General features: G+C 45.4%; 5 protein-coding genes and 5 non-coding genes across 12 annotated transcripts in view; 7 read left to right on the top strand and 3 right to left on the bottom strand.

Moving 5' to 3' along the window:
- The window catches only part of LOC125427723 (zinc finger protein ZFP2-like), an 8,642-nt gene extending 5,949 nt beyond the window's left edge, over positions 1-2,693 (top strand). The window contains exon 4 of the mRNA XM_048487275.1: positions 1,303-2,693. Within this exon, the coding sequence (XP_048343232.1) occupies positions 1,303-2,330 (1,028 nt within the window). The 3' untranslated portion in view covers positions 2,331-2,693. The remainder of the gene's footprint in view (positions 1-1,302) is intronic.
- Positions 2,694-5,234: 2,541 nt separating this feature from the next.
- Positions 5,235-5,307, top strand: TRNAA-AGC. Its single transcript has one exon. It is a non-coding gene; the product is annotated as a tRNA-Ala (tRNA).
- Positions 5,308-5,434: 127 nt separating this feature from the next.
- Positions 5,435-5,507, top strand: TRNAA-AGC. The gene has a single exon. It is a non-coding gene; the product is annotated as a tRNA-Ala (tRNA).
- Positions 5,508-8,003: 2,496 nt separating this feature from the next.
- LOC125430187 (zinc finger protein 436-like) lies at positions 8,004-10,326 on the top strand. Its single transcript, XM_048492013.1, has 2 exons — positions 8,004-8,191; positions 9,291-10,326. Exon 2 carries the CDS (start codon positions 9,302-9,304, stop codon positions 10,184-10,186), a length of 885 nt encoding a protein of 294 aa, XP_048347970.1. The 5' UTR covers positions 8,004-8,191; positions 9,291-9,301; the 3' UTR covers positions 10,187-10,326.
- Positions 10,327-14,628: 4,302 nt separating this feature from the next.
- Positions 14,629-14,700, top strand: TRNAE-CUC. Its single transcript has one exon. It is a non-coding gene; the product is annotated as a tRNA-Glu (tRNA).
- A 1,794-nt stretch (positions 14,701-16,494) lies between these two features.
- TRNAE-CUC lies at positions 16,495-16,566 on the bottom strand. The gene has a single exon. It is a non-coding gene; the product is annotated as a tRNA-Glu (tRNA).
- A 532-nt stretch (positions 16,567-17,098) lies between these two features.
- TRNAL-CAA lies at positions 17,099-17,207 on the bottom strand. The gene is made up of 2 exons: positions 17,170-17,207; positions 17,099-17,144 (listed from the first exon to the last, which is right to left on the bottom strand). It is a non-coding gene; the product is annotated as a tRNA-Leu (tRNA).
- Positions 17,208-19,724: 2,517 nt separating this feature from the next.
- Positions 19,725-40,849, top strand: LOC125430162 (zinc finger protein 692-like). Of its 3 annotated transcripts, none has more exons than XM_048491958.1 (11): positions 19,725-19,929; positions 21,716-21,921; positions 22,716-22,747; positions 22,852-23,362; positions 25,856-25,907; positions 27,693-27,845; positions 29,655-29,717; positions 30,460-30,538; positions 32,144-32,258; positions 34,642-34,741; positions 36,292-40,849. In XM_048491958.1, the coding sequence occupies exons 2-11, from the start codon at positions 21,741-21,743 to the stop codon at positions 36,608-36,610; spliced, it is 1,605 nt and encodes a 534-aa protein (XP_048347915.1). In that variant the 5' UTR covers positions 19,725-19,929; positions 21,716-21,740; the 3' UTR covers positions 36,611-40,849. The 3 variants fall into 3 exon arrangements, with proteins under 3 accessions (XP_048347915.1, XP_048347914.1, XP_048347912.1); XM_048491957.1 differs by having other exon boundaries at positions 22,847-23,362; XM_048491955.1 differs by having other exon boundaries at positions 21,716-21,931; positions 22,847-23,362.
- Positions 40,850-43,539: 2,690 nt separating this feature from the next.
- LOC125430157 (zinc finger protein 436-like) lies at positions 43,540-52,850 on the top strand. The gene is made up of 3 exons (XM_048491950.1): positions 43,540-44,939; positions 48,224-48,350; positions 50,617-52,850. The coding sequence occupies exons 1-3, from the start codon at positions 44,583-44,585 to the stop codon at positions 52,353-52,355; spliced, it is 2,223 nt and encodes a 740-aa protein (XP_048347907.1). The 5' UTR covers positions 43,540-44,582; the 3' UTR covers positions 52,356-52,850.
- LOC125427722 lies at positions 52,387-58,116 on the bottom strand. The gene is made up of 4 exons (XM_048487274.1): positions 58,038-58,116; positions 57,816-57,959; positions 55,941-56,398; positions 52,387-52,494 (listed from the first exon to the last, which is right to left on the bottom strand). Exons 1-4 carry the CDS (start codon positions 58,108-58,110, stop codon positions 52,387-52,389), a joined length of 783 nt encoding a protein of 260 aa, XP_048343231.1. The 5' UTR covers positions 58,111-58,116.
- Positions 58,117-59,833: the final 1,717 nt, after the last annotated feature.

Below are 59,833 nucleotides of genomic sequence, written 5' to 3'. Positions count from 1 at the left end.
CAGATGTTGAAGACCAGAACTAGTTCATGGGAGGCAAGAAACCTGATTAGTTGCAGGGCTTGAATACCTGCTCATTCTTCCTCTTGTGCTGGCCAGGATTGGAGATAATGTCTTTGGAAAATTCTGCATTTGGTCTGTTGTGAAATCCAAATGCAGGTGTCGTAACAAATCAGGGGTAGTTTCCCCCCCTCTGACCAAGTCAGTGCATGAAGCCAGCATGAGAACCAATGTGGTATGATCAGATTGTTTCAGCTCTGTTGTTCATGGACTACCATTCCCATCAGCCCAATCCTAACCCTAACCCAATTGGCCATGGTGGCAGGGGGTGATGGGAATTGTAGTCCATGAACATCTGGAGAGAGCTGCAGGTTGCAGACCCCTGCCAGGCCTAGACCAACGAGCCAACTAGTGTTGTGGCTAGAATATTGGAAAAGGAACCAAGAGACTCAGGTTCAAATGCCTACAATAGCCAGAAGCCTCACCAGTTGATCTTCAAACCATTCATACACTCTCAGCTTAACCTATCTCACAAGATAAAATAGGGAACAGAGAAACATATATGCCACCCTGAGTTCTTTGGAGAAAAGCTGTTGTTGTTTTTTAAATCACTTCATTTGTACACATGACTCTGCCTTATACTGATGTCGATCTTGAGTCCATGCTATTTGAGAAATGGACCAACACTTCACTGTTTCATGTGAACTGCATTTCTAGTCTCACAAAGCTTCAACACAGTCCACTGACTACATTATGTGACTGAATCAAGTCTGCAAGTATTAAGGCATAGTGGTTAGAAAGGCAAGGCAAGATCTGGGGGACACAGGTTTAAATCCCCTGCTCTGCTATAGCAGCTTGCTGGGTTACTTTGGGTTAGTCACACACATTCCTCGGAAGGTGATTGTTTTGAGGATAAAATGGGGGGGGGGGGGGGGATTGTAAGTCTTTTTGAGTTTCCCACTGAGGAAAAAAGCGCGGTATAAACATTTAAATAAATAAATGAAGGCTGAAGGAATGGAACATAATGGAATTTTGGGGTGCAATATGCTTCTATGTTTTCATTTATTTATAAGATTTATTTATACCCACCTTCCTGCCTTTATCAGAGAAACCAGGATGTCTCACATTCACCTATGCTAACCTAGCTACAAGATAAGCTTCAGTGACAATTCAGGACTTTGACGGCATGTGCTCATTCACACTGATAGTTACCGGTATTTGTTTCTTCCCCACCTGATTGTCTGGATGAGGGGAAATTGGAAGACACAGAATGCTTCTGGTCCTGAGTTCTGTTTGTCTCTACAGGTGATGAAATGGCTACTGAGGAACAGCCACCCATAAAAGGAGATCCAGAGCAAGTGGAAACTGAAATGTTGCCAGCTGAGAGATCTGCAGAGAGAGTTTTTCCCAGCTGCAAACAGGAAAGAGACCCCGAGAGCAGGGATTTGCCAGAGAGGCAAGGAACATCTGTCTCAGCCAAAATACCAGGCAGGGGCACTTACCGCAAGGACAAGCGGTTAAAAAGCTTGGACCAGATTGTTATCCAGCAGTTGATACGCATCGGAGAGAGCAAGGTTGTCTGCAGGAAGCAGGAGGAGGGCTTCCATCAGAGCTCCCACCTGGTAAAGCCTCAATTTGTTCACTTGGGAGAGAAACCCTATCTGTGTATCGTCTGTGAAAAAACCTTCCGCAACCATTCTGGTCTGATGGTGCATCAGAGGATCCACACAGGTGAGAAGCCCTACAAGTGCCCCGACTGTGAGAAGAGCTTCAACCAGCGATCCCACCTGACCTCCCATTGGGGGACCCATACGGGAGAGAAGCCCTTTAAATGCTTCGACTGTGGGAAAAGCTTTAGCTACAACTCTGGTCTTGTCATACACCAGAGAATCCACACTGGAGAGAAGCCCTACAACTGCTCTGACTGTGAGAAGAACTTCAGTCAGAAGTCCCACCTGCTCTCGCATCAGCGGACCCACGTGGGAGAAAAATCCTTCAAATGCCCTGATTGTGGGAAAAGCTTCAGTTACAACTCAGGCCTTGTGATCCACCAGCGAATCCACACTGGGGAAAAACCCTACACGTGCTCGGACTGTGGGAAGAGCTTCAATCAAAGATCGCATCTCATTTCTCACCAAGGCATTCATACAGGACAGAAGCCGTATACATGTAAGGACTGCGGGAAGAGCTTTAGCTTCAACTCTGGGCTAGTTATCCACCAGCGGCTTCACACTGGAGAGAAACCTTATAAGTGCCCCAGCTGCGGGAAAAGTTTCAATCAGAAATCACATCTCATTTCACACCAGAGAGTCCATACTGGGAAACAACCTTGACTCGGCAAGAAACTGATTCCTATTCTATTATGTCTTCTTCCTGAGTTGTAAAGTCTTGGACTTGTGCCAATTAGCTTAGAAGGAGCAGTCCTTTGCTGGCACTTCTGAACCAGTGGTACCTCGAGGCAGTGGGCTCATATTAGGACTGAAGTTTGTATGTATATTCTGAACATTCATGCCAAAAGAAGGACAACGTGCAGCTACATTGTACCCCCCCTCTCCCCAATCCCCTACAACTGGCTGAAAATCCAAGGGTGAAATAAGAATGGGAATTAAAAAATCCAGTGTTAAAGTACTTTAATATACATTTTCTGTTTTGTAACCAAAAGGAACAAAAATAAAGATCTAACCATCTGCAGCTAAGAACATTCTAACATCTTCAATTAAAATATTATTCTGTTGGGGTGCACTTCTTAATTAATGCAGAATCTGTTTAATCCACAAATACAATTATTTGAGTATGCTGTAAGTTATTAATGCATAATGGGGTTTTTATTTTTTTTAATGTAGTCCTTTATGATGAATTTGTGAACAATTGCCATGTATACTGCACTAGGTATATTAAAGTACTATATCTTGGGGTTAGATCTCCAATCAGACAGGCCTTGCCAGTGGTCCAGTGAAAGGCCTTGAATAGCTTAGCGAAGCAATATAAAATGTGTGATTGGGGTTTGGAATATGCTGCCACAGGAGGTGGTAATGGCTACTAACCTGGATAGCTTTAAAAGGGGCTTGGACAGATTTATGGAGGAGAAGTCGATCTATGGCTACCAATCTTGATCTTCCTTGATCTGAGATTGCAAATGCCTTAGCAGACCAGGTGCTCAGGAGCAACAGCAGCAGAAGGCCATTGCATTCACCTCCTGCATGTGAGCTCCCAAAGGCATCTGGTGGGCCACTGTGAGTAGCAGAGTGCTGGACTAGATGGACTCTGGTCTGATCCAGCAGGCTCTTTCTGATGTTCTTAAAAGAAAATAACTTTTATTTTGTCCTTTTAATACATTCAGCTGCCTTTGCAAAGTCATGGATTAATAGCACTGAATAGTTGCTTTTCTGTGCCTCTTGAGGGCAGTAAGAATGACTCCTGCAGTATTACCTGTTACAGGGATTGATATTCTCATACTTGCCACATCCTTGGGCTTTCATCTTTTTTCTTTCCCCTGCTGCAAAATGGGATGGCTGCAACATCCTATGCCAATTTTGTATGTTCAAGTGAACTGTTGTGGATCCAGCAGTGCAAGCGGAGCTTTCACACTGCTTCAGATACAATCTGTTCCTGACAGGAACCTTATCTTACTGAGGACTTGCCCCTGACTTTTAAGTCATTATGTGATAAGATGCATGTGCAAACCTGGCCGAAATTGGAAGTTGTATGACTGATAAAGCACACAGCTGTTTGTTGCATGTTAAGCCAGAGAGGGCTATGAGCATCTTCTCTGGTTCTTCATGGTGATGACCACTAAATGTTGAAGGGGTGTTCAAATAAACACATTCCGTGGAGAGAAAGAAGTTATGATGGGGGGGGGGGGGATTGGGCTTGTGACCATGTACATGTCAATTTTAAGAGCCAATTCCATGGAAGCATGAGAAGAAAACGGCAAACCACTTAGGTGACAACATCAGGTTCTTTGGGCAAATGCATGACTAGAACAATTTAATCTTATCATTGTAACAAATAAAGAAAAAGGTTTAGGCAAAGTCCTCTCTGTTTATTCAAAAATTCACTTTAGGAGGGTGCTGACAGAAATGCTGACGTGGATGGTGATTGCCTCAAGTTCTCAACCTCAGCAAGGTAATATTGATTTAAATGGCACACAAAAACTTCACTTGATAATACAAAATAAATTTATTTATTCATTTTTATTTTAAGAACTTATACCCTGCCCATTCCATCTCTTGTGTCTGGTGGGGTCTCGTTTTTGTGAGATACAGGGACTTTGGCATGGAATGAAATCCTCCGAGGAAATTTAAATTAACATGCTTAATTTTTACATTGTCTTTACATTGTGGAGTACTTTATGACATCTGTCTTCATTATACTGACTATACCTCTGCACGACAGACCCATCACTCATATGCCTCTTCCAAAAACGGAGAAAGTGGCTTATCCAGGGCTACTTATGGAATCTCACTGGACTAAGTAAACCACATCATATAGAAGAGTTTTGAAGAAGAGTTTGGATTTATATCCCCCCTTTCTCTCCTGTAGGAGACTCAAAGGGGCTGACAATCTCCTTGCCCTTCCCCCCTCACAACAAATGTCCTGTGAGGTAGGTGGGGCTGAGAGAGCTCGGAAAAGTTGTGACTAGCCCAAGGTCACCCAGCTGGCGTGTGTGGGAGTGCACAGGTTAATGTGAATTCCCCAGATAAGCCTTCACAGCACAGGCGGCAGAGCGGGGAATCAAACCCGGTTCCTCCAGATTAGAATGCACCTGCTCCAACCACTACACCACTGTTGCTCCCTAATCCTAGGGATTCCAGATGTTTTCCAGGAAGTTCCGAATTCACACCCCATCAGTTTTCGTCAGCATGGCCAATTGGCCATGCTGGTAGGGGCTGATGGGAATTGTAGTTCCTGAACATCTGGAGAGCCGCAGGTTCCCTACCCCTGAGACCCTTAATATAAAGCAGATTTACATCACTAAGGACCATTGCTAGGTATTTTTAACTATCTACAGAAAAATGCTCTAAACTTGCTGTTATTGTGTTGTTGTTTTTAAGGTAGGGGTTTGTACAGTTTAAAGCGTAAGAAACATAGGTGTTCTTAGACTTCGATGGCACACTGTAGAACAGTGAAGCCCCTATTAGTTCTAGAGCTTTCTCACCTGTAAGGGAGCTTGTTTGGTTAACCCCCTGCAGTCTCAGTCCCTCTGCAGATGTTTCAAAGCCTTTCCAGCAGTACATGGGGAATTAGCTCAAATGGTAGAGCGCTCGCTTAGCATGCGAGAGGTAGTGGGATCGATGCCCACATTCTCCAGGACTGGGCTGCTGAGTGTGCTGTGTCCTTTTGCTGCTCGGAAGCCTGGCTTAGTTCCATGTCGTGGCAACCACCCCACAGACCCATTCCCTCTGCAGATGTTTCAAACCCTTTTCCAGCAGTACATGGGGAATTAGCTCAAATGGTAGAGCGCTCGCTTAGCATGCGAGAGGTAGTGGGATCGATGCCCACATTCTCCAGGACTGGGTTTTTTGTATTTTTAAAGTGTTTTTTCAGTTTTTGACCCGCAGGGGTGCAGTTTTTAGGCTAGCAGCACCAAAATTTCAGGGATTTGTTGGAAGACTCTCCTAATAACACCACCCAAATTTGGTGAGGTTTGGTTCAGGAGGTCCAAAGTTATGGGCTCCCAAAGGGGGTCCCCCCATCCTCCAATGTTTCCAATGGGAGCTAATAGAAGATGGGAGCTACACCTTTGAGGGTCCATAACTTTGGACCTCCTGAACCAAACTTCACCAAACCTGGGTGGTATCTTGAGGAGAGTCTCCTAAACCCTGAAAGTTTGGTGCGGCTAGCTTAACAATTGCACCCCTAACAGCAGGTACCCCCCAAATTTCCCCAGATTCTTCTTTTAAATCCACCCCCTTTGGCATGGATTTAAAGGTAGAATCTGAGGTCCCCAATTTAAACATTGAAAGTGATGCTGTTTCGGGGTGGGGGGAGAATCTATCCCAAAACAGCATCACTTTCAATGTTGTTTTCACTGGGGACCCCAGATTCTCCCTTTAAGGTGGATTTGAAATAAGAATCTGGGCTCCCTAGTTTAAACACCATTGAAAGTGATGCTGTTTGGAGGTGGATTCCAGCATCACAGCGGTTGCTGGGGGGAACACTCAGATTTTGCACCAGGCTCCATTTCCCCTAGCTACGCCTCTGCCCGGAGGGAAGGGCAGAAGGGACTGCTGGCTGCCAACTGGAAGCCCAACCGGTGGGGGGAGGGGAGTCTGCTGTCCCTGGCCTCGGAGAGCTGCTTTTATAAGCACTGAGGCCAGGGGCGGGGCTTGGGGAGGCGTGGCCAAGCCCCCAGGGGCAGGTGGGGGCATGGCCCCGCCTTCCAATCCCCCCATAAAAATCTATACCTACATCACTGCCTGGCTTGGTTCCATGTTGTGGCAGTTACCCCTACAGTCTCATTCCTTCTGAAGATAATTCAAACCCTTTTCCAGTGGCAAATGGGGAATTAGCTCAAATGGTCAAGCACTTGCTTAGCATGCAAGGGATTGTGACATCGGTGCCCACATTTTCCAGGACTGGACCACCATGTCTGCTGCCTCTCTTTGCTAGCAAGAGGCCTGGTTTGGCCTATATCGAGGCAATGACCTCTGCATTCTATGTCTTGGTCCAGATGAATCAAACTGCACTTTGCCAGTAATGGGGAATTAGGCCTAATGGTAGAGCTCTTTCTTATCATGCCAGATGTGGTGGATTACGTTCCTACATTCTCCATTTGTGAATAGCTTTTTCCATTCTCATTTTTGGCTGCCGGTAGCTGGATAAATAACTTTCTGGCCAATGACACTGGATTATCTCTTCTTTCTTTGTATCCTCTCCCAGCAACTGTGTGGTATGACTTCTGGAATGTCCAATTTAAATGCAGATAGATCATCTGTATCAGAGTGCCGAAGATCTGTGACAGCGATGGAATGGAATGTTGTTCTGAATTACTCTTGGAATGCCTTGAGCTTCGGAATGACCCCTGGAAAGCAGTAAAACAAATACTCCTTTAATTAATGTAAGAAAATACAATCAGGATGCTAATAGTACAAATTGGTCTTCACTATTGGAACTTCACTCTGAAGCAATAGTTTGAGAAATATGCAAATTAATGAAGTTTACATCCTTCAAAAACACTTCATTTAAATAACCGAGGGTTAATCTTACCTAGAGTTTAATTCAGTGAATAAGATGCTATTAATTGGATGATGCATGCACATTCTAGTCTCACTGTGATTTTATTTATTTATTAAATTTATATCCTGTCCTCCCTGACCATAGTCGGGCTCTGGGCAGCATACAAACATATTAAAAAATAATCTTTCTAATACATGAAATTAGTAGATAAGCCTATTGTGGCGTGGGAGTTTAAGAGCTCGTGTATCTAATCTGGAGGAACCGGGTTTGATTCCCAGCTCTGCCGCCTGAGCTGTGGAGGCTTATCTGGGAATTCAGTCCCACCTACCTCACAGGGTGTTTTTTGTGAGGGGGGAAGGGCAAGGAGGTTGTAAGTCCCTTTGAGTCTCCGGCAGGAGAGAAAGGGGGGATATATATCCAAACTCCTCCTCCTCCTCCTCCTCCTCCTCCTTCTTCTTCTATATGCCAGTAATATCCAGTCATCAGGCCACTTTTGACCATAGTCGGGCTCGGGGCAGCATATACACATATTAAAAAAATAATCTTTCTAATACATGAAATTAGTAGACATGCCTATTGTTAAATATGCCAGCAATATCCAAACATCAGGTCACTTTTGAGGGTGCAGACTTAGCAACTGACTGAAAAGTTGGCAACCCTGGCATCTGAGTATGCCCAGAGGCTTTTCTCCTCCGTTGAGTAACTGCAGTTGAACAGTTAGGCTGTGCCGAAGTAGTAAAAGTCGGAGCTGGGTTAGCTGAGGCCACCAGAGGGCTCTGGCAGACGAAAGTTGGAACTGACGAAACTTTACATCCCACTGCTACCAGTATGTTGTACTTCCTGGGTCAGATGTTGTTGTATAATACTGTCATGTGCAAGTCTCTCGATTCCTGTCCGCCCGGGAGAGGAAATGCTCTCAGTCTTCACTGTCATCTCCCTGCATCTGGAGGAACTGAATGTCCATCAAGCTGAACCTCTTTAGCTGCAGAAGAGCTGGAAACTTCAGGAAGCCCAAGTGAGTGTGGCACCTCCAGAAGCAAACTGCCTCCAAGCATGGGGCAGAGGCTGGAGGGGTGATGCTTTGTTTTTTAAATAGGCAGGGCGTTTGTGCCTTCCTTGTCAGCATGGCAGGCAGAAGTCCAATAAGGGACACACCTAGGGTCCCAACTTTAAGTTGGGATCCAGAGTTCACCTGGGGTTAGAATCAAGGTCTAAAGAGATTGGTTCCCCTGGAGCAAATGGCAGCTTCAGGTAACACTGTCTGGCTTCACATCTCGGCTGAGCACACTCTCCTCTCCAGACCCATCCCTCCCAAGGCAATTCCTCTTATTGGGGTGCTGTGTGAATTCCGGGCTGTATGGCCGTGTTCTAGCAGCATTCTCTCCTGACGTTTCGCCTGCATCTGTGGCTGGCATCTTCAGAGGAACTACAGTTCCCAGGAGACCTTGGGGCTCCCAAGGTCTCCTGGGAAGTATAATTTCCATTAGGCCGTTTTTACTGAGAACAGCCCTTTCGCAGCCTGAAAAAGTTCTGAAAAAGGAAAGGAACTAAGGTAAAATTAGAATGTGCACCCGGCGCAGTTTGGCCCAGCTACGCCTCTGGCTGCAACAGCAAGGACAGTAGCAACTAGAAGCAGGGCCTTCATGGGTATAGCTACTCAACTTTGGAACCTCCTACCTGGGGAGATTCTGGCTTGGATTCACTACAACAATGCTTGCTCCTTCCTTCCCAAATGCTGTTTATGGGGAACAGGATCCCCGCCCTACACCGGAACAGGATTTGGGGATATTTGGGGCAACAGTGTGGGGGTGGGGGTCGGAAATCCTTCTGTCTGCAGAAATACTCCAGTAAACACTCCAGAAACACTCTGATACCTAAGTCTTGAGTAGGGTTCCTGGAAAGGATGTAAAACTCCTTTTCTGGCAGGCGTTTGAGTTAGGGTTCCCATTCATACACTACAATAAGATTTCAAGAGGTGTTGTGCGCTCTTTATATTTTGCTTTACTTTTTTTACGCTTTTACTTTCACCTTAGAATTTTTGAACAGTTTAAAGAGTGGTTTACAATTTTTAAAAACAAATAACTATCATTCTTGTTTTCTTTCCCACTCCCTAGCAATTGCATGGATGATGAATAAGAACAGGGAGGAGACTGCTCTGCAAACAGCCCCATCTCAGAGTTCTAAATGGGAAGAGAAAATCAAGATTTGCTCTCCACGTAGATCAACAAGGCAAAGGAAGGCACAGAGGACACCTGCTCAGTGTTATGAGAGTTCTATGACTTGGAAAAACAAAGGCCGCAATGAAAACACAGACACTCTTTGTGAGAAAATCCACGAACAGCATCTGGGACACCCAATACACATATTGAAGTGCCTGGATTGTGGGAAGGGACTTTTGAATCCATCCGCTTTTAAAAGACATAGGAAATTCCACACAGGAGAGAAACCCTTTAAATGTTTTGAATGCGGGAAAAGCTTCATGGAAAGCAGCCACCTCATTCAGCATCAGAGGATCCACACTGGAGAGAAGCCCTATGCATGCTTGGACTGTGGGAAAAAGTTCACCCAGATCTCGCACTTAATTCACCACCGCAGAAGCCACACGGGAGAGAAGCCCTACAGCTGCCCCGAGTGTGAGAAAAGCTTCAGCTTTAAGTCGGCTCTGGTGCGGCATCATAGGATCCATACGGGAGAGAAGCCATACGAATGTCCTAAATGCGGGAAGTGCTTCAATGTCAGTTCCCACCTGGCACGCCACCAGAGGTTGCATCTCAAGGAAGCAACACTGGCTGCAGTGGAAAGCTTTGGGGGCAACACAGCCCTTGTTAGATGTCACAGGGCACCAAGATCACACCCCTGTACAGATTGTGGGAAAGGATTTATCTGCAGCAGAGATCTTGTGAGACATCAGAGAAGAACCCACAAAGGAGGTTGCAATCTGGAAAAGCTTCAGGCACAAATCCAACCATCTGAGGCATCATTTACTGTACTGCTAAAAACCCAGAGCTGAGAAATGTTCTTTTCCTGTTCTACAGTGGACTTCCAAGAATGCTGCATGTACAGATAAAGGGATTCTTTAACACCTGTTGAATTCTGCAGCTGGAAATGCCTGTGCTCTGCAGCTAGAATAAATGATCTAATTGATTATTATTTTCAGAAGTGCACTTAATTTGAGTACCCTTGTTCTTTCTGCTGAGGGGTTTATATAAAATGCTTCTCATTATTTAACTGTCCTTGCAGGGATGTAGGTATAGATTTTTTAGGGGGGGGTTCGGGGGTGGGGCCACACCCCCACCCGCCCCTAACGCATGGCCACGCCTCCCCAAGCCCCGCCCCTGGCCTAGCGCTTATAAAAGCAGCTCTCCGTGGTCGGGGATGGCAGACTCCCCTGCCCTGCCCTGCCCTGCCCTGCCCTGCCCTGCCCTGCCCTGCCCTGCCCTGCCCTGCCCCTCTGGGCAGAGGCATAGAGGGAAAATGGAGCTTGGTGCAAAATCTGAGTTTTGTGCCCCCTCCTGGGCAGCCGCTGTGATGCTGGAATCCACCCCCAAACAGCATGACTTTCAATGGCATTTAAACTAGAGAGCCCAAACTCTCCTTTTAAATCCACCTTAAAGGGAGAATCTGGGGCTCCTAGTTAAACAACATTGAAAGAGATGCTGTTTTGGGGTGGACTATCCCCCACCCTGAAATAGCATCACTTTCAATGTGGATAGTGGTTAAGAACAGGTGCATTCTAATCTGGAGGAACCGGGTTTCCCTGCTCTGCCACTTGAACTGTGAAGACTTATCTGGGGAATTCAGATTAGCCTGTGCACTCCCACACATGCCAGCTGGGTGACCTTGGGCTAGTCACAGCTTTTCGGAGCTCTCTCAGCCCCACCCATCTCACAGGGCGTTTGTTGTGAGGGAGCAAGGGCAAGGAGATTGTAAGGCCCTTTGAGTCTCCTACAGGAGAGAAAGGGAGGATATAAATCCAAACTCTTCTTCTTCTTCTAAACTGAGGACCTCAGATTCTCCCTTTAAATCCATGCAGAAGAGGGAGGATTTAAAACGAGAATCTGGAAAAATTTGGGGGGTGCCTGCTGTCAGGGGTGCAATTGTTAAGCTAGAAGCACCAAACTTTCAGGGTATCTTTAGGAGTCTCTCCTAATGATACCACCCAGATTTGGTGAAGTTTGGTTCAGGGGATCCAAAGTTATGGACCCTCAAAGGTGTAGCCCCCATCTTCTCTTAGCTCCCATTGAAAACAATGGAGGATGGGGCACTCCCTTTGGGAGTCCATAGCTTTGGACCCCCTGGACCAAACTTCACAAAACCTGGGTGGTATCATCAGGAGAGTCCCCCAAACAATCCCTGAAAGTTTGGTGCTGCTAGCCCAAACAATGCGCCCCCTGCAGGCCAAAAACCTAAAATCACTAAAATGTTTTTAAAACCCACAAACGGGTGGGCGGAGCTTCGGACATCAATGGGGTTGGGGTTCAAACCCGAGAACCCCCCCCTTACCTACGTGCATGTGTCCTTGTGAACTTCTAATTAAGAGTTAGCTTAGAGGCCCAGGAAAAGGAGGCTAGGATTAAGACTGAAAGGCCTCAAATGTGAAGGAAGCCAAAGGTGTCAAACTGTGATAAATGGCTGGTTTGAGAACAGTGGTCTGCTTGGGATGTTCCTTTTCCATTGGCTTTATATTTGGTAAAGAAATATTGGGCACCACAAAACTTCTAAATTAATACAATTAAGGATTAGCATCTACTGAACAGGATAAAAACCAGGGAGATTTTCTGCACTTGTATCCTCCCTGACTCCAGCGACTTGCCTGCTCTTTCTGGTCGAATCCCCACTACCGTCTTAGCCAGGTTTCAGAACTCAAAGTAACCAGGTTTGAGGGATGACCTCCCCGGTCGAATCCCCACTACCGTCTTAGCCAGGTTTCAGAACACAAACGACCGTTAGTTTGTGTTCTGAAACCTGGCTAAGACGGTAGTGGGGATTTGACCTCTGACTCTTTTGTCCAGTGCAAATCATTGCACCTGGCAGCAGTGTGAGGTCAGAAAGTTCAGCTGAAGCCACATTGCTAATCTTAATTGGGGATTCTTGGACCTTCTTCCTGTGAGGCCCTTACACTGAAAAGGGAATTGCTGTGATCCTGCAAACTTTTAAGACAATGGGAAACACAGATGCCAACCCAGTAACTTGATTTGCTTGCCATTCATACAGGAGAAAACAAAGAATTGCATAAGTCTGGGTGGGATGTAAAAAACTGTCTCATCTCATTTGCAATCAGTCTTCATAGTTTTAACTCTGCAACATGATCAGTAGCAGCCCTAATGCATCAAGAAAGCCAAAGATGGCCATTCAGGGAGGCAGAGGTGGTTCTCACTTGCCTTACTTCATGACTTGAGAGATCACTAGAGGTCTCAGTGACTCTTGAGTTAAGTCCCTGGCGCTCTCCTAGAGTCAGCTTGGAAGCATCTGCATGCCTCAGCCCGGTGTGTTGTGAAGAGGGATTTTTCCCTGTCCCTTATTTTTATTTAAACTTGAATCTGGTGATAAGAATAATAATATGGACAGATTTTGAGCAAACTGGGGAAAATGTTGGGGCTGACAAGCTACTACTGGTTGTAAAATTTCATAACTCATGTGATGTCAACATACTCATATTATTTATTATGATCTCTGTCTTCTGTTTCTACCCCCATAAAACCCTACAGAGACCTATAAGTTCTGTGTAAGTCTTAAAATAGATTTACCCGGTTAAACTTGTGATGTTTGGTTTCTGCCTCCGGCTAGGGCACAAAAACCTTTACAGGATATTCCCCTGATGCTATCAGCCTTATCTTTTTGATGCTGAGATCCAACACTGACTTCAGTGCTTGCCCTGATGGTGCTAGAGATTCCCATTCTCATGATCCGGGTTTGACTCCTGGCTGGTTGCACAGTTGCTTTATTTTTCTGCCTTTGCCAATCCAAGAGGTGGTGCAGAATTCACCACCATTTCACATTTCACACCACCAACTCTGGGGCAAAAAAGAGGACAGGGCAAGGTCCCACACGTGTAGAGGGCATTGAATGAATAGTCCATAGTCTCCATCCCTCAGCTATCTCAAAAGTGGGGCACGGCCAGGAACATCCCTTGATGCACTCAAACCAGCATCCCTCCAGTTCACAGTGGGAGATGCTGGCCATTTGCACCACAGAGGCCTGGCGTGTCTTGCTATGCAAACTGGTTCTGAGGGATCTCTGGGAAGCAGAGCTGGGTAGCAACAGATAGCGACCAGACAGAGAGAGGAGTTATGGCAGAACATGCTGACCATTCAGTAGAGCTGGTACAGCAGAAACAGGCTAGGCCCATAACCCCGAGGATGATGGATCAAAACCATTCTCTGGTACGTGCTTCCAAGCCTGTCCTTTTTTTCCTTGGAAGATTTCCTTGCTGCTCTAGGGCCAGGCAAGACAGTGGACCCTCCCCCAACACACACACACACACACACACACACACACACACACACACACACACACACACACACCCTTCAAGCACTGGGTCTGTAAAGAAATCCCAGGAGCCCATATAAGAATGAGTGTGTCATGAATTGTCTGCAAATGAGCAGGAACTCCTATCTTGCTCCTCTTTGCCTTTGCACAGACAAGCATTACTTTTCCATCAATGCCAGTCCTACCCCCATACCCAATGCAAAGCTCTTTCCCCATAAATAGGCAGTCCAAGAGCATTTCTAGTGTATTATTTGGCTGAGCGCTGATAAGCTGATGACCTCTTAGGTGTGTCTTGCGAGGGCAATTCCCCCCAAGAGATTTGCAACGTTGATTATGCAGGAAGCCTCTGATGGAGCCCTTGCCCCTTCTCCACAGGAGAAAAAAAATATAGCGGCTGTTGTCACTGGAGATTGCTGCTAAAGCCCTGTCCTGCTGTGCAGAATGTCAACATGCCTCATTCATCAAAAACGTCCAAGGCCTTCTGAACGTCGAAGTGCCCGAAAAGGAACGTGTGCTTTCTAAGAAGACCATAGATGGAGGGATCAGTCCCTCGAGACGACTTGGTGGTGGCAGGACGGCCTGGCCGCCCCTAAAGTCCTTTATGGCATGTTTGCATGGGCCTTTGCGCTGGGAGAGCGTTTGATCAAATAAAAACTTCAAGCACGGGTGTGATGGGATGAGTTGCGTTTTAAAACTGAATGAGTCAGAGAGCGGCCCAGCGGCTGTGCTTCTGCTGGTACAATTTGGCTTAGGAGCGAAAGCAACTTGTGCTTCCGCAGTGCTTCTGTCTTCATTGCTGGAGGAGATACTTGATTCAGTTGCTTTGCGTAATTGATTTGTGCGGGGTTTTATTTAACTCCCAGTTGCACTTTTAAAAACGAATGTATTGACATGTATACCTGTTATAGGAGAGAGGCTGGAATACCTTGTATAGGTCAATTTAGAATGTTGTTTCTTACAGCTTCCCTGGTGGTCTAGTGGTTAGGATTCGGCGCTCTCACCGCCGCGGCCCGGGTTCGATTCCCGGTCAGGGAACACCTTTTTTACATGCTGGCAAAATAGTTTGCCAATTCAACATGTACTCCACAAATCCCATTTTGCTTTCTGAAACTGGTAAAAACAAGTAACTTCGCAACACACACACACACAAATCACAGAAAGGGAATCCTGTTAAATGTTTGTTGATTTGAGGGATCTTGAATATCAGTTTACTTGAAATATTAGAGTGTAGATCTTTTATGATTAGAAAACAAGTTATTTACATTGCAACAGAAACTACCTGTTTTTCTAATATTTTTCTAATTAGTTTTTCTAATATTTTTAATGATATGCTTTTAAAATTATACGTTTTTAAGTAAAAGTAGCATGCTAGAAATGGAGTATTCAGTACATTAGATTAAGGAAGACCGAGATAGAACATTAGAATAAAGGAGCCTGGGAGACAAACTAAAACATAAGTGGGAGGCTTTTTTCCCTCCAGGCCCTGGGATTTATTGCCCCCCTCTTCAGTAGGTTGTAGGTTGGTGCCCCAGTCTCCGTTGGGATCGTGGGGCATGACTGTCACTTGGACCATATATTTCCCATAGGATGGACATCTGTCAAACTTCTGTGTTTTCTCTTAATGAGACTTTGTGTTTAAATGATTTATTTTATTGAACATAGTATTAGGAAATAGTATATAGATTTTTACTGATAGATCTATAGTGTAGGTAACAAAATAGTTTTTAAAATATCCCCTCTCCACACCCCTTTGATGTCATGTAATAATAGTTCTTGGTCCAGGTCCCTAGGGGAATGGTATCCCCCCACCCCAAACTCACACGAAGGAGAAAGGATGGACTTCATTAGCTTAAAATAATTTCTATTTTCTAATGTTTTTTAGGTGTAAAAGCCAGTAGGTGTTTAATAAACAAATTAGGCCGAAAGTGAAATAATGGACAAGTAAGGTAAAGTAGTCTTCTCTTATTCAGGAGATATAAAGGACTGGGCCAGGGTAGGCCAGATTATAATAGCTGCCTCTTCAATGACAAGAAGGAGGGGGAGCCTCAAAAATGGTCCATGGAGGATGGAAAATGTTCCCAGAGCAGAGAATATTAAGAGCTGGCAGTGAATTGAAAGGGGGAATCTAAATCGCTCTGTTTACTCACAGGCTGGTGGCCAATGAATCCTACACATTTGCAGCATATTGAAATTGGTGTATGTATGTGTGTGTGTGTGTGTGTGTGTGTGTGACCGTGACCAATAGATTGTAGGTATGACTGATTAAGTATTATACTAATTAATCACTGATCAAAACATTTCAATCATACTTTCCAGTTTTGTCAAATGTAAGATGTAGGTGAAAGTTAATTTCTCCTCTCATGGATCTCGGTTTAAGAAAAAAAAAGGATTTTAGTTGGATACTTACAGCACACAACAGATGAGGAAACAGTTCTCTATGTAGTAGAAAGTGGCAAATATGGAAAATGAACTTTTGGATTGAAGAAAAAATTGCAGCACTACAATAGGTTTATTAAAAATTTCTGTTGCATTGTAAATAACTTGTTTTCTAATCATAAAAGATCTACACTCTAATATTTCAAGTAAACTGATATTCAGGACCAACCAAAGCATCAAATGCAGCTTAGCTCGGTTTAAACAGAAATGTCTCGTTCCCATCCTACAAACAATTGTAATTCTGTATGCACTACTTTTAACCATTTTTTTTCTTTTCTGAGTGAAACATACCATCAGCATGTAAGGTTTCAGAAAGCAAACGGATATCTGTAAAGCACATTTAAACGACAGCCTATTTTGGAAAATGAGTGAAAACAAAATATAAAAAAGGTGTTCCCTGACCGGGAATCGAACCCGGGCCGCGGCGGTGAGAGCGCCGAATCCTAACCACTAGACCACCAGGGAAGGTGTATAAACGGTTTTTAAATTGATCTACACAAAGTATTCGAGCTGCTTTCCTATACAATACACTGCATACGCACGCAATAAATTCACCTACAGTTCAACTTGCAGTTAAAAAAATTATCCACAAATCTTTTACGCAAACCAGTTGAATCAAGTATCTCCTCCAGCAATGAAGACGTCAGCACCGCAGAAGCAGAACCTGCTTTTTGTTCCTAAGCCAAATTGTACGACAAGCACAGCCACTTGGCAGCTCTGACATTCAATTTTAAAACACAAACCATCCCATCACATTCTTATTTACGTTTTTATTTAAAAAAAAAACTCTGAAAATTACTACTAGGGAACTTTGACAGGAAAAAAGGGAAGGAAGACGTATAAAACATAGACCCGGGGGAGGTGGGAGAAAGTAACGTATATATGAAAATTTTTGAGGTTTTTCTGTGAAATTTCTATCTTGCTCACTTTGAACATTTATAGACAGTGGATGTGCACACAAAAAATAAATTGAAAGAGGGGGGGAAAAAAAGAGATGTGTCAGAAGTGGGATTTGAACCCACGCCTCCATACGGAGACCAGAACACCCAAAGCAGGGAAGGCAGCAACCTTGAGTCTGGCGCCTTAGACCACTCGGCCATCCTGACACTCACATGGAACGAGGCTCACCAAAGCGGCTTAATCCCTGCTGCTCCTACCTACGTAGCTCATTCCTCACACTCAAATAATGTTCATACGTTCTATAAATCCACCAAACACACATGAAGTTGCATGCCGTTTTCCAGCAGAGATAAAACAGGCACACAAAACAAGTCCTTCAGATCACTCCACAGGAAGAGCAAGGGCAAGAAACTGGAGCTGAACCAGAAACGTCTTTCCTCTCATTCGTGTCACACGCTCCATCATTCCGTGGGTCTTGGCAGGCTCACGGAGAACCGCAATAACGCCCGGAATCAATTCACACGACATAGTGAGCGCGCGCAGGTGGCGTGTTTCACGGCTGGCCTTAGGAGCCGCGGGGGTCCAACGGGGAACATTTTTGGTGGGGCCCCAGGTTCACAGCCAAAGTCCGTTGAAACATAAAGATATAGCTAAGATAAACATATAGCTATGTTTATGAAATTTGCAGGCGCAAAAATACACTAAATATATATATAAATATAAATATCTACACTATATATATATATATATATATATATATATATATATGCAAAATTGTCTACACTATATATATGCGATATATATATATATATATATACACACTATATATATGCGCAAAATTGTCTACATATATATATATACACACACACACTATATATATATGCAAAATTGTCTATATGCAAAATTGTCTACACTATATATATATGCAATATATATATATTATATATATAATATATATATGCAATATATATATATTATATATATATATAAGCTGACAATTTTGCATGCGAAAATGGCAATCCCTCTGTCATTAACATACACACACACACAAGCCTTTATTGGCATATACTGTCATTAACATATTAATTCAAGTACAGCAAAACAAATAAAATGTACACAGTATAAAAAAAACAAACACTACTGACTTTTTAAGAATTCAGAAGAAAATTATAATGGTTGCTGTTCTCTGTAAAGCCTGAAATGTGGTATTATGTGTTTGTTGCAATGCTGTGGTGTGTACTTGACAACACTAGAGTAGAATACTTTAGTGCGGAGCCCGCTTAGGCGCAAGGCCCAATTGGTCCCACTGGCTTGTATGTCAGTCTTCCCCAATACTTTAGATTCTGGCCCTGAGTATTGCTAATCTTGCCTTAACCAGCTGAAACAGTAAAACAACAATTCCATTGTAATTCTGTATATTTATTTATTGCCATGATTTACTTGTAAGCCTGTTTGTTTTTTTTAGCTGCAATTATTACATGGATAGTGGAGACAATGAAATCAAGTTTCAGCTCCCTTCTAATACTTTCCCCCCTTGCCATCGACTCAGTTTATATGCTATCTGCCTGCCTTTTGACCAATGAACAAAATTTTGCAAGGAGAAAAATGGGATCCTCTGTAAATTACCTGCTGCAAATGGGAGAATGAGGTCACAGACCACTGGGGGAAGGATTTCAGATTGGAGACAAATTCAATAGACAGTACAAATAAACAGGGGTTTTCTGCCATGTTAAAGGCAAGTCAATGTAAGTTATTCAGTCTGCTCTCAAGCCAATTTGTGCTTCTGATGCAGTGGACTCCAATCCCCCCCCTTTCCAAAAAAAACCCTTATGTAAGAAAAAAAGTTGACTTTAAATCAATTCTTTGAATTCATATGATGTACACTGACATAACACAAAACTACCTTATGTTGCAGGTCTATACGGACATCACCATAAAAAGAATGCACCCATAGTTTTGTGGCACTTCCGACAGAAAATAGATCCAAGACTTACATTCTCATGGATCCTCCCAGGTTTTACATGGGAGTCCACTGAAATCAACCGTCAAAGCACAGATCACATCAATGGACTGTTCCACAGAAACATGGATTCAATGCTTCATGGAACTACTAGGGAACAAAAGCATTGATCAACAGACAGATTCCTCTGCTTTCCACTGTCAAATCATCACCAAATGATACCTACGTCCACAAAATGTACTACAGAAATGTTTAAAAAAAACCTATGTAAAATAAATATCTAGACTAGGATCCATGAGAATCCCACTTTTACCTCCCTATATAAGAACACTGACTGTTTAAAAAGGGGCGCAATCTTAAGGCAAATGTGAGCTTTTCACACACAGAGAAAGATGTTGCTACTGACTAATCCAGTTACTGATCTAGAATGATCACCCAGGGAACGACGCTGTTCAATTTTTTTCTTTGTGGGATGGACACAGACTTGGGGAAAACAAAGAGAATTAGATTAGGGAACTACAACTACCATCATGCATTACGGAGAGAACGAAGGATTCCATCGCTGTCTGTTCTTGAAGAGACAACGAGCGGAGCCGTTAGGAGCTTTCTGCTCCCAAAGTTTTACAGTTCCGAGCGCCCGGCCACAGTTCAGGGCGAATCAACCACAACTCCCATGATACCCTGGGATCCAGCTGGCTAACGGTCGAGCTAGGGTGAACTGCGCTTGCGCAAAAGGTGAACCCGATTTCTCCTTCCTCGGCTGCCATAGTCCGCTGCTCTTCCTCTCGTGTGTAAACTGAGGGTGGGAGAAAGCATCCCTCTTAAAGGGGCCACGGTGCCTGCGGTGTGGGCCCCACTTGTTGGCCCAAAAAGGGGGCCTTCAAGTGTAAGATTAGCGCTCCCCGGACTCAAATGGACTCACTGACGGCAAGAAGTCTCGTGCTTCAGAGTGAAGCTTAATTGAAACGGTCAGTGGGGAGGAGGGGCGCGCGACTAACGGAGGGATAGACACTCCAACGGCCCGTACTACTGTACGCTGGTTTGTAATTGGCCAGCGCCCGGCAAGGCAGCTAGTCATTGGCTCAAATCACAGAGAGCGGGAGTGAGGTGGGTATATAAGAGGGGAGGGTAGAGATTGTAAAGGGGCGTGGCTTCGCGCAATGGGGCGTGGTGAGAAGAGGTGACTTGAGGGTGTCGCAAATTGTGGGATCTGTGGAATATTCAGCTTCTCCCATGAAGCCCTTTGCGGTAGTAGTGAGCTGGTCCAAATTCATTTAGTGCTATTTGCTTCTCTGGGCATGGAAGTGACATGGTTGAATTCCACCTTGTATGAAAAGAGAGGACAACCCCAATAACCAGAACAAGAAAAAGCAAAAAAACAATTGGTGCTGTGGGAACTTTAAGACCTTATGCATTTTGTCTGTATATTCAGTATACACCATTTCCTGGTTACTGGGACATCAGTGTATCTATACTTCTTATCTCTTGAGCAACCATTGTCTTAATACTCATATTTAAGCATATGTGGTTTAGATGATACATTGGTCTATTATTTTTCACATTTCTTTGTTTTGTGTTTTTTATAAATGCCCTCTGATGAAGCATAGGTGAAATACATAAAGCAGCAGGGTTCCCCAAACTACGTAAAGGCGGCTCCATTTTTGAGCATCTACAGAGAATGTAGAGCAATAAATAGAATTTCTGCACTGTTGACTGTGCGTCTGTCAGTTGTTTCTGCATTGCATTCTACAAGGGGGTCTACTCCGAGTAACCGCTGCTTCAACAATGGTTGGTTCAGGCTAGCCTGATTTGTCAGACATTGGAAGCTCAGGAGGTCCAGATTCGTACTTGGATGGGAGATTGCAAATGAGGATCAGAGTTATTATGCAGAGCCAGGCAGTGGCAAACCACCTTTGAACATCTCTTCACTTGAAAACTTTATGGTGTCACCAAAAGTCAGCTGCAACTTGACAGCTCTTTACAACCAGAATGTTAGTGAATACCCCCATAACATCACATCAGTTCATGCAGTGACCACAAGGGGCTCACTGATTAGTCTATTACTATATATTTAAAACTGTAGATTAACTGGTAGGGCTAATGGGCCGGTGCAGACTCTTGAAGGACATTGCATCAGTTCTGTTCTCCCTGGTTCAAACCTGAGTAAGAGAAATTTAGAAGAGGCATTTCCATCTACATTGTCTCAGCTAGTCAAAAGTGGAAGGTTCCATCCAGTAATGGGATTCAAATAATTTAACAACCGGTTCCGGGGGTGGGATTCAAATAATTTAACAACTGGCACCATTTTAACAACCGGTTCTGCTGAAGTGATGCGAACCTGCTGAATTCCACCACTGGTTCTATCTCCTGGAGCATCTTGACGTTCTTTGGCTTTCTCACTATGTGTCATAGAGATACTGCTTTAGGTGTTGACAGTTTAAGAACCAACAACAGATCCCTACTCTGAGTTCTTTTTCTTGGTTATGAGTAAGAATGATAAAACACCGGGAACTGGATTTCAAATTTATTGATGTATTTGGATGATAGCTTTCCTGTGTATTTCAGCTTCTAACAATTGCCTTTTGTTCAGAATGTGTAAGATATAAATGTGATTTGTTAAAGAACTAGCTAAAACCAGACTGTTGTGTTTTGACTGCTTGCCCACATATATAAAGAACAATACTTGTAATTAGTGGGTCATCACTTCTTGTGGATTATGACATGATTTTCTTTCTTCAACGTGCTCTTTCTCAGCGGGGCGGTTTTGAGATCATGGAACATGGCCGCCAGGGCCGCCAGCGGGCCTCTGAAACCATCCGCAAGCAGAAACGCAAGGAGCTGGATGCCCGGCGCAGCAAATGCCGCATCCGTATTGGCAGCCATCTGGAGCAATGGTGTCAGCTCAAGGAACAGCTGGGATTTTCCTTGCACTCCCAGCTTGCCAAGTACCTGCTCGACAGGTGAGGAGAGGTGTGTGTATTTGTAGGACTACTTCCCATACAGTTTCCCACTCATCTAGTTTTGTCTAAATGTTAGCTAAGTGGCAAACATTTGATTATGCAGTGGAACAGTTTGTGTGCTGAAAACCGCCATCACTGCCTCAAACGTGTGGTTTACAAAAACCGCTTAGCAGGGGCTGCTCACCAGACATGTAGAGCCCAAGGGGCGGGGGCATCTTGCCCCGGGAGCATGCTGGTGCAGGGGTGTGGCCGGTGTGTGGAGGGGGCGTGGCAGGGCACAGGACACACATATGCCTTGGACACAGTTCCCCCTCGCTCCGGCTCCGCTCACACACTAAGGAGGGATCTTTACCTGCTCAGGGGACTCCCGAGGGATGAAAAAAATGTGGCCTTTTAAATTAACCAATACAGAAAGAACCTCAAAAAACAAGCCCACAAGAATTGCAAATGCCACAGAACGGTTGCTGTAGATCAGTTCAAACAATGAGACAGACCTTTCTCAATCCCTGCCAGCTGAGAGCGTTTCACTGGAAATCCCAGAGACCAAACTGAAGAGTGTCTGTGTGTAAAGCTGGCACTGTATTACTGAGCCATGATTCCTTTCCCAAGGGTAAAAGGGGATTTCGTGGGAGACCCTGTGGCACAAGGGGAGATGTTGGAATGTGGGATGGGATCAAATCGCTTGTCTCTTCTTTCATTGCCTTTCCGGTCCCTAGTTCACACACACAAAAAGTTAGTAAAGTGCACTGTTGTGTGATCCACTTGTTCACCCACTGCTTTTCTTTTTCACACAGATACAGCTCACAGGGCTGTGTGCTCAAAGTGGGTAAGAACCCTTTCTGGTTTTCTCTAGAGGGAGGGAGGGCTCTGATTATACTGTACAGAGCTCTCCCAGTGACTTTGTTCTCTTTTTTTGTCCCCTTAGGACAGGATAGTTCCAGTGCTCCTGCCACCCCTCTTCCTGCTGATGCTTTGCAGACCCTTGTGGTCCTTTCTCACAACCACAGCCAGGAGTGTGGCTTCATTCCCGACGTGAAGTCCCCGTCGCTGGCACAGAAGGGAGCTCCTGGGGGCCTGGTGTGGGAGTGCCTGGCAGGTCACACTTTCTCCTGGAGCCCCCCCAGCCCTCTGCCTTCCACACTGCCTCCCCGCAAAGCAACCTGCAGAAGCAAGGAAGATAAAGTGGCAAGTTCCAAGTCCAGCCCTCTACCCTCCCCTGTCATCCGACGCCGGCGCTCCCTCCGCAGGGCAGCTGCAGCCCATGCTTTTTCTTTAGCACTCGCTTCTAACTCGCCATGTCCTATGGATGAGGCAGAGCCACCTTCTAAGGAAGATGTGCAGGGCAGCATGGACCAAGAGCAGACAGCATGCTTGTCTCCCATTGGTGGATCAGGCCTAGGCGAGGAGGAAGAATTGCTTGATAACGACAAGGCGGAGAAGGGTAAGGGAGCTGCAGGCGGTTGGATGCCAGCATGAAGTTCTCCAGCTTGGAATGCTGGGGCTGGAAAGATTCTTCTTTGTTGGTGGGCAGGAGGGGGCTACTTGGAGTGCCTGACAAGGCATAGTTGAAAGATGTCTGACAAACAATTGTGCGCAACGTAAAAAGTGGAGAAACTAAGAAACGCGCTACACACTGGCTCTGGCAAATGTAAATGATATGTTAACAACCTTTTATATTTCAATTACCGTATATACTCATGTATAAGTCGAATTTTTCAGCACATTTTTAATGCTGAAAAAGCTCCCCTCGACTTATATGCGGGTAATTAATTTTTTTTGTGTTTTTACTTTGCTGGCCAGCAGGGGGCACAGTTTTTATGCTAGTGACACCAAATTTTCAGGGTACCCTCAGAAGACACTCCTGATGATACCAGCCAAGCTTGGTAAAATTTGGTTCTGGGGGTCCAAAGTTATGGACCCCCAAAGGAGGTGTCCCCATTCCCCATTGTTTTCAATGGGAGCTATTAGTAGATGGGGCTACCCTTTTGAGGGTCCATAACTTTGGACCCTCTGAACCAAACTTCACCAAACCTGGCTGGTCTCATCAGGAGAGTCTCTTTATGATACCAGCCAGGTTTAGTGAAATTTGGGTTCACTAAATAGTCTTGAACGCGTAGACGTTCACTAAATAGTCTTGAACGCGTAGACGTTCACAAAATAGTCTTGAACGCGTAGACGTTTGAGAAGTGAAAATTTTGGACTTTATGAGAAAAGTGAACATTGAGTTATGAATATTGATAATTTTGGATTCTACAAGTTGGATTATGTGACTGTTGGATTATATGACCGTCTTTTTGACTTTGTGAGAAGTAGAAGTATTTGGATTCTACACATTTGACACATTTGTTATGAATGATTACAATATATTCTTGAAGGAATTATGAACAAATTGAAATATAAAAGGTTGTTAACATATTGTTTACATTTGCCAGAGCCAGTGTGTAGTGTGTTTCTTAGTTTCTCCACAATTGAAAGATGTGCCATTGAGGTCTAGTAGATCTGGATAGCCTGGCCCATATATGCCTAAGTTCCTTGAAGGAAATGTGGAATAAAAATAAGCAACCATCTTGCTTCAGGTTGAAATATGAAGTCTGTGACGAGCCCGATTTTGACTGAGCTTGGGAGCTAAGCCGGGTTGGTACTTGGATGGGAGGCCACCAAGGGGGTTGCTACACAGAGGAAGGCAATGACAACCCCCCCCCCCCCATCTCTTGCCTCGAGAACCCCATGAGGTGGAATTTCAGTTGCAACTCAACAGCGCACTTCGCTTACTTTTTAAGCCTTGCTTTGAGCTCTTGTGATTGCTGCGGAACTAAACACATATTAAATGCTCAAAATCCGCAGGAGAGAGCTGAGGTTTCTACTGCTGCTATTCCCAGAGCTGCCATTTAATCGTGGGAGTTGGGATATGAAATAAGGAAACTGCCTTGTGCTGAGCCAGACCCTCCGCCTAGCCTAGCACTGACTGCTCTTGTGCACTAGGAGGGAAATGAACGTCATCAGTGTCCAGGATTGGCTGCAAAAGAGCCTTTGATGACCTGGTGTCGTGGTTAAGAGGCAGCTTGGTGTAGTGGTTAAGAACAGTGGACTTTAATATGGAGAACTAAGTTTGATTCTGTACTCCACATAAGTGGTGGACTCTTTTCTGGTGAATCAGATTTGTTTCCCCACTCCTACGCATGAAGCCTGCTGGGTGACCCTGGGCTAGTCACAGTACTCTTTGAACTCTCTCAGCCCCTGTTGTGTCTGTTGTGGGGAGAGAAAGCCATTTTGAGACTCCCTGCAGTTGAGAAAAGTGGGGTATAAATCCAAACTTTTTTTCTCTTGCTTATTTGGCCTGCCCGATCTAGGAAATAGCCAGGTTTCTCATAGTTTGCTGCTTCCTTGACTGTATTAGGTGACTCTTGCTTTATTACTTAAATGATATTGCTTAAACAGTCAAAAGGTCACAGGCAGAATCATAGTAATATAATTCCCAAAATTAACCCCTTTTACAATTGATGACTGCCTGCAAAAATTTGTCGGATAGTAGCCACTAAATTAAACTCTGCAAGGAAAGATAAGACTTAAAGGATAAGAGTGGCCCTAAATATTTCTGCTTCAGATCATTCCAACAGTAGACAAAACATGTTCCAGAGTCTCTATATGGCCATCCCCATATTCACAACTTCTATCTGAATAGGGGATGCCCACAAAATGCCCTTTGGTGACCTTAGACAGAAACTAGCTCACATGAACACTCTTCTGAATTGATGTACCATTAAATTAAAGACCTATTGTAAAATGGAATTAGAGGGGATCAAGCCAAAAGTGGCAACTGAGCAAATTTGCTGAGCCCTCTCTTGTTTACTGCTAAGATCAAGAGATGCCATCATTGCTTTATTAGGTGACTCCATTGTCTTAATATTTGGTTGCCCCGTGTTTTCTCTTGCAGCGGCTCCCTCCGAAGAGGTTCCAAGCAGCACAGAAATTGCAGTACCTGAAAGGTAGGTACCATCATCTTGTTCCTCTCTGATCAACCACATCAACTGAAGGGGCCCCATCAGCACCTCATAGAAAGTGGGGAGAGGAGTAAGTGGATCTTTATGTCCGGTGCGGTTAAGCTGATGCATCCTATCATAATAATCCCTACCATTCCTGTGCTCTGTGTGTGTGATTCCATTCAGCCTCTTCAGAGAGGACAGAAAGCATGGAATAACAGAAGAAAGTTGAAGTCCTTATCGCAAAGGCTAACAGTGACAAAAAGATCACCTAGTAAAAGAACCTGCAGCCGGAGAGTCTAGGCCATATCTGTCCCTTGCAAGGGCAATGGTCCCGGCTGTTCAGTAGTCCATGTAGAGGTGAAGGAGGAATGTGGAGGGAGAGGGGATCAGCTCAAGAGTGGAGGATGCTAGCTCACATGACTGTGACTTTGTGGTGTGTGGTTTTACAGGGTTTCGAATCAGCAACTGTAGTTATCAGAAGGCCATTTGAGAACGGGATAGCACGAGTGCGCAGTGTGTATATGCTTGAGCAGCAGTGGCATAGGAGGAGCAGCAGTGGCGTAGGAGGTTAAGAGCTTGTGTACCTAATCTGGAGGAACCGGGTTTGATTCTCCGCTCTGCCGCCTGAGCTGTGGAGGCTTATCTGGGGAATTCAGATTAGCCTGTGCACTCCCACACATGCCAGCTGGGTGACCTTGGGCTAGTCACAGCTTCTCGGAGCTCTCTCAGCCCCACCTACCTCACAGGGTGTTTGTTGTGAGGGGGGAAGGGCAAGGAGATTGTCAGCCCCTTTGAGTCTCCTGCAGGAGAGAAAGGGGGGATATAAATCCAAACTCTTCTTCTCTTGACCAGCAAGCTAATGTTCTGCTTTACAACATGAGCCACTCCACATTTATTCACGCACACGCATACCATGCGCACCACTGGAACAGCATCATCTTCCCATGCTATAATGTATGTCCCACTCCAAAACTGCTGAAACAATCTCACCCTTCCTTCAAGGAGCTCAGAATGATCTTTCCAGGCCCTACACCACCATCTTGTAACTGACCTATGAACTGCCCTTCCAACCACTATAATGAGATTGAAGTTAAGGAAAGAAGTGAGGGTATAGTTGAACATAGGAAGAAGAAGAGTTTGGGTTAATACCCCCACCCCTTCTGTCCTGTAAGGAGTCTCAAAGGGACTTGCAAACTCCTTTCCCTTCCTCTCCCCTCAACAGACACCTTGCGAGGTAAGTGGGGCTGAGAGAGTTCTGAGCCCAAGGTCACCCAGCAGGCTTTGTGCGGAGGAGTGGGGAAACAAATCTGGTTCACCAGAGAAGACTCCACGGTTCATGTGGAGGAGTGGGGAATCAAACCCAGTTCTCCAGTTTAGAGTCCCCCTGCTCTTAACCACTACACCACACTGGCTCTCCAGTAGTCCATTAGTCCAACGTCCAGTTTTTATGTGGTGGCTAACCTGAAGAAGGGCTTGCATGGCAGACTCTGAAGACTTGTAAAATGATCTTTCCAAACTTGGTAAGAAGGCCACAATCTGGCCAGTGAAGTTCATTGGAAGGACAGTAGCCTTTGCCTTCATGTTGTGCTTGGAAATTCTTTGGAGCATCCGCCTGGTGTGATTTATTAGGGCAGCGCTAATTTTCTGGTGGAAAACTGTCAAAGAGCCACAAACAGATACTGGTGATTTTTTTGCTTTGAAGATTGGGAGGGAACTAGGGTCTGTTCCTGGCTGAAGGATCTTTGAACTCTGCAACCTTCCCTTTCATCCCGCCCACCCTTTCTGCAGCACTTTGCCCCTGCCAGAGGGAAAACCGCAGTCAGAGCCTGACCCACCAGAGGAGGAGGAAGGAGGAGGAGGAGGAGAGGATTTGGAGGAGGAAGACCGCTTGGCATATACAGACGACCTGCGAGATGAAAATTATCATCCTTCCCTTGACAGGTACATTTGAGGTATTAGGGGGCATCCTGGAAACAGCTTCTAATTTAGTGTTGATGCTTGAAGAGGATACAAAGCAGGAACTGTGAACAAAGGGAACTTTTTTACAGCGTGACTCTTGCTGTCCACCTGAAGGTCACTCTCCTCTCACTGTTACAGCCTGTTTTCTTTATGCATCCAGGGTCAAAACGCATATGACAATAGACTGGAATTCCAGATGCATATTTCCGCCGCCACCCTTCGGAGCCAAATCGAGACGTATACATCTTGATTTCCAGCTCACGGAGATGGTTTTTGACAGTAGGGATCAGCCCTGTCTATGCCATTTTGATAGTAAGTTAGCCAAGAGGTTTTCCAGATGGATGTCTGAGCCCAAACTAACAGAAAAGTAGCACATTTCCAAGTGAAAAAAAGTTTTATGTAAATGCAAGGAAAAAGGCAGGATTAAAAAGTTTGGGGTTCAGAATAAATACATACCTAATTTTAAGAATTAGCTATCTCAAGATTCCCCTCCAGAGGCAAAATAGAAAAAAAATGTAAAATTTAACCACAATTCAGTACTGCCCTATGTGCTAGACATGGGATTTCTCGTGAAAAGGCTGGTTGTTTGCTTTCTGTGTTCTGCTCGTGATGGTCAAGAACAGGACAAGCACAAGGCTACTTTCCTTATTTTGTAGGATTTTTGAATGATAGTGGGAAGTTAAGTATGGGGTAATGTCCAGTAACACTAATCTGCAAATGTTGCTCTATTTGTTAATGTTTCTTTGATGCCTCTGGCAAATCAGACACTGGTCAGACGTGGGAATGAAATTCTGTGTCAATGTTGCCTATCCATAGGGACTCCATGCTGCAAAGACCTCGGCAACTTCAGCTTCTGAGTGCTTCCAAGGGAGCGACCGTAGCGGTGAAAGAGAAACCAGCGTCGTTGCCAAAGCTGGGAAATCGTTCCACTTAACACTAGCCACAGCCCCTCTTGAGAGGGGAGAAACGGTGAAGGCGAAGCAGGGTGAGGGGCAAGTCCAACATAAGGGAGAAAGGAGAGGGATGTTCACCTCAGACAGGGAACTGGAAAGGTGGAGCCAAACACCCAAAATGTGTTGGTTACAGAAGTCTTGGGTGAGCTGGGCCAATGGATCCAGCACGAGCTGAATACTTGCAGTTATACCTAAACACATTGGTATGTTTCTTAAGCCAGTTTTGAACCCACAGTGGAGAGAAAAGCAGGACAGAAATACTAAAATGAATAGATATAAACAACACTGAGCAAGAACATTTCATAAACAGGCATGAAATTAAACACCACGGAGACCTGCCATGTGTCTCCCAACGTATGAGACAGTTTATGCAGTTTGTGTATGTTTGTGTGATTTTGATTGGAATAGCAGCGTGGGTGAACATGTGTACGTGTGTGTGTGTTTCATCCTTTCTCAATTAGAACCCGTGCCTCCCCCCACCCCCATTGCTATTTGCCCTGCAGGACAGTTGTCCAAGCATCTGGTAACAGGCTGGCCGCTAGCTTAGCTTTAAAAGGAATTAGACAAATTCATGGTTCTAAGTAACTTGGAACAAGCCAAATGCAGCCTCCATGATTAGCACTAACATTCTGTTTGCTGGGTACAGACAAGAGGACATGGTTGTTATATCTAGCCCACCTGAGAGACTTTCACAAGGTGGCTGTTCTCAAATCCTGCCTCCCTTGCCCCATTTTTCAGTTGGGTTGCTTCCGCCATATTAGCCATAATGGCTACCTAATGACCCTTCTGAAGACAGATTTGTTTTTTGTTTGAGTTGTTAAGCATCTCTTCCTTACAGCTGTAAGAAGCAGGCACAGCCTGGTGATGAAGATGTGGCCCAGATTGGTCCAAAAAGAATCAGGTGAGCGACTATGTGTTGCTTTACCAAAAGCACCAGAAAATACATTCTTGGATTACTTGCAGTGCCATCCTAAACAGAGTTACCCCCTTGGAAGCCCATTGACTCCAGTGAATTTTAACAGGTGTGATTCAGTTTTGGATTGCCCAGTCACAGAAGCAGGGGTGTAACGAGGCAAACTGTAGCCCTGGGCAAAACCTGAGTTAAATGCCCGCCCCGCCCATGGGCGGCCACTCCACCACAACCAATTTTTTTTTTTGCACCAGGACATTGGTACCTGCAGGGGGTGCATTTTTAGACGTATCAGCACCAAAATTTCTGCGTATCATCAGGAGACTGTCCTTATGCTAGGGGGTAGCATAAGGACAGTCTCCTGATGATACGCTGAAATTTTGATGCCACTAGCCTAAAAACTGCGCCCCCTGCAGGCCAAAAATGGAAAACCACTAAAATACCCAAAAACGAACCCTGCATTTTGATGCCCCCCACAAGGTGGTACCCTGGGCAGATGCCCACCTTTCCCAATGGGCATTACGCCCCTGGACAGAAGGATTATAGATAGGAGGCCTAGTCAACAGCTGATTGCTGAGAGGGTGCAATAAGGCCTGGCACTCAAGGCCTTAATGGAGCAAGGGGGAGCAGAGGGACACTGTTCGGTGAGGCTGTTCTGGTCTTTGGGGCTGGTGTTTTTAAGGGGTTTCCTCTTCCTCTCTTCTCTCATGCCCAACCTTGTCCTGCTCCACAGGAAGGCAGCCAAGCGAGAGATCCTCCTCTGTGACTATGATGGCTGTGGGAAGATTTTTTCCAACCGCCAATACTTGAATGTAAGTGGCTGGCAACCTTGCTGGGAGGGGAGGGCTCTGAGAGTAGGCCTTGTTCCTGCAAACACCAGTGCATTGTGGCTCAGACAACCAAGCAGACCTTTCCTAATCCCTGACCTGCTGCTGCCCCATGGCCATCCCAGTGATTGCTGCCAACCTCCAAGTAGAGCCTGGAATTACATCTGATCTCCATACTGCTGGTATCAGTTTGCCTGGAGAAAATGGCTTCTTCAGAGGGTGGGCTTCATGGCAGAGGGAAGACAAAAGAACAAGGGGCTGGGCTGGCTGGACTGGCAGGTTAGTGTGTGAACAAAGGAAGCTCCTCTACAGCAAGTCAGACATTTGGTCCCGCTTGCTCTGTCCATTCTGACTGGCATCCGCTCTCCAGCATCTCTGTCAGAGAAAGACGTTTCCTGTCACCTGCTCAGTGAGATGCCAGGGATGTAAATGTGGGACATTCCACATGCAAAGCTGAGCCACAAGCCCTGCTTGGTGGCATTGCCTACTAGTCTTCTGATCGAGAAAGTGGATGTCCCACAACTTCTCGGGTTTCTGCAAAACATTTTGATGTGGGTGGCCCCCACTTCAGTGACTGCCACCCCATAGGACCTGAGAAGAGAGAAGCATGGAATAGAGTTGTATTAGCAAATACAAGTTTTGATGGCACCTCCAAGTTCAGAGACAACATGCTCAGAGCCAGCATGGTGTACTGGAGAGGGTGTCCGGGAAGCCCGGGTTCAGACCTCCGCTCTGCTATAGAAGTTCAATGGGGGACCCTGGGCACAGGCATTCTCTCTCCGCCTAATCTACCTTGCAAAGTGATTGTTGTGAGAGTAAAATAGAAGAGGGGAGAATGATGTTGTAGGCTGCTTTGGAGTCCCAGTGGAGTGAAAGCAACCATGTGGGGCTTTCTTCTTCCTCATCTCATCCTTATGGGTATCTGGGTGGATCCACAGTGTTGTTTTTTTAAGAAGAAGAAGAAGAGTTTGGATTTATATCCCCCCTTTCTCTCCTGCAGGAGACTCAAAGGGGCTTACAATCTCCTTGCCCTTCCCCCCTCACAACAAATACCCTGTGAGGTAGGTGGGGCTGAGAGAGCTCCGAGAAGCTGTGACTAGCCCAAGGTCACCCAGCTGGCATGTGTGGGAGTGTATAGGCTAATCTGAATTCCTCAGATAAGCCTCCACAGCTCAGGCAGCAGAGCTGGGAATCAAACCTGGTTCCTCCAGATTAGATACACGAGCTCTTAACCTCCTATGCCACTGCTGCAGTAAAACAAGTTCTGGTGCCCTGAAATGTGCTTTATGTCACAGGAAATGCTATATGTGATATAACAGTTTCTCTCTTTTTAATGATGTGATTATTAGTATCTCACATGTAAAATCTCTAGGTGCTTGTCACAAATTAAAAATGAAGCCCATATGTGCGTTACAAAGGGATAAAATTATCCTCCCAGTGTAATATATCATTCCCTCATGAAGTTTGTTTCCTCAGCAGATTGGAACACTATCCCCAGCCCTTTCCCCCCCTGTTAACTTTACCACAAAAATAGTAATTCTTGTATTTTGACTTGGGTTTTTATTTTTATTTTTGGTTTTGTTTTTTTAGCACCACAAGAAATACCAGCATGTCCACCAAAAAACATTCACTTGCTCTGATCCCAGCTGCGGCAAGTCTTTCAACTTCAAGAAACACCTCAAAGAGCACGAGAAGCTGCACAGTGGTGAGCCTGCCACAGCCTCCCTCTGAAGAGTGTTGTCATCCTCCTACTCCAGCCCAAAAAGAGCCTTTAACCTGCCTTCAGCTGGAACCCTCTCTTCGTGCCTCTGAGTTTCATCTAGTGGTTCCCATTTGCTTTCATACTTTGCATAACAGTAATTTGGAGAGAGTTATTTTTAGTCCTCTGCTCACTTTGTACCTTTTGATTCCTCTGCAACATTTATGGTGCAGATTTGTTTTCCTTGTCTGAACTGGCTGGCCATTTGCTAAGCAACCTATGCCAGTGATGGTGAACCTTTTCAAGACCGAGTGCCCAAATTGCAACCCAAAACCCACTGATTTGTCGCAAAGTGCCAACACGGCAGTTTAACCCGGATACTAAGGTTTTGGTTTAGAAAAACGGTTGGCTCCAAGGCACGCGTTACTCAGGAGTAAGCTTGGTGAAGCAACCATGTAATACTTTGAATGGGTGAGTCATGACCCTAGGAGGCAACCGAGCTTACTCCCAGGTAAAGGATCATGCCCAGGGCAGCCTAGATGTGTGTGAGGGTGTGTGTGATTTTCTGCCACCCCACATGACAAACCCTGTGCATGCGTGCCCACAGAAAGGGCTCTGAGTGCCACCTCTGGCACCCGTGCCATAGGTTTGCCACCACTGACCTATGCCCTGGCAGATGGCAATAGATACCAAAGGTACATCTGCTACAGATAGTGGCAGGGTCGGGCTGTGGCTCAGTGGCAGAGTATCTCCCAGGCCCAGTTCTCAGCATCTGCAGTTAAAAGATCAGGGGTTACAAATGGCCTCTGCCTGAGACCCTGGAGGAGAGTAGGCAGTACTCACCTTGATAGACCAGTGTACTGATTCAGTGGAAGGTAGCTTCGTGTGTGTGTGTTCATATTGATAGCGTTGCATTTTCTTTTGGCATTGGGATCTTTGAAGACTATTTGAAGAGGAAAAAGTTGGATTTTTTTTAACCATTTGTTTCTCAACCATACGGAGTCTCCCAGAACCTCCCAACCACAATCCCTTCCTCTCCCCACTACAGACACCTGGTGAGGTAGGTGAGGCTGAGAGAGTTCTGAGAGAACTATGGTTAGCCCAAGGTCATCCAGAGGCTTCCTGTAGAGGAGTGGGACATCAAACCCAGTTCTCCAGATCAGAGCCTGCCACTGTTAACCACTACACCTCATTGCTTTTGAATGTGCATTGTCTTTCAACACACACATTCCTCTTCAAAACCTCTGTTTTGCCTTCCCTGGGAAGGCAATACAAGAAGCCCTGCTCTCCTTTTCTTCCATCCGACTTCAGCATCAGCAGCCTTCAAATAAGGAAGTAGGAGAGGTAAATCATCATGCGATGAATGATAACTAAGGGGTTTAGAGCAGCTCTCAGCATCAACAGAACACTGCTTTGGCTCGTGTCCCTGTTTCAACTGAACCCACATTTACAGAAAGATGCCAAAAGTTGACTGAGTGGTTAGTTGTGAGATGGACAAGCTTGCTCAAGTGTGCACTGGAGAAATCCCTTTGGATGATGAGCCTGCATATATAAAACTGCCTCACACTTAGAAAGGTCATTAGTCCAACAAACAGCAACTGTCCAGGATCTCTGGCAGGGGTAGTTTTGCCTTGGCACCTGCTGACTGAGATACTTTGGGTGGTGATGCCAGGAGTGGAACTTAGAACCTTCTGCAGGTCATGTGATCTGCCCCTGTAGCACAATACATGTGAGCCTATATTGCTAGGTGCACAGATGTAGGAATTTAGAAGTGGGGTCCATAGAGCAAAAAAGTGTTGCCTCCTGCGTGGCAACCCTCCGCCGCCCCGCAGGCCCCAACACTATTGCCCACCATAGTTGTCTTTTAGTCTTATGTGAAAAGAGAAAAATATTCTCTGTTGGATTTAATGAATAGCTGTACATGGCATTGTATAGACATGTATAAATACTGAAAATTATAAATAGGTACATAAATTGGGGTAGGTACAAAAAGAGGGAGTAAGCTTGTTTTCTGCTGCCTCAGAGACTAGGACACGGAGTAATGGATTTAAGGTGAAGGAAAAGAGATTCCACCTAAACATTAGGAAGAACTTCCTGACCGTCAGGGCTGTTCAACAGTGGAATTCACTGCCTCGAAGAGTGGTGGAGTCTCCTTCTTTGGAGGTTTTTAAACAAAGGCTGGATGAGCATATGTCGGGAGTGCTTTGATTGTGTGTTCCTGCATTGCAGGGGGTTGGACTTGATGGCCCTTGTGGTCTCTTCCAACTCTATGATTCTATGATTGTTTTGCATGTATAGATTGTTGACAAATAAGTATAATGTTTAGGGAAAATGGTTTCCCACCTCTGCTGCACAATAGCCCTCGAGATGCTTTTCTCCTTCCCTGCAGACAAACGAGACTACATCTGTGAGTTCTGTGCCCGCTCCTTTCGCACTAGTAGCAACTTGATCATCCACAGGCGGATCCACACAGGGGAAAAGCCTTTACAGTGAGTAATCCCACCGCTTTTTCTGGGACGGTGCCTATCCATCGTCTTGCAATTTCAGAAGTACATTTCGTTGAAAAGGGCAACAATTAATGCAAATATATAACCACTCAAAATATGAACCAAGACAATATCTCTAGCCCACCTACATATTCTTACACCTTATCCACTCTGCTATTGTTTTTGTTAAGAAAATTGACAGGCTCCAACATCAATCTTGAAACATAATTGTAAGGCCAGTGTTGTGGGGGGTGGGGGGGATCTGTTGGCGCACAGACAGTCCTGGAATGCACAGGTAACCTTTGCTGGTTTTCCAAACCTTGGAGAAAATTTAACGATTCACAGCAACATATAAATGGCAAATGAATCTTTATTTTTAAATTGTTTTAAACATTTAACGTTTTACAACCCTACTTGCAATTACATACGGTAAGTAGGCCTGTACTCTGTGCTAACATATCTTAAGCTTATGAGCCAGATTCTATGCCAAGAGAAGCTGGTTTCTGTGCCCTCTGTATACCAAAGTTGACCACATTTGAACGATTGCCTTACTGGCCATACCCTGCCCTTCAATTTTTGCTGTTTTGCAACTTCATTCTGGTTGTGCCAGGCATAGAAGGGTGTCTGCAGAGCACTGAAACCTTGTCCCCAACCCCTGGAAATTTCTGCCACCTTGACGACATTACCTACCAACTGTGTACCACCTGCCTAGAAGACTTACTTCAGCATGACTCTGTTCCACAACTTAAGATGTTCTGCTGTGGCCCTCCTTGGTGTGTTTCTGTCACTTTTTGATTAAAGGCAGAGCCTATTCCCGTGGTGGTGAATCTTTGGCACTCCAGATGTTATGGACTACAATTCCCATCAGCCCCTGCCAGCACGGCCAATTGGCCGTGCTGGCAGGGGCTGATGGGAATTGTAGTCCATAACATCTGGAGTGCCAAAGGTTCACCACCATTGGCCTATTCTGTGGTGCCTCCCGTTCATGGAGTTCACTGTGCTCAGCTGTCAAACTAGTACTTGCTTTATTTAGTTTCAGGTTCCTGGTCAGTACTTGTCATTTGGTTTTGGTTTCTTGGGATGGGGGTTTGCTTATCTTGTGAATATTCCCGGGGGCTGTTTGCCTTTGTATTCTTGCTGTGGGTAGAATCTACCTTTGTTCATGATGTGAACTACTTTGAGGGACAGTTGCCTGAAAAGTGAGGTGTGAATGACACACGTACGGGATGAATCATCTCGAATTGTTGCAGTCACCATTAATATAAATGACTGTTTAAAAAAATGTTAGGTCATTTATGGAGGAGGTAGGTCCGCTGCTGGCAGAGGTAACTCAAATCACACCCCTCATGTTCAAAGAGAGGGTTATTCTCTGAGATGCAAAGGACAGATAGGAGAAGATGGGGGAGATCTCCCCTATCTTGCTTGTGATCTTCTGGGTGCCTGCTAATTGGCCATTGACTGAGAGACAGTACTGATCCAAATGGACCATTGGTCTCTTTTAGCTCATCAGTCCTTGTGTGTGATTCTGTTCTTGGTCCCTCCTCTTTGCTCAGGTGTGAGATCTGTGGGTTCACCTGCCGCCAAAAAGCCTCCTTGAACTGGCACATGAAGAAGCACGACGCGCACTCCTTCTACCAGTTTTCCTGTGACCTCTGTGGCAAGAAGTTTGAGAAGAAAGACAATGTCACTGCTCACAAGAGCAAGAGCCATCCGGACGCTGCTGCTGGACCTCCCCAGCTGTTGCAGGAGCCCCCAGCCCTGTGTCTCCCAATAGTGATGGAGCAGCTGGAACACCTCCCTCAGAGCCAGGCCAGGGACACTGAAAAGAGAGCGGAGGTGTCTGTTCTTGCTGCGATGGTTGCGATGGATTGAAGGAACTAACAAAGAAAGAAGTGTGGCGGTAGAGAGGATTCCAGGCCAATCCTGCTAGCGACAAATGGGCACTAGAAGTGTTTCCAGTGAATCGCTGTCTCATGGGGTCACCCCCTGAACTTTGTGACTGTGGATTGCAACCCAAGTGAATCACCGAGATGAAAGCCCTTGAGGCAACACACTTCTAACCATGTTTCCTAATCACAGCTTCTTTCTCACTTGGTTCTAGCAACCAGAGAGAGTCAGGGGCTCAGCCATCCCCGTTAAAGGAATTCTTAAGTACTCGGCTCCCAAACTTCTTCTTCGACTCAATAGGATGGGGACCCCTTCAGGAGGTCCAGCTAGGGTTCCCAGCACATATTTCTTGGGACAGGTTGTCCCACAGCTGAAAAAAATGGCACTTGTTCCTCTTGGAAGGTTACATCTATCGTCACCCTGGTTTTCTTTTTGATATGCCTGGGGGGAAACCCAGCTTGAACCCAAAAGATTTGGACAGATGCACTGTGATACAGATGCAAAACGCAGGACGCGGTAGCCCTGTTCCAATGGGAAGGCCACCTTTGCTTGCTGAATGAATGAGGCTCGTGGCTTTTTATGTTGGGTTTTTGTCTTAAAGTAAGGTTTAGCCCCCATGGGAGTGATGATGTTTTTAAAAAAGATTATGTGAGACTTTGGTGCCCTGTTTAGGAAACAGGCCCTTCGAGAGCAGCTTTTGGTCCTGGTCCCTATTGCTGCACGGGGATTTTTTGTGTGTTTGTGGTCAGCCTGCCGCACAACACAGCTTGTCTTTTAATGCTTGTAAAGAAAAAAAAACACATCTAGACCTGAACATCTTCATACGCTTGAGAGTTCAGCCCAGTTTCCCCTTCATCCTCTCCCCCACCCTCTTTTTTTCTTAGAAAACAGCATCATAACATCAGCAGGCTGTGTTCTCAGGTGAGCAGCATTCATGTTCCCTTAGCGATGATTAAGAGATTGGAGTCCCCTGGAATTCCCTGAAGGTGTGAAGCAGACCCTAGCACCGTGCTGGCGAACCTTTGGCACTCCAGATGTTATGGACTACAATTCCCACCAGCCTCTGCCAGCACAGCCAATTGTAGGGGCTGATGGGAATTGTAGTCCATAACATCTGGAGTACCAAAGGTTTGCCACCACTGCTTAGCTGTAAGAGTGGTCTTCTTAGGGAACTGTTCAGCTGCTCTCTAGGATCTCAGACATGCCCTATTTTTCCAGCCTGCTGTCAGAGCACATTTTGGTCAAGAGCAGAGGAATGAAGCTGCGTTACTCTGAGGCTGCTGGCCTCGCTGGTTGAGTGGTATCTGTGCCATGTGCCTACAGTGGAATCCAGACAAAAAAGGGTCTTTCCTAACTCTTGGCTGCCCTCTGATTGGAGAGGATGAGGCTTGAACCAGGGAACTTCTGCATGCAAAGCACATACACTCTCTTCTGCGCTTCCTCCTGTTCCTTTTGAGAGTCGGAGACAGGAGCTGTGCTGGGCACTGAGGCCACTGTCTCCACTCCTTTTGCTGCTGAGGTAGGTTTATCAGCCATGGTCCACAAACACTGTGGCCTAAACAATATGTAATCTTCTTGGAAACAGAATAGTTGGGATTTAATCTGTTTCCAGTGAATGGTGTGATTTTCAGAAAGCTGTATCCTCTCTAGCCAATAGCATACTTTAGGGTGGCATTCTGTAATACAGAGTATCATGGACTATGGCAGGAGTCCCCATAAGCACCATAGTGCCTGCTGAAACCTTTCCTAGCACCCACTACGTGGTTTTTTTTTAAGTGAGTGGGTCCAGGTAGGGCCTTTGCCTGGCAAGGTTTCTGATAGGCCATTGGGGAACGGATTGCCTGTGCAGATTGGCAGCTGCCAGCACAGCACAAAGATCTTCACTGTGTGACTGAAGGTAAGCTGTGGCAGCCATTTTGTGCCTGGCTCGGCTTCCTGTGCCCGCCATTTTGTGGCGGCACCTACCTCACTGTGTCGGAATTCAAAAAGGTTTGGGAGCCCTGGATCATGGTTCCTTCTCCTGTCCGTTGCTAGTCAGTCTGTATGACTTTTAGATTTGAGCGTCTAGTAAGTAACCACTGCGCCCTGTGCAGCTAGTGTGATATGTTACACAACTGGGTCCACAGGCAAAGAGGACCTGTCATTGTCCAAGCAAAATAAGAAGTGAGGAAGTTTGAAGCTGTGGCCCCAAACTGTAAGTGTGCTCTTAAGTTACACCTGTGGGACCTGGCTTGTTTGCTCCTTTTGACTTTCTGTCTCTAAAGGACCTTCTGGAAGGAGCTTGGTGCATGACACAGAGACCCCTCCCTCTTGTTCCTTTTGGATACTCCTGCCAGTTTGGGCACCAAACTCCTATGGGTAGCTCCAGATACCACAGTGTTGATACCTTGCTATCAAGATATCTTTTTCTTGGTAGATTTCGTATCTTGGTAGATTTTTCTCCCACTCTTGGGAGATGCGCGGTTGGATCCAGTGATGTTTGAGCAGACAGGAAAATGCACTTAGCTCAGTTCTGTTTGTAGTGTGTGGCACTTCAGTATCACTTTTAATGTGATAATGTGCATATAGACCAATAGGATGTACATCAGACAGTTTGCATATTTTATTTGCTTTTTGAAATGGTACCAGAAGGCATACCTAGTTCTGTGCCTTTGTGGGAAAGATAGGATCCACTCACTTTTGCTTAATTCAAGCAGATAGCAAGGAGCGACTTTAAAGCTTCCATTGCGCAAGAACTATTGTGAACATGAACTCTTCTGGGGGATTCAGCCCAGAGGCAGCTAAAACTGTCTACCCAGAGGTAACGCCGATTGTGTTCAAGTGGATGCACTCCTAGATAAGTATGTTTAGGACTGCTTCCTTGTATACACTTACCTTCAAGTATATCAGCCCATTCTCCATGGGACTTGCTTCCAAATAAATCTATCAACAACAGTTTGCTGTGGTGGATAAATAGCACTTCCATGTTCAGTGGTAGTATACCTCTGAATACCAGATGCTAAGAGAAAAGAACAGGGAAGGGCTGACACATGGCAGAAACCATTGACATGAACCTTTGGTCTGCTGCGTGACTTTGCCTGTATAAGTACTACCACATGGTCCCGAACACCCACTCGTATGTATATGATTGTAAATGTGTTGGTAGATTTTCCCCACCCCCCAGCAGGAAGTTGTGGGATCAGTTTATGGCATTTACAAACATAGAACACTTATTTGTTTACTTACTTTACTTACAGCCTCCCTTTTTCTTGAGACCTTGGCTCCCAGTTTATCTGTCCCTTTCTGCCATTCTGCCAATCCCACCTGATTTTCAGAGTCATGCTGCTGCTTAGCTAAGAATTATTGACGGGGTCATCTTCCATACATTTGCAGGCTATCTAAACTAGTGGCCACCACTATGTCTTTTGACAGTGAGTTCCGTTAGTTAAACTATGGCCCTTTCCATACAAATCACCTAAAACGTTTGTAAAACATTTTCAATCCCCCCTTTACCACAGTGTTTGTCTGCACTCATCACCCCGAAACAATTCATGGCTGCCGTGAGGGGTTCCCCCCCTTTTTTGAGTTATTTGGTGATTCCATGCTGTTTGCTATGATTCTATAGCCTGTATAATCAATGCTGTACAGAAATGATGAAAATAAACAGGGGGAATGAAGTGAGCTCAATGACGCAATAAAATGGCACCAAGGACATACGAGGACAGCAGAGAGACATAGAAAACTTAGTAAATAGATCACACAGTAAGTGAAAATGTTTTGAGAATGTGTCAAGCTAAAGGATCATTTTAAAAGGGGATTCATTTAAAAAGTTTTGAGGTTGGAAATAAAACTTTTGGATTACAAAAGGGAAAAAAAAACAATGTGGAACTCCATGGAGGGAACATTTTATTTCCTGCCTCAACACATTCTAAAAGGTTTGTGCAGAAAGGGCCAAAGTGTTGCGTGATGATGTATATTTTCATAGCAGAAGTGAAGTAAATTTTGGCCCTTGCCTATGAAAACAAACTTTGGCTTTCTATTCTTGGGGGGTACAGTGGAAGTTATAGTGCCAAAATTGTAACTGGGTTCTTTTGACTTCCTTGCCGGGGCTGACTGCTGTGCTGTGAAAAAATTCTATTTTATAAATAGTTGCAATATATATGTAAGAAGTGTTTTTTTTCCTCACAAGGATTGTATTAAATACGTCAGAAATTGGGGCAAATATTTGCAAAATAAACTAGAATCAAGATTTGTTTTTGTCATTTGTGTGTGTGTGTGTGTGTGTGTGTGCGGGGGGCGGGGGCAGTCAGGCCTCCAAAGCCAACAAAGATCAAGATGTCATTACATCATGTTTCTGGGATGAAAATTTAATTGTTGAAGGCAATTAGTCAGTCCTCGATAGTTGCAAGTAAGACTCACAAGGTAGGCCTAAATTAGAAAACCAGCGGGAGCAACCCCAACCTTGTATAGCTGATGCAGTGCAAACCAAACTCTGCTTGTGTTTATCAATGAGCAGACATACTGCATGTTAACAATAGGGCTACAATGAAAACAAAGCAAATACCGGTAACCCTCCAGCTTGAGGAAATCGACTGGAAGCCATTGCTTTAGCGAGTGGAAACGTGTACATAGCGCAGTCCTTGGGGTTTCAGAGACAACATTGTATGCCTGTAGCCCACTTCAGCCTCCTACTGCTACTTTGGGTGGCTACAGACAGCCATTTCTAGAGGAGTGAGCTTTGCACGAGTTGCAAGGATCCAGGCAGTAAAGTGCTCTCCTATCTCTGCTTCCATTTTCTTCAATCTCCAGGGACGTCACTGTAGACTTCCCAGAGCTGTTGGGCCCAAGAAAGCCAGGGCTTGCAGGAAAAAAAAGTGGTCTGGTGGAGTTGGGGGGAGAGGAGAGCGAATGCTGGTATTGTTTGCTTCTGGTAAGCAGCTGCGGCGCCACCCTAGTGTAGACCCTGATCAGCCCTGAAGCTCATTTGGTGACCTGAGAGAAGTCTTTCTTCATCTTCATGGACTTATGTGCAGTCCCTCTTGGGACTGGGTGTGCGCAGCCCTGCCACACAGGAGAGTGACAAGCTTTTCTCTGTATACTGTTCCAGAATGCTCCCTTTCCCTCCCCCTCAAGTTGAAGATGGGAACATTTCCCACTGAAACAGTCAAGAGGGCAGAAGAAGAGGAAGCAATCTCCTCAGTTCTCTTTTCCCCATTGCATTAAGAGGACAAGTTTTTTCTTGTGTTCTTCCCTTTGCAAGCCTAGTCACCTTCCCTTTCAGCTTTGGTGGAAGAGGTTGGTATTATTATTCACTGGTGCAGGCCTTGGAGATGCTGCCAGACTCCTAGATGGGCTGAAATTTGAAGATCACATTTTTAAACAGTAAGGGTTTTTGTAAAAGGATGGAGCAACTTGTGGGCTTGAAAATGTCCAGTTTAACACTAGCTCTAAGGTAGAACTTCCACACAGTAAGGTACCCCTTCCACCATGCCATACTTCCCCCATTAGGTCCCAATCTATCTGAAAAGAACTGTGTTAAGTACCATTAGACTTAAAGTAGTCATGACTAACTAGTTCTTTGGTTTTAGCAGAGCGTACTAGTGGTGGAAAGTGCTATTAAATTGCAGCCAATTTATGGCAACACATAGAATCTTCAAGGTGAAACAAAACAAACCAGGGAGCTTTACTAATTGCTTTCCTGTACAAACCAACCCTGCACTTCTGTGGCGGTCTTCTATGTAAGTACTAACCAGGGCCAATCCTGCTTAGGTTCCAAGTCTGACAACACTGGCTTAGCTGGGATGATCCATGTCAGGGCTCAATATCAAATCGATCCAACAATATAGCACACCATGCTTGGACACTATATAATGCAATTAAACAGTCAATAATACCATCAGTTTTATCAGTGCAATTCATTAGCTATACTTTCTCATAAATGCAATTATTCATGTGTATATTTCATAAATAAATATTCAAACTTATTACTACTACGACATACAAAAACATACAAGTCTATCATGATCCGTAACCTATATCACATCAATGTAGATAGTAATAAAGTGCCAGTGCTAAGTTCGAAATGAAAGTGACCATATCCTTGCGGGGAAGTCAAGAAACCAACAGCTTTCTGTTGTTGCCACATCCGCATTGGAATACTATCCCTCGTAGATGGAAAAACTTCGTTGGAATAATATGCGTCCCAAGATCGCAATTCATTCATGAATCCATGAGGATAGTAAGTGGACTCCCAATTGGAGGTTATGAATGAATTGTGATCTTGTATGTATTGTCGAAGGCTTTCACGGCCGGAATCACTTGGGCGCTGTGTGGTTTCCGGGCTGCATGGCCGTGTTCTGAAGATGCCAGCCGCAGATGCAGGCGAAACGTCAGGGGAGAATGCTGCTAGAACATGGCCATACAGCCCGGAAACCACACAGCACCCAAACCTAGGAATGTTTGCTAATTGCTTTCCTGTACAAGCCAACCCTGCACTTCCTCATTTGAAGTTTTCGAATATGCTTCTAATGAGCCAAAGGCTAATACACTTTAAACCCAAAGGGAGGAGATGCGAGGGGTTGTGGGATGCGTGTGCATGTGCACGCGTCAATACTCGCCCTGCCTGAGCCATCTCTCCCGCCCACCGGCAAACAGACCAAAAAAAGTTTTCTTACAAGAAGTCTCCCTTGGTCACGTGATCCGGTTAGTTTCGTTTTCCACCGGAACGACGTTAAAGGTCTTGATTCGCCCACTAGGGGGAAAGTGGTCGGCCTTTTTCCTCTGTCTGTCTCATGCGCTTTGCTGGGAGAAATGGCAATCTGGCGGGGACTCGCTCTTCGTTGCTGGGATTGGTGCAATCAGGGGGCGTGGCTCAACAGAGACTGCCTCCAAGAATCGGATTGGCTTCCTCGCAGCCATTTGCGCTGGGAGCTGACCGGAGTGAGAACCGCTTCGCAGGCTCTGATAGTCACCCATTTCCTGTCAACAGACTGAGGAAGCGCTTATAACATCTGGAAATCCGGAGCCTCCTGCGAAGTGACGCCTGGCAAGTGGAATCTGGGATTTAACAAGGAAAGGAATCCACCCGTTGTCAGCTTGGACTTGGAGGAGCCGTGAAGGCTTCCCAAAGGCAGATATTACCTACTCAGTTTGGGCGGATCCCCTAACAAGTACTTGAGAACAAAACGTTTGCGGATCATTAAGATGTGAGTATAATCACCAAAAAGACGATCTCGGGAAAGGAGGTCCTCTTTCCTGCCCTGTAATGTTGAAGGATCTCTTCCCAGCACCCTGAAGATCTCTCAGAGAAAGTATTACTTGGCAGCACCACCTCGGTGAGCGTCTCCTTCTCTGGGTTCTTCATTTTTCTTTCATTACAACTTTGCTGTCAGTCTTTTTTAATAGATCCCCAAACCTGATCCCCGGTTCTTTTGAAAAAATGCCCCTGCAGTATTTGAAGAGTAAGAAAGGGCGAGATCAGCTGCTGCATAAAGGATACCTGTTTACAAAGGAGCGTGTGTTTAAGAACAAAACCGTGTGGAAATGTGCAAACTACCACAGAAACCGCTGCCCAGGGAGAGCCCACACCTATGATGACCGTGTCATCAAGTTCTCAGACCATAATCACCTTCCCAGAGAAGCCAAGAGAACAGAGGGCAGCAGAGAGATGACAACAATCCCTTCTGGCCCGCAACTGACCCACGAAGCGGTCTTGCCAAATTCTGGGGGGCTATCGGAAACAGTTCCCAGCAGGAAACCAGGTTTCCAAAATGTGAAAAAGCTAACTTTGAAGCCAACTGCTTATGCAGCATTTGAGTTTGTATAGTACATCTATGCAGCATCCCGCCAAGGTACGTGTCCTTCGCAAGCATCGTCTGCCACTGAGGCCAAGTCAGTTGCTACGGATCCATCCTCATCACTCTCTATAATTCCTCCAAACTCTCTTGAGCGCTCAGAGAAATTAGAGGATGGTGATGTCATGGCCACTCCCATGCTCTGTGAGGAGCCCCAAGCATCCCATTCAACCCTCCCCCAGGCCACCCAGGAAGCTGGGAGGCAGAGGTTTCGCTCGGGCGCCGTCCCACCTGGAGCAAATCCCCAGGAGATTTTGTCCTGCATAAGTGAGGCAGCCCGGCAATGGTTGTGTCCTCAGGAGCACGACAAGGACCAGATTGTGGACATGGTCATCTTGGAACAGTTCCTGGCAGTGCTTCCGGTGGCCTTGCAGGCCTGGGTGAAAGCCCAGGAGCCGAGCAGCAGCACGGAGGCAGTTCAGCTGGCTGAGACCTACGTGAGCGAACAGGAACCCTCTGGAGCTAGTCAGGAACTGCAGAAGGTATGTGTTTTGACAGCATTTAATGGCTCTGTGTGTTGAATGAGTCTTTCAGAGGTTTTGTGGTGCTTGTGGTCGGCATTGGCCTGTTCGCTTCTGAACTGGGAGCAGGAATGGCAAAGAATCATGTGTCGGGGCTTAGTTATCTGGAAACAACAGCCTCAAGTCATTGCGGGTGGGGGAAGGTCTCTGGAAAGCACTTCTCAAAGGCTCAGGTGGTCAGCAGGTTTAATTCAAAGGGAGTCCAGGTACCAGAAGTTATGACAGCCCATCCCCAGCTAAAGTGAACCAGCTTCTCCCCCCCTCCCCCCGATGGGACTCCTGCAGAGTCAGAGCTACTAGTGGGCCGGGGGTGCTCATTGCACCGGGCACGTGCCTGGGGCGGAAAATGGCCCCGCCCCCCACTTACCATCGTGAAACAGTGCAGGCTGGAGAAGCGGCATGTTCCCTTCAGGCTAAAAACGGCCTGGTGGGAACTACAGTTCCCAGGAGACCTTGCGAACCCCAGGGTCTCATGGGAAGTGTAGTTCCCACCAGGCCGTTTTCAGCCTGAAGGGAACAGGCCGCTTCTCCAGCCTGCACTAAGGAAAGGGGGGGCAGGGCATAGAAGAACAACCCTCCTCCATTTTTTATTTTGCGCAGGCATTCTAGCATTATTGTCCAGTTGTATTGAAGTGGCATTTTTTTTAAAAAAGTCTCAGCCTTCATTTCTACCACTGAGAACTATCCACACAAAGTGGAAGCCAACCCCCCCCCCCCCAGCCCACCAACACGAACAACCCCTACTGGAGAAGGCCCCATTACCTGAAGGAGCAGGAACATGTACTTAATCCTACCCACCCCAACACACATTTTTCAGCCAAATTAGAGTTGTTGTAAAGCACAATGATTACCACAGCAGTCCCTTGTCAATTTCCGCTGCAAAGTCAACATCTCTTGTTAATTTCATCTCTCCTGATTGCAGACATTGTATCTTACCCTTAAAGTTACCTGGCTGGTCCCATGTGAAATTGACAAAGCTGATCTAATGTCCCCTGCTTCCTTGTATCTGTACCTGAACATTAATATCACAAGCTCTCTGTGAAACTGACAGAGTGGATCTAATCACCCCATTCTTATCTTTGCCTCAAGGTTTCCTAGCTAGTTCCATATGGTAAAGAGAAAAAATGTTAAAAATTCCTTTTTAAAATGGAGGATGAAGGGGAGCAGAAAATGGCTGAAGGGGAGGCTGGGGGCATGGCTAAAGGCCAGGTATTTAATGGGGTGAAGATATAAAGACTGTTTCAACATGACTGGAAGCTCAAGGGAAGCTGGCTCAGAAATAGGAAGGGGAAAAATCATGGTAAAAGTGCTTGGGAAAACAAAGGAGGAAACATGAAGGGAAAATAGAAGTAGGGGTGGGTAGTGTGGTGGCCAAGTTTGCAGATGATACCAAATTATGTAGTGTGGTGAGAACCACAAAGGATTGCGAAGAGCTCCAAGCGGACCTTGATAAATTAGGTGAGTGGGCTAAGAAATGGCAAATGCAGTTCAATGTAGCAAAATGTAAAGTGATGCACATAGGGGCAAAAAATCCAAACTTCACATACAATACTTACAGGGTCAGTAGCTATCAGTCACAGGCCAGGGAAAAGGGATTTGGGCTGCCTTAGTTGATAGTTCCCTGGGAAATGTCAACTCAATGCATGGCAGCTGTGAAAAAAAGGCAAACTTCTATGCTGGGGATAATTAGGAAAGGAGCTTGGATAAACAAAACTGCAAGGGATTGTCATGCCCTTATATAAAAAACATACGGTGCTTAATTCCGCATCTTTGGAGTAATCAGTAAGTTCAGTTCTGGTTGCCACATCTCAAAAAAGGATATCGTCAAGAGATTAAAAAAAGTGCAGAGAAGGGGCAACGAGGGATGATTGAAGGATTGGAGCACCTTCCTTATGAGGAGAGGCTGCAAAGGCATTTGGGGCTCTTTAGTTTGGTGAGGAGACGCCTGAGGGGGGGATAATGATTGAAGTATATAAAATTATACATGGGGTAGAAGATGGTGACAGGAATAAATTTTTCTCTCTTCCTCACAATACTAGAACCAGGGGGCATTCATAAAAATGCTGGGGGGAAGAATTAGGATTCAATAAAGGAAAGCACTCTTCGCCACACAACGTGTGATTGGTGTTTGGAATATGCTGCCACAGGAGGTGGTGATGGCCACTAACCTGGATAGCTTTAAAAAGGGCTTGGACAGATTTATGGAGGAGAAGTCGATCTATGGCTACCAATCTTGATCCTCCTTGATCTCAGATTGCAAATGCCTTAGCAGACCAGGTGCTCAGGAGCAGCAGCAGCAGAAGGCCATTGCTTTCACATCCTGCATGTGAGCTCCCAAAGGCACCTGGTGGGCCACTGTGAGTAGCAGAGTGCTGGGCTCTGGTCTGATCCAGCAGGCTGGTTCTTATGTTCTTAAATGTTTCCAGAACCAAACGGAGGAAAAAAAAAACATGCAAAGTTCAAAGGAAAAGAGCATATGGTGGCAAGAGTCCTTGTAAACAACTCATGGAAGAGGCCACAGATGGAGCTTTTGAGGGTGGGAAGAGCTTCACTTGTTTGTCATGCATTTCTTAGAGGCACTTCTGGAGACCAGCCTGAGCAGGAAGCTTTGCACCGAGTGTGGTGTCCTGCCCAAGGCTCCTTCCTGCACAAACTTCACACTTTTATTCATAGCCCACTTGCATCATTCACTAGAATGCTATTTATTTGACCTCACTTCCATACTTATTTACCCTTTATATCCCACTTTTTTTTGTCAGTGTGAAACTCAAGGCAGCATAGAGGTGTTTTTCAGGTCTCCGCAATCTGGGCCCTGACCAGAAATCTCTGTCCAATCTGTTCTTAAAGCTGAATTAGTGGGCCCCACCAGACATGCGTTCCATCTGTTCTCTGTCACTGGTAACAGTAGTGTAGAAGGTCTAGTCTTATTGTCTAGCACTAATGTCTAGATGGCAATAGAATTACTGATAATTGTGTGGGGTTGATTACAGATTTTTGCTTTAAAATGTGTACTTTTATATTCACCTTCTTTGGGTCAGGCTAAGAAGGGCAGCCACTATTTTAATCTCTCTCTACAGGGGGTGTGTGCATGGTGCCTTAATTATACCCATTTATCAGATTGGAAACTGAGGCTGAAGGACAGTGGATTTGCCCAAAACTGTACAACTGATCCATCGCTGACCTGAGATTTGCTTGGAAATTACACCTCCAAATGTGTTAATGCAACTTCCTTCTGGTTGTTTCAGGACTCAATCACCTTTGAAGATGTGTCTATACGTTTCTTGGAGGAGGAATGGGCTTTGCTGAACCTGGAGGAAAAAACTCTGTACTGGAGTGTGATGCAACAGAATTATGATAACGTGGCTTGGCTGAGTACGGGTCCTTCTTGGTTCCTAGAAAATCCTGCTCTGGGCTCTAAGGCATTGAAAAAATAGTGTGCACTCATTTTATCAGGATTCTTTGCAGATAGGTCAAGAGATGGTGTCCCAATCTTTCAGGACCTATCAAGCCCTTTCAGCTGGCAAGCTGCCCACTCCAGATCATTGATGAATGGATGGGTGCTATAAGAGGGCTGACAGCAGGGCGGGGGGGGGGGGGGGGAATGATGTCCTGTTCCTTTAAAGGGTCTTGTTGTGTAGAAACGGGCAGGGGAAGTTTTTCAGGGCATGAAGCTAAATAACATAATCTGGTAAATAATATAGAATTAAACCTCTATTTCTTTTATGCTAATAGATCAGCAAGTCACGAGCAAAAGGAGAAAGGTTCATTTATAAACAACGTAAAATCTCATCTCTACACAGTTCAATAAAGGATTTACATTTACAGTTTTATAAAGCTTATGTACAATTATTAATATGCGGGATTATACAATTAAAATCTAGAAAATAATGACATTAAAAGTCAAGGGTACCCCTTGTCCCCGGATGCCACTCTTCTGGTCACGTGGGGGGTGCAAAATCGCCCCCCACGTGACCAGGAAGTCCTGCTGCCTCATCGTTTTCGCATGCCTTGATCCCGTCCATGTATCACTGACATGGTGCCTCATTGTCTCCAAGTTGTCTCTCAAGTCCTGCTGCCTCATTGTCTTCGAGAACCCCTGGCCCCACCCATGTCAGTGACGGGGTCGAGGCGCACCAAAACGGCGAGGCAGCAAGATTTCCTGCTGCCTCCAAGCACCCTCAACCCCACCCATATCGCCATGTCTTAGAAATAGTATTCTATATTTGGGAGCCGGTAGAAACTTACAACATGCAGGTAGAGTTTTCAATATTGACTTTAAAAGCCATCTTTGGCCAGGTAGTATGGATAGGCAACAGTCTGATGAATGGCAGCTGTTTAATATAAAAGAACGTATTGCTATCCAGGCCTTAGCCTCCAGTGATGGTTCAGCAAATTCTAGAAAAATAGCTGGGCCAGGTACACACTTAGGGATGTTTGACAGCGAATGTAGGAAGGGTTTTAAGCGTGAGTCATACCTTCCATTGACCTCAGCAATGGTCACTGATACTCCATATAATAGAATAGGAATTATCTTAGCCTTAAAGACACCAAAAGCAACAGGCAGTCACTGCCTGAGGTCTGAAAGAATTTCAGGAGGGCTGAACAGTGCATTGATGCTGACTTTTTAGTAGCAGACCTTGTTCAGGACAGATTATAAGAAATGAAGCCAAGACAGCGAAAAGGTGTTCACCTACTCAATCAGCTAGCCATTATGAGCCAAGGTAAATGATGTGATGGGGCACCTTTGCAAAAAAAAAACAACTTTGGTCTTTTGGTAATAGATATCCAAGGACTTGTTTGAACAATAATGTGCAAAAGCATTCAGCAGTCGCCTTAACCCACTCCAAGATAACAGCACAGCATTGTTTGCATCGAACGAATCTGAGATAGATCTGCTGGATAGGTGCAGAGAGTTGAAAGATTCACCAGGAAAAACAGTGTCATTTAAATAGAGGTTAAAGAGGTAAACCACTTGGAATTCCATGAAAGAAAATCCACACACACACACTTGACATGGAGGTCATTGGTTGACCTTTGGCTGGTCATCCTCTTGGCTAGCCTACCTCACAGGCATATTGTAAGGATAAACTTCAAGAGTGAGTTAGTCATTCATTCATTCATTCATTCATTCATTCATTCATTCATTCATTCATTCATTCATTCTTTGGATTTTTATACCGCCCTATCCCAAGGGGCTCCGGGCGGTGTACAACAAATAGACATAGTACAGTTACCTACATAGAATAGAATAACAAAAATAAGAGGTAAATCCCAATACAATGAAGCACATGCTAAGTCTAGTGGGTGGTTTTGTTTTTATAAACATATTGTTCATTGTCTAAGTTATATGAGGGAGTGGTCTTTATATTCCAGATGTTGATGGATTACCAATTTCATATCAACCCCTGCCAGCATAGCCAATTGGCCATGCTGGCAGGGGCTGATGGGAATTGTAGTCCATAACATCTGGAGTGCCAAAAGGTTCGCCACCACGGGTCTAAGGCATCTAATGAAGATATGTATACAGTTACTAAATAGTGCTAAATGGTCTTATTAGTAAAGGAAAGGCTTTATTACATGTGTGCAAAGTTAACTTTGTTGACTTAGAGAATGACCCCCCTCCCCTTTGGTTCAGCAGGTGTGGAGATGGGCAGCAAAGGAGAGGAAGACTCCCAGCAGGAAACTCCTGAACCTATGGCAGAATTGCTGGAAATATCCAACAAGGAAATATCCTGGGGCTTCAAGGAAAACTCATTTAAGGAGAACCCTCTGGAAAGGCAACCAGAAAGCAGTTCAGAGGAAAAAGATGTTAGCGATTTGAAGGAAACAACCAGAGATGCGGAATTAGATCTGGAGACCAGGTGTGTGTATAGTGGTTGTGGAAAAGAAGACGAACCCTCCTCACTTGTTGGTAGCAGGAAAAGCCACAGAGAGGAAGATCCTGAACCCGCAATATTATCTGGGGAGCTACAGGAATCCTCAGAGAGAAAAATCCCTCAGGATCCTGCGGAAAATTTAATGAAGGAGGACCAGAAGGAATTGGAGAGGCAGCAGTCAAACAACCCTAGAATGGAAGAGAATTTTATTCCTTTCAGGGAAGATTTGAGGGACCATCGGGATAGTAGGCCAGGTCGAGAGACTCCATGCATAGCTGTTGATGGTGAGGACCAGGGTGAATCCATAACACTTCCTCATGAACAGAATATCTACACAGAGGATGACTTTGAATGTGTGGCCCTACCTGAGGAAACATTGTTTATATCAGTGGAAGATATTTCCCAGGGTGCTGAGAAAAACTCGCAGCTGAAGCCTATAAATATTTATTCACTCAATGACCTGAATAGCACTTACTCCCAAATAGGTGTGAATGGGACTGCAGCACTAAATAGTCAGAAGACCATAATTCTGGACAGCGAGCAGATCAGTATCCCAGGGAAGGAAGGAGGAGAAGAGGAATCTGTTCTGTCTGGCAATGGTTTGCTGGAACTAACTACAGGCATTCTTTTATTTGATGCTCAGCCAACACCAGATCCCCAGCTTACAGGCCCCGAACCTGAGAAATCTTCAGAATACCACAATATTCAAAAAAATGGTCAGGGAGAAAATTTGCCTGAAGGCTCCAGTCTTAAGAAACTGTTCATTCCAAGTTCAGCTTCTACCACACAGACCAACTGCTCTGATTCTGGGGAAAATTCTGACAGTGTGTCTGTTTTGATAAAACACAGAAAATCCGACAGAAAAAGAAAATGTAGTAGGAGAAACATGTCTGCTGGATCTGTCCTGAGGAAACATCAGAGACTGCACCCAGGAGGGAAGCTACAAAAACATCTGAATTTGAAGAACTGGTGGGCCTCCAGAAAATTGAGGGGCAGGTTACCTAAGCTGCAGACAGGACTGGGGGCACTCTGGAAACATGGTTCTATAAATATAAATACCCAGTCCCATGAAACTCTCCAAATGGAAACAGAGACACACATAGAAACCTCAGAGGCGGCTTCCTCCACAGATTCCAGGGAAGCAAAACCTGGGCAAAGAGCTCCATCTCCTTTACTTCCAGACAAAACGGCTGCTGAGTTAATGGAGATGGTGAAGCAGCTGCTTACAGACATGGAGCAAATTAAGTCGGAGTTGTTCTGGATGCACCCCATGATGGCTAGCATCCAGAATACCCTGGGGAACCTTTTTGGCTGCACTGATGATGCTGAGCATCGAATCTCAGATTTGGAGTTCACATCCAGGAATACCAAGGCCCAGATGTTGCAGCATTACAATGATATCAGGGCTATTGGAGCCAAGGTGGTTAGAAAAGGTGTGCAGGCTAATGTCATAGCCGGACTGTGGCCATCACTGGAGGTCAAGAGAAAAATGAGCCCCTGAAGCTGCCCCTTCAACTCTTCCCTTATTGCTCTCAAAGACCCCTCTGCTCTGCAGAGGTGAATCTGTTGGTGGTCCCCGGCCCCAAGGATGTCTGGCTGGCATCGACACGGACCAGGGCTTTTACGGCCCTGGCTCCGGCCTGGTGGAACGTACTCCCTGAGGACATCCAGGCCCTGTGGAGTCTGTCTCAGTTCCACATGGCCTGTAAAACAGAGTTGTTCTGCCGGGCTTTTTATGCCAGGCCAGCTGGGTACCCCTTTTTTTAATATTGTCCCATGGCCTCGACTGGGTACGACACGCAGGTTTGCTCTTGTATGTTTTTATGCAGGTTTTATGCCATCGTGCTGGTAATTGGTTTTAATGTTTTTATCTTTAATACTGCTTTTGTATTGTTGGGGGGTTCAGCGGGGAGCATATGTAAGCCCCCTCGAATCCTCTTTGGAGATAGAAACGTAAGATGTAGAATGTTAATAAATAAACTCCAGATTCAGTTTCTGGGGATGGTAACGACTTTTGCTTAAGATTGGATACACGGTTCAGACTGAGGCTCAGGGAACAGGAAGCTTGATGCTGATGAAAGTAGCATTTGTTTTCACTGCGTCTGAAAACCTTTGTAAGTATTTGGACCCACAGTTATTTCCATAAATCCCAGGTGATCATCACAAAATGAACATGATCCTTGTTGCTGGGTCTGTGTTAATCCTATCAAAGAAGAACAGCTGTACTCAGGGGTGAAAGTATCCTACCAAATTTACCTGGAAGGATGATATCCCTGCATGTAAGACAACCTCTTTAAAAAATGGTTAGATGCCATTTTTTTAAAAAATATATATTGTATATAACTGTTTATGGGAATTAATAACTTTGACGGGGAAAATCAGTCTTCCTTTCGGGTATATTTGACTTGCTACATTTGGTATTAAAACAACCTGGAGTATCTTGGGGCTTGTCGTGGACAGCTTGAGGAAAATGTCAATTCAGTGTGCTGCCGTAAAGGGGAAAAGTAATACATATTTGGAAAATAACTGAGAATAAAACAGCCCATATTAAAATCTGTGGTGTAATCTGATGTGCAATGCTGCGTACAATTCTGGTCACCAAATTTGAAAGAAAAAAAAGAGATTGCAGAGCGGGAAAAAGTGCAGAAGCAGGCAACAAAGGTGATAAAGGGGCTGACCCTGTCTTTTTCATGAGGATAGGGCAGTGATGGCGAACCTTTTTGAGACCGAGTGCCTAAATTGCAACCCAAACCCCACTTATGTATCGCAAAGTGCCAACCCGGCAATTTAACCTGAATGCTGAGGTTTTAGTTTAGAAAAAAACGGCTGGCTCCCTCTTCCTGTGCCCCACCCGCTCGAGCAGGGGCCAGTCTGCTCAAGCCTCCAGCAAGTCTCATGTGCACCGCTCTGTGCCTCTCTAGCATCTCTGCCTTCTCTGCGCCCCCCCCCCCCGCCCCCCTCGGGCAGCAGCTACTTGGAGCATAGGCACCAGGCTCGCCAGCCAAGTCCTCCCTGATCACTGCAGTGCGCGCACGTTGTGCTCAGTGGCCCAGGCCAGCCTAGATGTGTGTGTGTGTGTGGGGGGGTGATTTTCTGCCCCCCACATGACGAACTCTGTGCGTGTGCCCACAGAGGGCTCCGAGTGCCACCTCTGGCACCCGTGCCATAGGTTCGCCATCACTAGGATAGGGACTTTTCAGTTTAGAAAAAAGACAGCTAAGTGAAGACGTGTTACAGATATGTACAATTATACAAGGGGCAGAGAAAGTTGAAAGAGTGAATATTTTTTTCTCCTGCTCCCATAATATAAGAGCTTGAGGCGAGCCAATAAACTTGATGGGCAATAGGGTCAGGATCGACAAGACGAAACGCTTGGATACTCAATGAGCAATTTAATTGAGGAATTCACTGCCAGCGGGCATTGTGATGGCTGCAAGCATAGATGGCTTCAAAAGGGGGTTATAGCCTCATGGCAGATAAATCTACCAAACATTACCAACCATGAGCCATAAAGACTACAGAAAAAGCATGTAAGCTTCTGAAATCTAGTTCTAGGAAGCAGCTTCAGAGAATGCCGAACGAGGTGGACCATTGGTCTCAACGGGAGCATTTCTTACATTCATCTGAGTGTACTGAGTTTATGCATGCAAGATACATGCTGTTACAGCCACATCTGGATTAAGCATTCGTATCACAAAGCAGCGACTTGTTCTTCTTTGTATTCTTGCCAAGCATTTCCTATTATCCAGTCAACCTGGTTGTGTACGCGGCGTTTGATTCTGTGATAGAAATCAATCAAAGCCGCAATGTGCTGTTTGACCACGCGTAGAATGGATACTGTGCAGCTATCGCGGGCATTGTTAAACAACCGCATGACCAGGAAAAGTTTCTTGGGAGTTTTCGCCAGCGATCAGCTACCGACTAAAAAGTGGCTCAGAGGCCAGCGTGTCTAGTGGTGAACACCGATCCTCCAAGTTTCCCCGGTGAGCACTGGTTGGCTATTCACCTTCCCGATCATGAGCGTGTAGAATTTTTTTACTCTTATGCAAACCCACCTTACAGTCTACTCTACCCCCAAAATCCGTGATGGATTTTTTTAAAGAAAAACTCTAAGGATATCTATTTTCACCAGAAGAAACTCCAGGGACCCGCGTCAACTACTTGCGGACATCACTGCCTGTTCTTCCTGTACAACCGCTGCAAGGGGCTGCCATTTGATTTGATTGTGAAGACGTATTCAGCAGATCTTGTGCAAAATGACAGAATGGTCAGGACTTTTGTGAACAAAATTGGAAGGGGATCAAAAACTTTACAGACCAGATTATGACCTGTACAATCCTGTGTTTCCTGTGCACCCTAGTAAAACCCTCTTTGGAAAAAAAAAAGCGCTATCACGTGCCTCATTTGTAAAATTAGAGCCAGGACACTGTACCAATTTTAAAAATAATTTATTATTCCGTTAACCATTTTCCAAGGGTTAGCCCAGCTTTCCTTTTAGAAGGGGCCAAAAGAGGTGCGTCTTCTTTTTCTTGGAAGATTGGACGGGCGTTCTCTTGGCAGAGGGTGGTGGCGAAAAGCTTTTCAAATCTTCTAGCAGCTTTCTAGTTGCTTTGCTGCCCGCTACAGATGAGGGTGTGTTTAGTTCTGCCAATGTACCGATGAACATCTCGTAGCCTTTAGGGAGCCGTGCAGAAGTCGGGGCGTGTGCTTGTGTAACGCTTCTGATGAGGTCCAATATATGGGTCCCGGGTACGGGCTTTCCTTCGTAAACGAATATCCCCTTTTCATCCCAATCGTAACTGTACAAAATCATCAGGTTCAATTCTCCCGCTAATATCATTCACAACGGTTTGAACACCTCTTGAAAGCGCTTCAAGAGCGTGGCTCAACGATGTTAACCTGTCTAAATTAACAAGCGGAATGCCTCACTAACCAATAGGCTTCTAAAATTTTCATAGGGCCTTTCCCACGTTCTCACCCTTTCCACAAAGACTTCTGGTTGTTCCTCATCCTGTAAGGGAGATGCATTAACATCCCCACCCTCCTCCTCCTCCTCCTCCTCCTCCTCCTCCTCTTCTTCAGTTGCTCCGCATTCAGGCCCCCCATCCCCATCTCCATCAGACCCCGATGACTGACTTTTGGGACTCTGTGCAGGATCAGCATGTGGGGCATTCTGTGGCAAACCTGCACCCACCTGTGTTACATTAGCTGTGCAATCTAAATAAACATTATCAGCTTTATTATTCGCTAGATGGCTTTTCATCACTTCGAGGTAATTCGCTAGATGGCTTCTCATCACTTCGAGGGATCTGGCTTCCAGCCTTTTGATCGCAGCCTTTGCTTTTTCAATAATCTTTTCGTTCTCTTGTTTTGCTACTAGAATGGGTTGCAGCTTGGCACAGGTCTCAAGAAACACAGCATCAGGAATCTCCCTTGTGGGGTCCTCCACACGAGCCTTCTTGGCTTTTACATCCCCAGCACCAGCAGCTGCTTGTTGATCGGTCCTTGTCCGCTTCAACTTGCTTTTACTATCAGATACAGCATCTGAAAACAGGATAAACACAGGCCTTGTTAGAAAATTATATATACACATCCACGCAACATTTTTAACATGTTGTAGACCTAAAATACCCCATAAAGAAAACTGCCAGCATTGGTGAAAACACAAGCATGAAATGAATTATGCACCCCAGTTAGCAAACCTTAATATAACAAGAATTTAAATAATGTGAAAAAAGAAGACAAAATAGGAAAACATATCAAAACATGAAGCATATCGCTTAAACTTGCAGCTGCAGAGAGAAATTATGCTCATATACTGATAACTTTACATAAAAACATTCTATTCACTTCTCCAGGAATCTCCAGGAATGCCTGGCAACCACCAAGAAGCTCTAAAATGCACCTGCCCTCTCCCCAAAACATTCTATTCACTTCTCCAGGAATCTCCAGGAATGCCTGGCAACCACTGAGAAGCTCTAAAACGCACCCGCCCGCTCCCCAAAACATTCTATTCACTTCTCCAGGAATCTCCAGGAATGCCTGGCAACCACCGAGAAGCTCTAAAACGCACCCGCCCACCCAAAGTGCCTTTGAACACATAGTAGAATAATTACCAGCAGCTTCCTTAGGTTGCTGATTGGGAATGACAGTTTGGGCAGCAAGAGCAGTGGTGGCCCTATTAGGCCAAGCTGCTCACATACTCTTGACCTGTACATATCTGGTGTACCAGGAAAGGCTGGGTTTTTAATGACCACTTCTAATAATTGTAAAATATACAGCTCTGAGACTTCCCAAGACACATCCACAACCCCTTTAATGCATAGCCTGCCCTCCACAGAAAGGTTCGAGCTCTGAGATTCCCCCAGCAGGGGGCTTGCTAGTTTTTGCAGCAAAAGGAGGGTGGAGCCTTAATAAGGCACACGGAGGCTTCCCCAAGACACATCCATTAAAAAACATTCTAAACCACCAAGAAACGCTTTCTCCATTTAGCTATATAATGTGCTGATTTTTTTACAGGGCTGCTGCACTCGTTACATTTCAGAATTATAAGGGGGGGGGGACTTACTGAGCATGTTAGCTGCATGTGTTGATGGCTCTGCATCTTGGGGAAATGCTGACTGTCTGACCTTCTGGATGATAATTTCTAGTAATTTAAAATAGAGACACTTATTACCACCTACCGGTATGCATTGCCCCCTCTGTAGAACAACATGTGTATTCAGCACTCTCTCTCTCTCTCCCCCCCCCCCCTCTGTGGAGTGGAGTTAGACACTGCTAGATTCCACTTTTGCTACATTTTTCCAAATTACAGCAGGAGTGTATACTTTTTTTTCTAAGACAGCTGAAGCATAGAGTATTGTAACTCTTGCTTATAATCAGTATGTAGAATATTTTAACTCCAGCTTAGAATCAGCATAGAAGACAAATGGGCTTTCAAAATAGTTTAAAAAAATCTTACCAGCATTTTGACACCCACCTGGTTCTAACGGATAGGAGTTTCTAGATACTCCCTCATGGAAAGCTCCTGGCTGGTTTAACCCCCGAGTCCCACTTTGAAGACTGCTTTGGGTGATCCCATCAGATAGCACTTCAATCTCTGCAACTAATATGGGAAATTATATATATTCCAACACCCACCCACCCCTCTTTTGCCATAAGAAGAATAGAAAAAGCATCTTACCGGACCTGTCGGGGATCTGAAAAGGATCCATGTTTAAAATATAAAACTGAGATCTTTTTGGCTTTTCACCCATTGCACTCTTCAGAAGATGTCTACTGGGTTAAAAGGGGAACCTGCAAAAATGCGCGCTCTCTTGGGGGTGGGTCTTTTGGTCTGCGGAAGGTTATCTGATGTCACAGGTCTCGCTGATAACCCAATGCCGGAAAGCCAGGCATCTCTAGGCCCTGCTAATTAGCCATGCCTTGCCGTTGTGCCTGGGCAAATGTCCTCCTCCTCCCCCCCCCCCCAGCTTGGTTGATTTTGCAACTCAAAACAGGCGGGAAGGGTTTGCTTTTGACAAGTTATCTCCAAGAACAGTCCTCATTGGCTAGCAGAGGACTACCCAGCTGTCATATTGGGAAGCCCGGAAAGACTCAGTCCTTTTGCCAAATGCTGTCTTCTGAAAAGGTTATGTGGACAAGGGTGGGATGCATTGAACTGAAAAGCGGCAGATCAGTTTTAAAAGAACTTTTCCCCCGCCAGCATGGATGCTAAGAGGGGGGGGGGGATGCTAAGAGGGGGGGGAGGGGCAGGTCGGCAAGCTGAAGTGTGTCTGCTGAGAGAGAGGAAATGCTTTCCCCATCTGCTTTGACATGACAAGACAGCATTTTGGAAGAGAGAGGGGGGGGGAGTCAACAGCATCTCTCTCTCTCTCTCTCTGTGGCAAGATGCTCCTAGGTTCCACTGCCCTGCTTTATTATATTTTTCCACCGGCTGGGATGAGCATAGAGGCGAAACACCCCCCCCCCCCCGCTTTTGGCTGAGAGTTTACTTGAGAGGTGGGAAATGGGAGGGCTGGAAGAGATGGGGGGGACAGAAGCCACCCCCTCTGCTTCTGGCTGACAGTTTTGCTGGAGAGTCTTGAGCGTGTGTGTGTGTGTGTGTGTGTGTGTGAATGAGGGAGGGGCTGATTGTTAGAATCAAGCTGGTAGATCATGGGATGAGAGAAGAGATGGGGCTGCCCCCCCCCCTCCCCCTCTGCTTCTGGCTGGCAGTTTGCTAGAGAGTTGAGTGCGTTAGTTGCGGCTGGTGTATAGACGGGAGATTGGGACGGGCTGATTGATTTGACGGTTTCTCATCAGCACCCTTTCTGCAAGCTTGCAGACCTGTATGTCAGAGAGGGGAAATGCAACAGATCAGAGGGGGCCGCTAGATAGAAGCTGCTCCCTAGCTTCCTTTTTTCTTCACTGTGTGTGCGTGTTGAGGGGGCTGGGGCAGGCCTGCATGCTGGCGTGTGTCTGCTGAGAGAAGGGAAATGCTTTCCCCATCTGCTTTTACAAGACAGCCTATTTTTTTGGGAGGTCTGCTTGCTGTAGATGTGAGAATGGGGAGAAACTGAAGAGCTTTGGTAAAATAGTTTGTTTTATTTCATTTTTGTCAGATAGCTGTTTTCGAAAGGGTTATTTTCTCCAGATGGGGGCAGGGTCTGTGAAGGGGATGCCTTAGCTTGAAAGAATTAGATTGTCTCTCACCCTAAAATTGTACAGGACAGCCTGTTAAAGTACATCTTTTGCATCTAATTTAACATTCAGTAAGAGGTTTTGGGGTGGAGGGTTTAAACAGAGCAAGTGCATTTTCTTTTCCCTTGAATTCTTACTTGAGAGAGAGAGAACCCGCTGATAGTCAACTGCTGGTCAAAGTCTGATAAAACACACACGCTCAGCCCCAAATACAAGGCAGTCTTCAAATGTCTGCCTCTCTCCATGCATGCAGGCTCCACAAATCAACCCTAACCCCTGAAAAGGGCATGTCTGGGT

Source organism: Sphaerodactylus townsendi, linkage group LG03, assembly GCF_021028975.2.
Source record: "Sphaerodactylus townsendi isolate TG3544 linkage group LG03, MPM_Stown_v2.3, whole genome shotgun sequence".
Lineage (NCBI taxonomy): Eukaryota > Metazoa > Chordata > Lepidosauria > Squamata > Sphaerodactylidae > Sphaerodactylus > Sphaerodactylus townsendi.
This window is presented reverse-complemented; position numbering and strand designations above follow the sequence as displayed.

Coding starts and splice junctions, on each gene's coding strand:
- LOC125430187 (XM_048492013.1), top strand. CDS start 9,302: ATGATGAATAAGAACAGGGAGGAGACTGCTCTGCAAACAGCCCCATCT.
- LOC125430162 (XM_048491955.1), top strand. CDS start 21,741: ATGGCCGCCAGGGCCGCCAGCGGGCCTCTGAAACCATCCGCAAGCAGA. Junction 29,718..30,459: donor ATTGGTCCAAAAAGAATCAG/GTGAGCGACTAT, acceptor CCTGCTCCACAG/GAAGGCAGCCAAGCGAGAGA. Junction 34,742..36,291: donor ACAGGGGAAAAGCCTTTACA/GTGAGTAATCCC, acceptor CTCTTTGCTCAG/GTGTGAGATCTGTGGGTTCA.
- LOC125430157 (XM_048491950.1), top strand. CDS start 44,583: ATGGCCACTCCCATGCTCTGTGAGGAGCCCCAAGCATCCCATTCAACC. Junction 44,940..48,223: donor CTAGTCAGGAACTGCAGAAG/GTATGTGTTTTG, acceptor TGGTTGTTTCAG/GACTCAATCACCTTTGAAGA. Junction 48,351..50,616: donor TGATAACGTGGCTTGGCTGA/GTACGGGTCCTT, acceptor TTGGTTCAGCAG/GTGTGGAGATGGGCAGCAAA.
- LOC125427722 (XM_048487274.1), bottom strand. CDS start 58,110: ATGGGTGAAAAGCCAAAAAGATCTCAGTTTTATATTTTAAACATGGAT. Junction 57,960..58,037: donor TCAGATCCCCGACAGGTCCG/GTAAGATGCTTT, acceptor TTCCCATATTAG/TTGCAGAGATTGAAGTGCTA. Junction 56,399..57,815: donor AGGTGGGTGTCAAAATGCTG/GTAAGATTTTTT, acceptor TCCTGTTTTCAG/ATGCTGTATCTGATAGTAAA.